Source organism: Apodemus sylvaticus, chromosome 20 (genome assembly GCF_947179515.1).
Source record: "Apodemus sylvaticus chromosome 20, mApoSyl1.1, whole genome shotgun sequence".
Classification (NCBI taxonomy): domain Eukaryota; kingdom Metazoa; phylum Chordata; class Mammalia; order Rodentia; family Muridae; genus Apodemus; species Apodemus sylvaticus.
The window spans coordinates 55,371,767-55,432,714 of NC_067491.1; the positions used below are offsets into that span (position 1 = coordinate 55,371,767).

A 60,948-nucleotide genomic window follows, 5' to 3' on the forward strand; every position below is an offset into this window, starting at 1 on the left:
AAACCCAAAAGAAGTTAAGCATTCAAATTTAAAAAATAACGTCAAAAATGATAGGAAGTAACAATCACTATTCCTTAATATCTCTTAACATCAATGGACTTAATGCCCCAATAAAAAGACACAAACTAACTGAATGGATACATAAACAGGACCCTACATTTTGCTGCTTACAGGAAACACACCTCAGGGTCAAAGACAAACACTACCTTAGAGTAAAAGGCTGGAAGACAATTTTACAAGCAAATGGTCTCAGGAAACAAGCTGGAGTAGCCATTTTAATATCAGATAAAATTGACTTTCAACCCAAAGTCATCAAAAGAGACCCTGAGGGACACTTCTTGCTGGTCAAAGGAAAAATACAAAAAGAAGAACTGACAATCCTGAACATCTATGCCCCAAATGGAAGGGCACCCACTTTCGTAAAAGAAACTTTATTAAAACTAAAAGCACACATTGCACCTAACACAATAATTGTGGGTGACTTCAACACTGCACTTTCCTCAATGGACCGATCAGGAAAACAGAAACTAAACAGGGACACAATGAAACTAATTGAAGCTTTGGACCAATTAGATTTAACAGATATATATAGAACATTCTATCCTAAAACAAAAGAATATACATTTTTCTCAGCACCTCATGTTACCTTCTCCAAAACCGACCATATAATTGGTCACAACACAGACCTCAACAAATATAAGAAGATAGAACTAATCCCATGCCTCCTATCTGATCACTATGGAGTAAAAGTGGTCTTCAATAGCAACAGAAACAACAGAAAACCCACATACACGTGGAAACTGAACAATACTCTACTCAATGATACCTTGGTCAAGGAAGAAATAAAGAAAGAAATTAAAGACTTTTTAGAACACAATGAAAATGAAAACACAACATACCCAAATCTATGGGACACAATGAAAGCAGTACTAAGAGGAAAACTCATAGCCCTGAGTGCCTCCAAAAAGAAAATGGAGAGAGCATACATTACCAGCTTAATGACACACCTGAAAGCCCTAGAACAAAAAGAAGCTATTTCGCCCAGGAGGAGTAGAAGGCAGGAAATCATCAAACTCAGGGCCGAAATCAATCAAGTAGAAACAAAGAGAACCATACAAAAAATCAACAAAACCAGGAGCTGGTTCTTTGAGAAAATCAACAAGATAGATAAACCCTTAGCCAGACTGACCAAAGGGCACAGAGGAAGTATCCAAATTAACAAACTTAGAAATGAAAAGGGAGATATAACAACGGAAACTGAGGAAATCCAAAAAATCATCAGATCCTACTACAAGAGCCTGTACTCAACACAACTGGAGAATCTGGAGGAAATGGACAATTTCCTTGACAGATACCAAATACCAAAATTAAATCAGGACCAAATAGACCATCTAAACAGTCCCATAATGCCTAAAGAAATAGAAGGAGTCATAGAAAGTCTTCCAACCAAAAAAAGCACAGGACCAGATGGCTTCAGTGCAGAATTCTACCAGACCTTCAAAGAAGAGTTAACACCAATACTCTTCAAACTATTCCACAAAATAGAAACAGAAGGAACACTACCCAATTCCTTCTACGAAGCCACAATTACGCTGATACCAAAGCCACACAAAGATCCAAAAAAGAAAGAGAACTTCAGACCAATTTCCCTTATGAACAGCGATGCAAAAATACTCAATAAAATTCTTGCCAACCGAATCCAAGAACACATCAAAACGATCATCCACCATGATCAAGTAGGCTTTATCCCGGGAATGCAGGGTTGGTTCAATATACGGAAATCCATCAATACAATCCACTACATAAACAAACTCAAAGAACAAAACCACATGGTCATTTCATTGGATGCTGAAAAAGCATTTGACAAAATTCAGCATCCCTTCATGCTTAAAGTCTTGGAGAGAACAGGAAATCAAGGCCCATACCTAAACATAGTAAAAGCAATATACAGCAAACCGGTAGCCAGCATCAAACTAAATGGAGAGAAACTTGAAGCAATCCCACTGAAATCAGGGACCAGACAAGGCTGCCCCCTTTCTCCTTATCTTTTCAATATTGTACTTCAGGTACTAGCTCAAGCAATTCGACAACATAAGGAGGTCAAAGGGATACAAATTGGAAAGGAAGAAGTCAAACTATCATTATTTGCAGACGACATGATCGTCTACCTAAGTGACCCAAAGAACTCCACTAGAGAGCTCCTACAGCTGATAAACAACTTCAGCAAAGTGGCAGGTTATAACATCAACTCAAGCAAATCAATGGCCTTCCTATACTCAAAGGATAAGCAGGCTGAGAAAGAAATTAGGGAAATGACCCCCTTCACAATAGCCTCAAACAGTATAAAGTATCTTGGGGTGACTCTTACCAAACATGTGAAAGATCTGTATGACAAGAACTTCAAGACTCTGAAGAAGGAAATGGAAGAAGACCTCAAAAAATGGGAAAACCTCCCATGCTCATGGATCGGTAGAATCAATATAGTTAAAATGGCCATTTTGCCTAAAGCACTATACAGATTCAATGCAATACCCATCAAAATCCCAACTCAATTCTTCACAGAGTTAGAAAGGGCAATTATCAAATACATCTGGAACAACAAAAAACCCAGGATAGCTAAAACTATTCTCGGCAACAAAAGAAAATCTGGGGGAATCAGTATCCCTGACCTCAAGCAATACTACAGAGCAATAGTGTTAAAAACTGCATGGTATTGGTACAGTGACAGGCAGGAGGATCAATGGAACAGGATTGAAGATCCAGAAATGAACCCACACACCTATGGCCACTTGATCCTCGACAAAGGGGCTGAAAACATCCAATGGAAAAAAGATAGCCTTTTCAACAAATGGTGCTGGTTCAACTGGAGGTCAGCATGCAGAAGAATGCGAATTGATCCATCCTTGTCTCCTTGTACTAAGCTCAAATCCAAATGGATCAAGGACCTCCACATAAAGCCAGACACTCTGAAGCTAATAGAAAAGAAACTGGGGAAGACCCTTGAGGACATCGGTACAGGGAGAAAGTTTCTGAACAGAACACCAATAGCGTATGCTCTAAGAGCAAGAATTGACAAATGGGACCTCATAAAATTACAAAGTTTCTGTAAGGCAAAGGACACCATCAAGAGGACAAATCGGCAACCAACAAATTGGGAAAAGTTCTTCACCAATCCTACATCAGATAGAGGGCTAATATCCAATATATGTAAAGAACTCAAGAAGTTAGACTCCAGAAAACCAAACAACCCTATTAAAAAATGGGGTACAGAGTTAAACAAAGAATTCTCACCTGAAGAACTTCGGATGGCTGAGAAGCATCTTAAAAAATGCTCAACTTCATTAGTCATTAGGGAAATGCTAATCAAAACAACCCTAAGATTTCATCTTACACCAGTCAGAATGGCTAAGATTAAAAATTCAGGAGACAGCAGGTGTTGCAGAGGGTGTGGAGAAAGAGGAACACTCCTCCACTGCTGGTGGGGTTGCAAATTGGTACAACCACTCTGGAATGCAGTCTGGCGGTTCCTCCGAAAACTGGGCACCTCACTTCCAGAAGATCCTGCTATACCACTCCTGGGCATATACCCAGAAGACTCCCCACCATGTAATAAGGATACATGTTCTACTATGTTCATAGCAGCCCTATTTATAATTGCCAGATGCTGGAAAGAACCCAGGTATCCCTCAACAGAAGAGTGGATGCAAAAAATGTGGTATATCTACACAATGGAGTACTATTCAGCCATTAGAAACAATGAATTCATGAAATTCTTAGGCAAATGGATGGAGCTAGAGAATATCATACTCAGTGTGGTAACCCAGACTCAAAAGGTGAATCATGGTATGCCCTCACTAATAAGTGGATATTAACCTAGAAAACTGGAATACCCAAAACATAATCCACACATCAAATGAGGTACAAGAAGAAAGGTGGAGTGGCCCCTGGTTCTGGAAAGACTTAGTGAAACAGTATTCAGCAAAACCAGAATGGGGAAGTGGGAAGGGGTGGATGGGAGCACAGGGGAAGAGAGGGGGGCTTACGGGACTTTCGGGGAGTGGGGGGGTAGAAAAGGGGAAATCATTTGAAATGTAAATAAATTATATCGAATAAAAAAAATTTAAAAAAATAAATACACTTCAAAAAAAAAAAAAAAAAGAATTACAGGAAAGCAAAACAAGCAAGTGAAGGAGCTAAGCAAAACAATCCAGGATCTAAAATCAGAAGTAGAAACAACTAAGAAAACTCAAAGGGAGACAACGTTGGAGATAGAAAGCCTTGGGAAGAAATCAGTGGACATAGATACAAATATCAACAACAGAATACAAGAGATAGAAGAAAGAATCTCAGACGCTGAAGATACCATAGAAACCATGGACTCAACAGTTAAAGAAAATGCAAAAAGCAAAAAGCTTGTAACCCAAAATATCGAGGAAATCCAGGACACAAAGAGAAGACCAAACCTAAGGAATATAGGCATAGATGAGAGTGAAGATTTACAGCTTGAAGGGCCAGCAAATATCTTCAATAAAATTATGGAGGAAACTTCCCTAACCTAAAGAGAGAGATGCCCATGAATATACAAGAAGCCTACAGAACTCCAAACAGACTGGACAAGAACAGAAATACTTCCCGTCACATAATAATCAAAACGCTAAATGTTCTAAACAAAGAAAGAATATTAAAGGCACTAAGAGAAAAAGGCCAAGTAACATATAAGGGAAGACCTATCAGAATCACAGCAGACTTTTCACCTGTGACTATGAAGGCTAGAAGATCCTGGGCTGATCTCATGCAGACTCTAAGAGAACACAAATGCCAGCCAAAACTACTATATCCAGCAAAACTCTCAATCACCGTAGATGGAGAAACTAAGATATTCCATGACAAAACCAAGTTTACCCAATATCTATCCACAAACCCAGCCCTACAAAGGATAATAGGAGGAAAACACCAATACAGGGAGGGAAACTTCACCCTGGAAAAAGCAAGATAGTAACCTTTCATCAAACCCAAAAGAAGTTAAACAATCAAATTTAAAAAATAACGTCAAAAATGACAGGAAGTAACAATCACTATTCCTTAATATCTCTTAACATCAATGGACTCAATGCCCCAATAAAAAGACATAGACTAACTGACTGGATACGTAAACAGGACCCTACATTTTGCTGCTTACAGGAAACACACCTAAGGGTCAAAGACAAACACTACCTTAGAGTAAAAGGCTGGAAGACAATTTTACAAGCAAATGGTCTCAGGAAACAAGCTGGAGTAGCCATTTTAATATCAGATATAATTGACTTTCAACACAAAGTCATCAAAAGAGACCCTGAGGGACACTTCTTGCTGGTCAAAGGAAAAATACAACAAGAAGAACTCTCAATCCTGAACATCTATGCTCCAAATGCAAGGGCACCCTCATTCGTAAAAGAAACTTTATTAAAGCTCAAAGCACACATTGCATCTAACACAATAATTGTGGGTGACTTCAACACTGCACTTTCCTCAATGGACCGATCAGGAAAACAGAAACTAAACAGGGACACAATGAAACTAATTGAAGCTTTGGACCAATTAGATTTAACAGATATATACAGAACATTCTATCCTAAAGCAAAACAATATACCTTTTTCTCAGCACCTCATGGTACCTTCTCCAAAATCGACCATATAATTGGTCACAAGACAGACCTCAACAAATATAAGAAGATCGAACTAATCCCATGCCTCCTATCAGATCACTATGGAGTAAAAGTGGTCTTCAATAGCAACAAAAACAACAGAAACCCCACATACACGTGGAAATTGAACAATATTCTACTCAATGATACCTTGGTCAAGGAAGAAATAAAGAAAGAAATTAAAGACTTTTTAGAACACAATGAAAATGAAGACACAACATACCCAAATCTATGGGACACAATGAAAGCAGTGCTAAGAGGAAAACTCATAGCCCTGAATGCCTCCAAAAAGAAAATGGAGAGAGCATACATTACCATCTTAATGACACACCTGAAAGCCCTGGAACAAAAAGAAGCTATTTCACCCAGGAGGAGTAGAACACAGGAAATCATCAAACTCAGGGCTGAAATCAATCAAGTAGAAACAAAGAGAACCATACAAAGAATCAACAAAACCAGGAGCTGGTTCTTTGAGAAAATCAACAAGATAGATAAACCCTTAGCCAGACTGACCAAAGGGCACAGAGAAAGTATCCAAATTAACAAACTTAGAAATGAAAAGGGAGATATATCAACAGAAACTGAGGAAATCCAAAAAATCATCAGATCCTACTACAAGAGCCTGTACTCAACACAACTGGAGAACCTGGAGGAAATGGACAATTTCCTTGACAGATACCAAATACCAAAATTAAATCAGGACCAAATAGATCATCTAAACAGTCCCATAATGCCTAAAGAAATAGAAGGAGTCATAGAAAGTCTTCCAACCAAAAAAAGCACAGGACCAGATGGTTTCAGTGCAGAATTCTATCAGACCTTCAAAGAAGAGTTAACACCAATACTCTTCAAATTATTCCACAAAATAGAAACAGAAGGAACACTACCCAATTCCTTCTATGTAGCCACAATTACGCTGATACCAAAACCACACAAAGATCCAACAAAGAAAGAGAACTTCAGAACAATTTCCCTTATGAACATCGATGCAAAAATACTCAATAAAATTCTTGCCAACTGAATCCAAAAGCACATCAAAACGATCATCCACCATGATCAAGTAGGCTTTATCCCACGGATGCAGGGTTGGTTCAATATACGGAAATCCATCAATGCAATCCACTACATAAACAAACTCAAAGAAAAAAACCACATGGTCATTTCATTGGATGCTGAAAAAGCATTTGACAAAATTCAGCATCCTTTCATGCTTAAAGTCTTAGAAAGAACAGGAATTTAAGGCCCATACCTAAACATAGTAAAGGCAATATACAGCAAACTGGTAGCCAGCATCAAACTAAATGGACAGAAACTTGAAGCAATCCCACTGAAATCAGGGACTACACAGGGCTGCCCCCTTTCTCCTTATCTTTTCAATATTGTACTTGAGGTACTAGCTCAAGCAATTCGACAACATAAGGAGGTCAAAGGGATACAAATTGGAAAGGAAGAAGTCAAACTATCATTATTTGCAGATGACATGATAGTCTACCTAAGTGACCCAAAAAACTATACTAGAGAACTCCTACAGCTGATAAACAACTTCAGCAAAGTGGCAGGTTATAACATCAACTCAAGCAAACCAATGGCCTTCCTATACTCAAAGGATAAGCAGGCTGAGAAAGAAATTAGGGAAATGACCCCCTTCACAATAGCCACTAATAGTATAAAGTATCTTGGGGTGACTCTTATCAAACATGTGAAAGATCTGTATGACAAGAACTTCAAGACTCTGAAGAAGGAAATGGAAGAAGACCTCAAAAAATGGGAAAACCTCCCATGCTCATGGATCGGTAGAATCAATATAGTTAAAATGGCCATTTTGCCTAAAGCACTATACAGATTCAATGCAATACCCATCAAAATCCCAACTCAATTCTTCACAGAGTTAAAAAGAGCAATTACCAAATTCGTCTGGAATAACAAAAAACCCAGGATAGCTAAAACTATTCTCAGCAACAAAAGAAATTCTGGGGGAATCAGAATCCCTGACCTCAAGCAATACTACAGAGCAATAGTGTTAAAAACTGCATGGTATTGGTACAGTGACAGGCAGGAGGATCAATGGAACAGGATTGAAGATCCAGAAATGAACCCACACACCTATGGCCACTTGATCCTCGACAAAGGGGCTGAAAACATCCAATGGAAAAAAGATAGCCTTTTCAACAAATGGTGCTGGTTCAACTGGAGGTCAGCATGCAGAAGAATGCGAATTGATCCATCCTTGTCTCCTTGTACTAAGCTCAAATCCAAATGGATCAAGGACCTCCACATAAAGCCAGACACTCTGAAGCTAATAGAAAAGAAACTGGGGAAGACCCTTGAGGACATCGGTACAGGGAGAAAGTTTCTGAACAGAACACCAATAGCGTATGCTCTAAGAGCAAGAATTGACAAATGGGACCTCATAAAATTACAAAGTTTCTGCAAGGCAAAGGACACCATCAAGAGGCCAAATCGTCAACCAACAAATAGGGAAAATATCTTCACCAATCCTACATCAGATAGAGGGCTAATATCCAATATATATAAAGAACTCAAGAAGTTAGACTCCAGAAAACCAAACAACCCTATTAAAAAATGGGGTACAGAGTTAAACAAAGAATTCTCACCTGAAGAACATCGAATGGCGGAGAAGCATCTTAAAAAATGCTCAACTTCATTGGTCATTAGGGAAATGCAAATCAAAACAACACTGAGATTTCACCTTACACCAGTCAGAATGGCTAAAGATTAAAAATTCCGGAGATAGCAGGTGTTGGAGAGGGCGCGGAGAAAGAGGAACACTCCTCCACTGTTGGTGGGGTTGCAAATTGGTACAACCACTCTGGCGGTTCCTCTGAAAACTGGGCACCTCACTTCCAGAAGATCCTGCTATACTACTCCTGGGCATATACCCAGAGGATTCCCCACCATGTAATAAGGATACATGCTTTACTATGTTCATAGCAGCCCTATTCATAATTACCAGATGCTGGAAAGAACCCAGGTATCCCTCAACAGAAGAGTGGATGCAAAAAATGTGGTATATCTACAAAATGGAGTACTATTCAGCCATTAGAAACAATGAATTCATGAAATTCTTAGGCAAATGGATGGAGCTAGAGAACATCATACTAAGTGAGGTAACCCAGACTCAAAAGATGAATCATGGTATGCACTCACTAATAAGTGGATATTATCCTAGAAACCTGGATTACCCAAAACATAATGTACACATCAAATGAGGTACAAGAAGAAAGGAAGAGTGGCCCCTTATTCTGGAAAGACTCAATGAAGCAGTATTCATCAAAACCAGAACGGGGAAGTGGGAAGGGGTAGGTGGGAAGACAGGGGGGAGAAGGGGGCTTACCGGCCTTTTTTGGGAGTGGGGGGGCTAGGAAAGGGGAAATCATTTGAAATGTAAATAAAAAATATACCGAATAAAAAAAATTAAAAAAAAAAAAAGAAAATCAGAATAGCCAGGGGCAGATGTCATACAGACCCTAAGGGAACTCAAGTGCCAACCCAGACTGCTGTATCCAGCAAATCTTACAATTACCATAGATGGAGAAATCAAGGCATTCCATGACAAAAATAAATTTACACAGTATCTTTTCACAAATCCAGCCCTTCAAAGGATAATGAATGGGAAATACTAATATGATCCTGAGCTACATAACAAAGCAGACTGAGCAAGGCAGTACAGGCAGGTCAAACATAATTTCACCCCAGTGCACTCAGCTTCAGTGGCTGCCTCCATATCCTACCTTGAGTTCCTGCTTGATTTCCTCAGTGATATATTTACATGCTGTAATGTGAACACCCTTCCTCCATAATTTGCTTTTGCCCACATGGTTTTAGGAAAGGAGTATAAACCTTATCCTGTAGGATTATTCACATTAAAATAGTCATATATTCATACCTAAAACAAGTGAACACGGTTGTAATAACAATGCAATGAATTGAAGCTGTAAAGTGTATCCAGATAAAAGGAAATCTTGACCGTCGCTTCATGACTAATTTGTATTACCCACAGATATGAATCAGTGTGTGAAGTGTGCAGAAACTTACTATAAAAATGCAGAAAAGAGACACTGCCTCAAGAAAAATAACATTTCTTTCCCATATGGGTGGGACTCACAATCGTGTCTGTGGGATTCTTTGCACTCACAGCTCTTGTTATTTGGGTCTCTGTAAACCCCAGAAACACTCCAATTGTGAAGTCCAGTAGTAGATCTCTCAGTTATACCCTACTCATCAATCTTACCCTCTGTTTTCTCTGTCCTTTGCTCTTCATTGGCCTCCCAAAAACTGCCACATGTACCCTTAAGCATAACTTATTTAGACTCCAGTTTACAGAGGCTCTATCTAGTGTGTTTGCTAAAGCCATCACTGTGGTTATGGCCTTTGAGATTACTGCTCCAGGAAGGGAGACAAGATGGTGGCTGATATCACAGGTCCTGAATTTCATCATTCCAGTTTGTACAATGATGCAAGTACTTTTTCTGGTATATGGCTGGTCACAGCCCCTCCATTTGTTGACATGGATGCACACTCTGAACATGGACACATCATCATTCTATGCAACAAGGGCTCATGTCTTGACCTCCATGGCACTCTGGCCTACTTGGGTGCCTTGGCCTTTAGTAGCTACTTCATGGCTTTTCTGTCCAGGAATCTGCCTGACATATTTAATGAGGCCAAGTTCCTGGCTTTCAGCATGCTGCTGTTTTATAGTGTCTGGATCACATTCCTTCCTGTCTACCACAGCACCACAGGGAATGCCACGGTGGTTATGGAAATTTTCTCTATCTTGGCTTCCAATGCAAGCATTCTAAGCCTAATCTTTGCTCCAAAGTGCTATGTTGTTTTGTTTAAATTAGAGGAAATCACACTTCATCAAATCAGGAATAAAAGACATCAAAGGAGCAAATTTTGCTTAAAATATAGTTTACATGAGTCTTCAAGTAAACTAAATATTACTAGTTATCTCCCACACTAGTAGGCACATATAAGGTTATAATATGGTTTCCCAATAATGGCTTTGTGGGTAAAGATTCTTCTTCCCAAATTTTATAGTGTGAGCTTGATTCTCTTGAAGCACATGGTAAACTAAGGAACAACCAATTTTCTGTGGTGGAACTAGTATTTGTCCATGATCCAAAATAAATAAATACGTGTAATAATATCTTTTAAAAACATTTTAGTTCAAGATATGGTTGCATGAGATTTTATTGGTTTTACTAACTTAATAAATTATTTTTTCACATTGAAATCTGTTACATTTTGGAATCATGATTCTTTATGCACCAAATTATATGCTGATTCTGAGGCTTTTCTTCTAATTTGTTATTCCTTATTCACGATAGTAAATTCGGCCAGTGGTGCTTTTAATTAGAGAACAGTTGTAATTCTCCCAGTGCTGAAAATGAGCTTTTTTTCTGATGGTGTTAATTCTGATCTCAGATGTTATGAATTGAACACAGTATAGCTGCAACATTAATTTCTCTACCATAGTATTATCAAAACATTTCACATGTTCAAATCAGTCTGTTCCTTTTTTAACTTTGAAAGAATAATCTTATCTGTTAACAACCCATATGTTGCTGCCCCTCCCAGCTGGGTCAAAACATATCCTGTCTAGAAAACAATGCAGGAATTTTGGATGGAGCAGAAACTGAAAGTATGGTCAAACAATAACGATTCTAACTTGAGATCTATACCATATTCAAGGACCAATCCCTGACAATATTAATGTTGCTCTGTTATGCTTGCCGACAGGTGTCTAGCATGACTGTCCTCTGCGAGGCCCCAGTCAACATCTGACTCTGAGAGGAATGCATACAGGTAGACAGTAGATGGAGCTTGGGAACTCCTGTGGCCGAATAGGAGAAAAGATTGCAGCCACTAAGGTGATAGGAACCCCATAGGAATCTCAACAGAAACAACTAACCTGGACCTTGGAGCTCTCAGAGACTGAACCATCAACCAAAGAACATACGTGGTCTGGACCTAGTCATTCCTACACATATGTAATAAATGTGAAGCTTGGGCTTCATGTGGGTCCTGAACAACTGGTATGGGGGATGTCCCAAAATCTGTTTCCCGATGTGAGATATGTACTTCTCACTGTGCTGTCTTTTCTAGCTATACTAGTAGAGGAAGCACATAGTGTCACAGACAAATGAAGTGCCAAGTAGAGATGCCAAAGATAGCCACTACCCACTCAGAAGAAAAAAGAAGGGAGTTGGTGGAAAGACTGTGGGAGGGGGTGTCCTTCTAGAGGGCAGTCAGTGAGCAGGATGTGAACTGAATAAGTACAAAAATAAGTAAACTAAAAAATGTATTTTTCTTAAACAAATTATCATGATTAAAGTTTTATGATGCTGTAATATTCCCTGTTTTTCTTGACCAATTCTACCTTCTTGATCAAGTATATTTCTGTTTCTCTTTAGTAAATAACAGGATTCTATGGGATAACAACCAAACATAACAGATTATAATAAAATAAAACAAAAACCATAATATTGAACTAGAACAAGGAAGATAAACAGAAGGGAAAGAGTCTATTGGTATTCTTAAAATTCATGTACCTTCACCAGTCAGAATGGATAGATTAACAACTCAGGAGACATCAGGTGTTGGCAAGGATGTGAAGAAAGAGGAACACTCCTCCACTGCTGGTGGGATTGCAAGATGGTACAACCACTTTGGATATCTGTCTGGTGGTTCCTCAGAAAACTGGACATGACAGTTTAGGAAGACCCTGGTATGCCAATCCTGGGCATATACCCAGAGGATTCCCCAGCATGCAACAAGGACACATGATTCAGTATGTTCATAGCAGCCTCATTTATAATAGCCAGAAGCGGCAAAGAACCCAGTTGTCCCTCAATGGAGGAATGGATACAGAAAATGTGGTATATTTACACAATGGAATACTACTTGGCAATTAAAAACAATGAATTCATGAAATTCTTAGGCAAATGGTTGGAACTGGAAAATATCATCCTTAGAGAGGTAACCCAATCACCAAAGAACACACATGGAATGCAGTCACTGATAAGTGGATATTAACCCAGAAGCTCTGAATACCCAAGACACAATTCACATATCAAATGATTCCCAAGAAGGATGGAAGGAGAGGGCCCTGGTCTTGGAAAGGCTTGATGCAGCAGTGGAGGGGATTACCAGGACAGAGAAGTGGGAGGGGGTTGATCAGGAAATGAGTGGAGGGAAGAGGGCTTATGGGACTTATTGGGGGGATTGGGAAAGGGGAAATTATTTGGAATATAAATAAGGAATGTAGAAATTAAAAAATAAAAAATAAATTAAAAAATAAAAGAATTCATGTACTTTCTAATTAATTCACTTGGAAGTCTAAAAAATACCAATCTAAAATCTATAATATATATGCAATGGACAGGGCTCAGACACTTTGTAGGGTCTCTTCTTCCTCTTTCACTGTCTGTGAAGTCACATGAACTTTACTTACTTCATTGAGAGGGCCTTGTACTCCTGGTGTCCCTAGGCACTATGGCTCTCATATTCTTTCTACATCCTGTTGCACAGGTTTCCCTGAGATCTGAGAATAGGACTTTTAAATTGACATCCCATTAAAGCTATATTCATTGTCTGCCTGTCTGCCTGTCTGTCTGTCCGTCTGTCTGTCTGTATCTCTCTCTCTTTCTCTCTCTTTCTCTCTCTCTCTCTCTCTCTCTCTCTCTCTCTCTCTCTCTCTGTGTGTGTGTGTGTGTGTGTGTGTGTGTGTGCATGTCTGTGTGTCTGTGTGGGTATATGTGTTTGTCTGTGTGTACATTCGCGTGTACATGTAGTATCTAGATGTTGGTCTCTGCATCTTTTGCTATCAGCTGAGCTTATCCATATATCATTAGAAACCATTTTATGGTTACCTGTTTTGTATTCTAGGGTAGTGGAATTTTGTTTTATCCCAACATCTCTGGATTATCTAGTCTGTGGCACCTTGTCACCAAAGAAGATCCAAATATGGGTTCTATCTGGTGGATTAGGTCTCATGTCACATCAGACTTTGCCTGGCCACTTCCACGAACTTTGTGCCACCACTGTCATGCCTTATTTTTATAAGAGATCACACATGAAAGGCTTTATGGCTGGGTTTTCTGTTTACATTTCTCTTGTGGACATATGTTATGTACCTACCAGTAACAGTGGCACTAGAACAAAGGGGTAAAGTTTCTATGTAGGCTCCAATTGAAACACTCCATGTTCAATATGTTGTCTAGTGTTGTGTTCAACTATAAGGCCTTTCTGAAAGTTTGTGGAGAGCAACCAATCGTCTTTACAAAAGCCAGGATTGTTTGGGGATTCCCACAGGAACACTTTGACCCAACCACCCAGATAGATGTAACTCATTCTGGTACTGAAATCTTTGTTGACAAGTGAGAGCCAGTAGGGACTCTATTTCCATCATTATTTAAAGATTTCATTAGTATAACCTTCCTATATTTTAGGAAGCTTCCACTCTACTGGTTTACTAAACCTTACCACAAATCCCCCTGAACTCTAGCTGTGTTTCCCCTGACTCCCTTTCTCAACCCCAACAACTGCAGATGTAATCCTCTTCTTCCCAAACAACTGTCCCCTGTCCATACATAAATCTCCTCTACTTCCCTTTTCCAGTGAGATACCTTTCTCTCCTATTCCTTTCCAATAAATCCATCCTCTCTTGGTTTAGGAATTATAGCTAGTTGATATTTATTTAATGGCTATTATTCATTTATAAGTGAATACATATTTATCTTTCTGGATCTAAATGGCTGAATGGCAGATGATTTTTCTTTTTGAATCTATCACATATTTAACAGTGATCTGCCACTTGTGTCAATAGTCAATTGTCATGATAAACTTAACATTTATTCATCTGTACACTGGAAAAAATAATTTTAAATAAATGAATGAGTTGTTTTATATTGTTATGATATATATGTATACATTTAATTTGTATGTATATACTTCTGTGTATGAATGTGTGTGATGTGTGCGTTTGTGCGTGTTTGAAAACTTAAAGGAGAATCAAGAGGGTAGTTTCTATATCAGTTCTCTATTACAACACTATAAGAATTTGCTAAAGTTTATTTATTTAGTGTGTGTGTGTGTGTGTGTGTGTGTGTGAGAGAGAGAGAGAGAGAGAGAGAGAGAGAGAGAGAGAGAGAGAAATGTAATATCTAATTCCATAAATGAGCTATGTTACAAATGTTGCTACAGTGTTTTTCTCTTTTACATATAAATACAAAATTAAAGACTTTATCCATAACTTACAACATTGTAGTATAGAATGAATATTAATTCATTCTATCTAGAGTCTTTTTTAAGGTTTGACACCTATTTTCAAAAAAAGAAAATATGAGACCATAAAAAGAATGCATTGGAGTTTAGATGTTTGAATTGCATATTGTGAGGTTTTTATTTCATTTTGAATATAATACAACCAACTATACACCACTGGTGATCTAGACTGTAATATAATTTTATATTAGAGGATGGAAAGATATATAGGGAAGATTGCATGTACTCTGAAGATTATCAAAGAATTAAGGGATAACATGCATATTTGACTGAGTCCTTGCTTTATTTTTCTTTCTTGGTGTGAGTTACCTGTCAAGATAATTTTTCTGGCTTTAGCCTTTTATCTGAGAACTTCATGTTTTCATGGGTTTTGTAACCTGAGTAATATTCCACTGAAAACATAGCATATTTTCTTTCTTTATCTGTTGGCAGATATCTAGTCTGTTTCTAATTTCTTGCTATTATAAATAGACCAGTAGTGAATATAGTTTAGCACTTGTCTCCTTATGAGAGTAGATTGTCCTTGGATTTGTAACCAAGAGTGATAAACGTCATTCTTTAAGTAGCTCCATTTCTCTCCTCCTAGGGAATTGTCAAATGAATTTTTTGTGGATGTTGATGTGTGAAGTTCTTCCAGCCATATGTGAGTGTTCCCTTTATTGCACATATTTACCAGATTGAGCTGCTATAAGGAATTTCTTAATGATACTGTAAATTTGCCCCAAGTGTTTTGTAATATCTCCCGTTTTCATTCAAAATTGTTACAGTTTGCACCCACTTTTTCAATTTGTTGATTTGTCCCATATTTTATCAAAGAAGCTAATATTTTTAAGAATGAACACGGCCCTTAATGGTGAACTTCATGCAAGTAATTTCAGTAGTGTTCAGTAACTTCATCCTTCAAAGACACTATTGTGTCCTATTGTCTCTTTGATGCTTCATTTCAACTGGTCATGGGTGGGATTATTCACCACAGTTCATCAGTTTCTATCAGACTTGAAAAAGGAGCTGAACAAGAATAAGGTCTGAAAATTTATATATGTATATGTATATATATACGTATATATACATATATGTATAATATACTTATAAAATGTGTACATATATATGTATTATATATATATATATATATATATATATATATATATATATATATATATACCTAGTGAGAATAGTTTGGGTCATAAACTCAAAAAGGGGTGGTCTAAAATTTAGAGAACATAACTTGTTAACTTTATTCATAGATCTTTCACTTTTTAACCCATTATGGGAAGATCCTTAGTTTCACAAATTTTAGGCAGGAAACTACCCCTATCAAGTACACAGAAAACAGTGTTCTTGTGCAATTGGTATTTTAATTTTTCATTTTTATATTCTGAGTGTAAAATCATTGAAAACTGTTTGCCAGTGCTTCTTTGAAAATATTGCCAGGGACTACATTTAAAATTGTCATAACCTTTTTTAAAAAGTCTTCATAACACCTGCCCTTTTGGCATGATGGGGCATCTTTTGGTTATAGTCCCAGGAGTGATATTGCTGGGTCTTCAGGTAGATCTATTTCCAATGTTCTGAAGAACCTCCAGATTGATTTCCAGAGTGGTTGTATTGAGTGTGAAAAAAATGACTTAAATCTCTGAGGGCCAACAGAAAGAATGGAAACCTGCAACCTCAGGAGGTAGAAGATTGGGGGAACCCTCCAGAATGTCCCAGAGACCTGGGCGGTAAGAGACTCTCAGGACTCAAAGAGAGGAACCTTAGATGAAATGCCCTACATTGGGTAGAGCACACCTCCAGCAGAAAGAGAGGGCATCAAGTACAGGATGGGGTTGCTATCCCAAAGTCAAAACTCTGACCCATAATTGTTCCTGTCTGAAAGCACTGCAGTGATGGAAATGGAGAGGAGCCTAGGGAGAAGATGGTCCAGTGGCAGCCCAAAGTAGGAGCCAGCTCAAGGGGAGGCCCCAAGACCTGACACTATTACTGAGGCTGTAGAGTGCTCACAAAAATGGACCCATCATGACTGCCCTTCAAAAGAAAGAGCAAGCAGCTGAAAGAGTCAGATGCAGGTATTTGTATGCAACCAATGGACAGCAGCTGCTGACCCCTTTGGTTGAATTAGGGGAAAGGTGGAAGAACCTTGGAGGAAGACAACCCTGTAGGAGGACCGGCAATCTCAATTAAACTGGACCCTGAGATCTCTTAGATATTGGAACACCATTGAGGCAGCATGAGCCAGCTAATATGAGGCCTGCAACACATATACAACAGAGGACTGCCGGGGCTGGGTTTATCAGAGAAGATGCACCTAACCCTCAAGAGACTGGAGGCCCCAGGGAGTTTAGAGGTCTGGTGGGGTGGGTGTGGGTGTTGGGGACATTCTCGTGAAGGAAGTATGTGTATGGATCAGTCAGAGGGTAGACCAGAAGGGAAATAAAATCTGGAGTTTAAAATTAACTAATAAAATACAAGTTTGCATGACAATAGCATTGCATTCTCTTTTGTCACACATTTGACAATTACTGAATCTTGTGTTTTCCACTTTAAATACAGTGTGTAATTGAAACACTGAATCAGTTATTAAACTCTTGGATGAAGTGAAATATTTTCAAAACTCTCTAGATTATTTCACAATTGTTCATAATCAAGTATTAGAGATTGTGTACTCAAGTTTTAGCACATGTCTTAAAATTTTTATTCTCAATGTTTTTTCTTTTATCAAATACATTAGAGAACTGTTTAAAAAGTCTTCATAAACTTTAAATGTAGTTCCTTTTAAAATTAATTACAATTAGTTAACTTCAATATATTTCTTTTACATCCTGCTCACTGCCACTCTCCTGATCATCCCTCACAATCCTTCCCTCATCCCCCCTGCACTTCTCCGAGCAGCTTGTCTTGCTCTTGGTTATCCCCTGCTCTCCTATATCCAGCCTCTGTGAGGCTAGGAACATCCTCTCCCACTGAGGCCACACCTGGCATCCAGCTAGCAAAACATATCCCACACATAAGCAGCAGTTTTTGGTACAGCCCCCAATCCAGTTGTTCAGGACTCATGTAGCAGATCAAGCTGCACATCTGCTACATATATGTAGGTTGGTCAGTTTCCAGCCCATGTATGCTCTTTAGTTGGTGGTTCAATCTCAGGGACCTAAGGGTCCAGGTTACTTGGCTCTGCTTGTCTTCCTATCTGCTTAGTCTGGCAATCGTTCTCCCCATTCTTCCATAGCAGTCCACGAGCTGCATCCATTGTTTTGCTGTGGTGTCTGCATCTGTAAGAGTGGGTTGTTGGGCGGAGCCTCTCAGAGGACAATGCTGATTACCTCCTGTTGTAAGCATAACAAAGCATTATTAATAGTTTATTGGACTGTTGCTTTCCTATGGAATGGGACCCAAGTTGGGCTGGTAATTGGTTGGCAGCTCACTCAGACCTTGTCACATCCACTGTGCCTGCATTTCTTGTAGACAGGATAACTTTTCAGTTGAACTTTTGTGGGTAGATTGTTGTCTCTGTTGCTCCATTGGGTTCCTGTCTGGCTACAGGAAGTAGCATCCTCAGGTTCCATATTTACAATTCTGTGAGTCACAGCTAAGGCCACCTCCATTGATTTTTGAGTCCCTCCCTTTTCCCAGGTCTCTCTTTCTGGCATCCTGGGAAATGCTCCCCCTGTTCTCCTTACTTTTGTCAGTTTCACATTTGAATTCATTCTGATGGTCATCTGACATCTCTCCTGTCCCTCTCCACACCTGATCATAAATCCCCACATTCATCCTTCACCTCCCCATTTCCATGAATTTCCTCCCTTCCATCTTCATCTTATGATTATTTTGCTTGTGACTAATATGCACCTATAAGTGAGTACAGACCACGGATGACCATTTGGTATTGGGTTAACTCACTTAGGATGATATTCTCAAGATCCATCCATTTGTCTGAAAATGTCATAATGTCTTTGCATTTAGTAGGTGAATAGTATTCCATTGTGTAGATGTACCATATTTGATTTATCCATCTGTCAGCTGAGGGCCATCTAGGTTGTTTGCAGTTTATTACTATTATGAATAAATCTTCCACAAACACAGTTGTTGGAGCGATGTATGGAACACCATAGTTTTGGGGGAATATATGCCCAGGGGTGGTATAGCTAGATCTTGACTATTATGAATAAATCTTCCACAAACACAGTTGTTGGAGTGATGTATGGAACACCATATTTTGGAGGCTATATGCCCAGGGGTGGTATAGCTAGATCTTGAAGTAGATCTATTCTAAAGATGTGATGGTGAAGCAGAAATAGGGTCATCCTATCAAGTCAGCTTCTTCTTGCTGACATTAGGCAATGTGACTCTGGAAAACCTAAGAACATGGGTATGAGAATATTGGTCCAGTCCTAGAAGAGATGGATCTTTCTTTGCTGTTCAGGTTGTGTGGAACCATCTGAAGAAGGATAGGAAGGAGCAGGTGCAGTAGACGTTTCTATATCTGAGAGAGAAGACTGGAGCATCTGCGGGTTTACTCCAGAAGCTGTCCTGTGTGTATATCTTGAGTAAACATCTGTACTAGACAAGATGCTAAAACACACACACACACACACACATGCACGCACAAACAGAACACACACACATACATACCTATGTGAGTGTATATATACATATATATGTATATATATGTGTGTGTGTGTGTGTATATATATACATAGATATATATATACATATATATAGATATGTATGTATACAATTAGAGATAGAAAATAAACTTAAGTACTTTAGGAAATAAGGTTTTTCTTGCATGACCATTTGAACCCCTTAATCCGTGGTGATTGGGGGGGGGTGAAGGGAAGAAGCACACCCTCAGAAATAGGTGGCAAGTGGGAACTTAGGCTCTTGATTGACAGATGTACTTATCTGGATGGAGTTTATATGATCCATGAGAAGTTGATCTGAGTGGGTTTCCTATAGTGTATAATGTTACAAAAGAGATAAATTTGTTAACAACATGATAATTTTTTAAAGATGAGCTTAGAGAAGACCAAAAATCTTTTGTGGAGCATAAGGAGCAAGAAGGGCTTTTTTTCCTTCTGTCAGATGTCTGCAGGAAGGCAGCTGGGTCTCAGTGTGAGCTGAGCACAGGGGCAGGCAAGAGCAAGTCCCTGAAGTAGTGTTCTCTTAGTCTCCTAGCAACTGCACTCAGGCAGGAGAGCAAGGTTGTATGAGAGAGAAAGCTCCCATGCCACTAAGTATCAGACAGTAGAGTTGAGCAGGCAGGGGTGGTAGCAAGAGGCAGAAGAATAGGCAGGCAGGGATAAAGAGAGAATTGGAGAGTTGAGGACAGTTAGGTGGCAGCCTTCCAGAGAAAGAAAGTGAGAGGTTGATGGCCATGGGAACTCAGTGGTGACAGAATCAAGGTACTGAGAACCAGGAGCAGAGAGGACCTAGAGAATGAGCAGGAGGGCCTGATTGCTGGTGAGTTGTGAAAGCACCTTCAAGGAGCCATGTAGTTACTGGTTTGTGGATATAGGGGACAAGTTTAGCCTGTGCATTAGAACAGGAGGCATCCCAGTAAAGACATAAAAGCAAACACCTTCACTTTGGGTGAGGAACATTATTAAGTGGATATTAGCCCAGAAGCTTGGATGGCCCAAGACACATTTCACATAACAAATGATGCCCAAAATGGAGGAAGAACAAAGTAGGGTTAGTTGGGTCCTTTGTATAAAGGGGAAGAAAATACCCACAGAAGGAGATAAAGAGACAAAGGGTTGAGCAGAGGCTGAGGGAAGGACCATCTAGAGACTACCCTGCCCAGGGATCCATCTCATATACAGTTACAAAACCCAGACACTATTATGGATGTCCACAAGTACTTGCCGAGCAGAGCCGGATATAGCTGTAACCTGGGAGGCTCTGCTAGCATGACAAATACAGAGGAAGATGCTCTCAGCCAGCCATTGATCACAGGGTCCCCATGAAGGAGCTAGAGAAAGAACCCAAGGAGCTGAAGGGGTTTGCAGCTCCACAGGAGGAACAAGAATATGAGTCACCCAGTACTCACAGATCTCTCAGAGACAAAACCATCAATCAAAGAGTAAACATGGATGGACCCATGGCTCCAGATGCATAGGTAGCAGAAGATGGTCTTGTTAGACACCAAAGGGAGGAGAGACCCTTGGTCCTGAAAAGACTTGATGTTGTATTGTAGAGAAATACCAGGACAGGGAAGTGGGGAGGGTTGATAGGGGAGATGGCTTATGGGATTTTCGGGGTAGGGGGAGACTAGGAAAGAGGACAACATTTGAAATGTAAATAGAGAATATATCTTATAAAAAATGAGAAAAAAAGAAAGTAAAAAAATATTCCTATCAACTTCTCAAAAATAAAATAACAGGTAAGCTTTCTCTACTTTCTCTCCAATAACCATCTGGAGTAGGACCTGCTAGGAATGCATAGGCCATAGAAACAGTGGAGCTGCTGGAGCAGGATCCTTCTGATTACCATCTACACAGGGCAGTGCTATACCAAAGCCCTCTGTACACAGGTCCCGACAGAATAGAGCCAGTCTCCAAGGAGTGCTGACACAGGCTTACAGACCCACAGGAGGTTACAAGCTCCAGCCAGAGACAGCAAGACCGACTAAAACCAGAGATAAACAGATGGTAAAAGGCAAGCGCGAGAACCACACTAACAGAAACCAAGGCTACTTAGCAACATCAGAACCCAGTTCTCCCATCACAACAAATCCTGGATACCCCAAAAAAACAGAAAAGCAAGATTTGGATTTAAAATCACACTCATGATGCTGATAGGGGACTTAAAGAAGGGCATAAATAACTCACTTAAAGAAATACAGGAGAACACAGATAAACTGATAGAACCTCTTAAAAATGAAACACAAAAATCCCTTAAATAATTACAGGAAAACACAACCAAACAGGTGAAAGAATTGAACAAAACCATTGAGGATCTAAAAATGGAAGTAGAAACAATAATAATAAAAAGGGAGACAATTCTGGCAATAAAAAAACCTATGAAAGAGATCTGTTACATCTGTGCATGGAGTGGGGGTGGGGGTGGGGGCTGAGTGTAGCCTGTGTATGCTCTTCTGTTTAGTGTTTCTGTCTCTAAAGGCCACAAAGAGTCCAAGTTCGTTGACTATTGGTCTTTTACGAAGTTTTATCTTCTTTGGGGGCCCAATACCTACCTTCAACTCTCAATAAGAGTCGTGAAGCTCCATCCACTATTTGGATGTAGGTCTCTCCATCCCTCTGAGTCAGATGGTAGGTGGAGCCTCTCAGAGGACAGCCATGCTAACTCCTGTCTGCAAGCCTAATAGACTATCATGAGTAGTATATAGGATTGGTGCTTGACCATGGGATGGCCTCAAGTTGGGACATTTATGGACTGACCATTTACTCAGTCTCTCCTACATCCCACTTCCCTGCATTTCTTGTAGACAGGATAAATTTTGGGTCAAAAGTTTGTGGATGGCTTAGTGTCCCTATTGCTCCACCAGGATTTCCATAGGAAGTGGCCTTTTTAAGTTCCATATCTCTACAACTAAGAGTCTCAGCTAGGTTCACCTCCATTGATTCTTTGGAGCATCTTCTGCCCCAGGTCTCTGTCATGTCCTCTACGTGCTCCCACCTCCATACCCCTGTCAGTTGTTGGTTTCATTCATTCTCATGGTCATCTGGCTATCTCTCCTGTCCCTTCCCACACCTTGTCCTAAACTTCCTTATTACCTTCTTCATCCCCTTATTTAGTAGTAAGTGTTTAAGTTTACATTATAGTTTAAGCTTTGTGTTACTTCTATTTTCTTCATTACTGTGTGAAGAATAAAATGGGATTTTAACTCTAATGCTTCTTCTTTTATTAACTCGGGTGGCAGTCAGTTCCACTGCTGGAGGGATTGCAAGCTGGTACAACCACTCAGAAAATCAGTTTGGTAGTGCCTCAGAAAATTGGGCATAATAATACTGGAGGACCCTGATATACCAATCCTAGGCATATGCCCAGAAGATTCTCCAGCATGTAATAAGGATACATGCTCCCTATGTTCATAGCAGCCCTATTTGTAATAGCCAGACGCTGGAAAAACCCCCAGATGTCCCTCAACAGAAGAATGGATACAGAAAATATTTATACAATGGAATATTTATACAATGGTATATTTATACAATGGAATACTATTCAGCTATTAAAAACAATGAAGTAATGAAATTCTTAGACAAATGGGTGGAAATGGAAAATATCTTCCTGATTGAGGTAACTCAATCACAAAAGAACACACAGGCTTTCCACTCACTGATAAGTGGATATTCTAGACACAATTAACCCCTGGGTTAATTTGATCATATTTTCCCTCCCACTTGTAAATGGCATGCCAATCCTTGTCACCTGTCTATGAATCCAATTCTGTGGTAATTCTTTTGGTGTTTGTAAAAATGCCAAAGCTTGAAATGGACATTTCAACAAACAAACAAAAAAGAATAAGATTAAACACTGCCTAAAGGAAACAAAATAAACAAAAGTACCGCACTAAATACACAAAGAGAAAAATATATGAAATTAGTATTATGTTTTTCAACTACAACACAAGACATGACCCTTCTCTGGAATGTGAATGACCCGACCTCTACAAGTAGACTTTAAAAATCTGATTTTTCTCTTGTCAACAGACATGAATAGAAAAATATTTGCTTAGGGTTAGGACTTGGAGTCCATGTCCACTTCTAGTACTAGGATATTTTATGGCTTGTACCTGCGCATATATTATTCATGCTTCCAAAATCTATGTCTTCATACAATCATCAGTTCCTTTGCTTCTGGATAACAATACCTCTGTGAAGTAACCCACTACCTCTGTCGTTTACAATCAATCATTCTGCCTCCTTTTCACATGGAGCATTGAGGCTTCAGTGGTGTGGGTGATCTATAAAACTTGGTGCTAAAACAATATCCCAGGTCATAACATTTACTTATGTCATCCAATATGGAAAAATCAAACTGATAGTCAAACTGAGACTTAGTCCTATTGACCAGCATGAAAAAAGCTATAAAGTACTCTGCAAGCAACTAAAAGAAAAATAAGTGCTACTAAAGACTAATTGGAGCCAAACTGCCAATGATTCTTCCAGTTCCACACGTACATTTAGAAATAAACCAGGGATCCATCTAAAATACACCTACATACCTACGTCTCAAAAAATACTGAAGAAGAAAGAAAATATTTTGAGGGTTAATGAATTATAGAACTTATTGTGAGAATATGTTTTCTACAAATAGGAGCTATAAGATAAATTCTAACCCACATGTCCCCAAATGTGAGCTAAACAAGAAAGACATAAAAGAACATGCTAAACTGGATGGGGGAAATATCAAAAGGACTCAAGCCTACAATAAGTAAGACAGGCAAATAATTAAATCTGAAAATGGAAAAGGTGGCTATTCCCAGAAAAATGAATACAGGTATTTTACATATAATCTAAAAATATAATACTATGCACGTTTTAATATCATAATTTTTTCCTGTAATTTTGAGGACAGTTTGAATCAGGCTTTATCAAAATAACATAACACTTTGGAACAAAGATGCAGACTAAAAGTCCTGCACTGGAAGCCAAAATGGAGAAAACCTCCACAGCCACCATGTCCTTCCCTTTGGTGCTGTGGTAGACAGGAAAGAAGGTGATCCACACACTGCAGAACACCAGCATGCTGAAGGTTAGGAATTTGGCTTCATTGAATCTATCAGGCAGATTCCTGGCAAAGAAAGCCACAGTGAACTATCCACAGCCAAGGATCCCAAATATCCCAGGACAAAGTGGAATGCAATGACTGAGCCTCTGTTGCACACAATGGTGATCTGCCCATGTTCAGACTGAATATCTGTATCAATAAAAGGAGGTGATACTGCTAGCCATATTCCACAGAGAACATATTGGAGCAGGGTACAGAGGGGAATGACAAAGTTAGGTGCCCCTGATATCAACATTGATCTCATTCTTCTTCTTGGAGTAGTAATCTTGAAAGCCAGAACCACAGTAATTGTCTTCGCCAAGACAGTAGATAAAGCCACTGTGAAAAAGATACCAAATGTGATCTGCTGCAGGATGCAGGTACCCATGTTAGGATGCCCAATAAAAAGCAAAGCACAGAGGAAACAGAGTGTGATGGAGATTAGTAGGATGTAACTGAGATTGCGGTTGTTGGCCTTCACAATGGGAGTGTCACTGTATTTCACAAAAGTACCAAATACAAGACTTGCAAGTACAGAGAAACACAGGGATATGCAAGCAAGAGCCATTCCCAGTGGGTCTTCATAGGCCAGATAGGAGAGATGCCTTTTCAGGCAGTGTGTGTGCTCTGTGTTGACATACTCATCAGGTAGACAGCTCACACACTGTTCCAGATCTGCTTGAGAACATTAACAACAAACCTTAAGAAAATTTCCTCATTATACACTCAATCACTTAGTGTCTGTATTAATCAGAGGATATCACAATAAACATTTTGTTGTTCAGCAAAAATTCTCTTGTTTGATATTGTAGGGAGCTGCTCTGAAGCAGTTCATCCCTGGTAGTGTAACATACCACTTTCAAGATAAAAAGGGGAGAGAAGATACTCATTCACAAGAATTATCTCTGATATTGATAAAAGTTTTTAGAAATCATAATTTAAAAGATCTCAAATTGGTGAATTTATAAGACATTAAATTTTGAAGTATATAATCTGCTTTATGATTTTGAATTTAAAAGTTTTGAAAATGATGGGTCGTGAGTACTTATGAAGCTAGAATAACTTAATTTTTTATTATAGTATGAGAAAACTGTATGGCACCAAAAGGGGTTACATGTGGTTGTTTGAATGAGAATGACACACTTAGAGTCAGATTTGTCTGCTTAGTCACTATTGAGTACCACAATTTGAAAGGACTAGAAGCTGTGGCCTAGCTGAAGAAAATGGGCCAGTAGAGTAGGCCCTGAGATTTTAAAACCTCTACCAATCCAATGTTTTTTGTGGTTTTTTTGCTTTGTTTTGTTTTTTTTTATAATCCTGCTTCCTGAAGATGCGGTATAAAACTCTCAGTCACTTCTCTAGAAACATCCCTTCTCTGAAAACATGAGCAGACTCAACTCCCCAATAAAAAGATATAGGCTGACAGGCTGGATACATAAAGACGATCCATCTTTCTGTTTCATACAAGAAACGTACCTCCAAAAGAAAGACTTTAAATATGTCGATACTGAGTTGTATATTTTAAAGTAAATTTCATTAGTTTAATTTTTAAAAAAAACTAAAAAGGGAGTGAATCCCAGAGAGATGGCTCAGCAGTTAAGAGCATTTGGACCAGGGTTCATGTACCTGAACCCATGTGGGAGGTCACAGATGTCTTTAACTCCTATTCCAGCAGCTCTGATAAACTCACATAGAATAATTGCAAGCAAAGCAACAATGATCATAAAATAATATAATAATATATTTTTAACTTGAAAAAAATAAAAAATTAAAAAAATAAGTAAATAAAGTTTTGAACAGATCAGAAATTCATGGCACATGGGTAAACATAATAAAAAACTAATATACATTGAGCCAACAGGCAACATCAAATTAAATGGAGAGAATGTTGAAGCAATCACATTAAAATCAGGGGCAAGTCAAGGATATTCACTCTCTCCCTATCTTTTAAATATACTCTTTGAAATTATTGCTAGAATAGTTAGGCAAGAAATGTAGATCAATGAGATGAAAATTAGAAAAGAAGAAGTCAAGCTATTACTATTTGGGGAAAAGATCAAATACATAAGTGATCCCAAAAATTCTACCAGAGAATTTCTAAAGCTAATAAACAACTTCAGCAAAATGGCTGCATGTAAAATTACACTCAAACCAGTCAGTAGCTTTGTACAAATGCTTAACTTCTGAGAAAGAAATTAGAGAAACAAAACCAGTCACAATGGCCACAAATAATACAAGATATCATGGTGTAAATACAACTAAGCAAGTGAGAGATCTGTATGTCAAGAACAGAGTCCCTGACAGAGGGCAGACAAGAAGAATTCAGAAGACAGAAAGATTTCCAATGTTCACAGAACAGTAGGATTAACAGTGAAAATAACCATGTGATCAAAAGCAATCTGCAGGTTCAGTGCAATTCCCATCAAAATTCCAATGTAATTCTTCAAAGGCATGGAAAGAGCAATTCTCACCTCCATCTGGAAAACAAAAATCGTAGGATAATTGCAACAATTCTGGAAAATAAAAGAACTTCTGGGGTGATCACCATTCATGACTTGCAACTGTGCTACAGAGAAGTGGTGAAAAAGATCACGATTGATAAAAAGACATACCGGTCTGTCAAAGGCATAGAATCAAAGACCCAGAAATAAATCGCCAGTGATATACACTTGATATTTGATAAAGAATCCAAAACCATAAAGTGGAAAAAAAATCTTCAAAATTAGTGCTGATCTAACTGGTGATTTGCATGTAGAAAATTGGAAATCAATCCATATTTATCATCCTGCACAAAACTCAAGTCCAAATATATCAGAGACCAGAAAACAATACCACATACACTGAATCTAATGGAAGAGAAAGTGGGGAAATAGCCTTGAACACATTATTGGCACAGGAGGAACTTTTCTGAACAGAACACCAATGTCTCAAGAGTCTAAGTTCAACAATTCATAAATGGGACTTCATAAAAAACCTGAAAGGCTTTGAAAAGGCAAAGGATACCATCAACGGGACTAAAAAACATCCTGCATATTGGGAAAAGATCTTCACTGAACAAGGGTTATTATCCAAAAATACAAAGAACTCAAACATTTAGACTCCAGAGAACCAAATAACCCTATTAAAAATAGGGTATAGAACTAAATAGAATTGTCAAAACAGGCATCTTGAATGACTGAGAAGCACTAACAGAAATGTTCAATATGCTGAACCATCAGGGAAATGCAGCTCAAAACAACACTGAGATTTCACTTTAAAGCAACCAGAATGGCTAAGATAAAAAACTCAAGTGACAGCATATGTAGGCCCCAGATATGGAGAAAAGTGAACACTCCAGCAAGCCTGTACAACTGCTCTAGAAAACAATTTTTTTATTCGATATAATTTATTTACATTTCAAATGATTTCCCTTTTCTAGCCCCCCCACTCCCCGAAAGTCCCTTAAGCCACCTTCTCTTCCCCTGTCCTCCCTCCCCCCCCTTCCCACTTCCCCATTCTGGTTTTGCTGAATACTGTTTCACTGAGTCTTTCCAGAACCAGGGGCCACTCCTCCTTTCTTCTTGTACCTCATTTGATGTGTGGATTATGTTTTGGGTATTCCAGTTTTCTAGGTTAATATCCACTTATTAGTGAGTGCATACCATGATTCACCTTTTGAGTCTGGGTTACCTCACTTAGTATGATATTCTCTAGCTCCATCCATTTGCCTAAGAATTTCATGAATTCATTGTTTCTAATGGCTGAATAGTACTCCATTGTGTAGATATACCACATTTTTTGCATCCACTCCTGTTGAGGGATACCTGGGTTCTTTCCAGCATCTGGCAATTATAAATAGGGCTGCTATGAACATAGTAGAACATGTATCCTTATTACATGGTGGGGAGTCTTCTGGGTATATGCCCAGGAGTGGTATAGCAGCATCTTCTGGAAGTGAGGTGCCCAGTTTTCGGAGGAATCGCCAGACTGCTTTCCAGAGTGGTTGTACTAATTTGCAACCCCACCAGCAGTGGAGGAGTGTTCCTCTTTCTCCACACCCTCTCCAACACCTGCTGTCTCCTGAATTTTTAATCTTAGCCATTCTGACTGGTGTAAGATGAAATCTTAGGGTTGTTTTGATTTGCATTTCCCTAATGACTAATGAAGTTGAGCTTTTTTTAAGATGCTTCTCCACCATCCGAAGTTCTTCAGGTGAGAATTTTTTGTTTAACTCTGTACCCCATTTTTTAATAGGGTTGATTGGTTTTCTAGAAAACAATTTTATGGTTCTTCAAAAAGTTGGAAATAGTTCAACCTGAAGACTCAGCTATACCACTCCTGGACACATACTCCAAAAGATGCTCTACCAGGGATAGCACAGGGCTAGATGGTTTTAGTGCAGAATTCTAGCAGACCTTCAACAAAGAACTAATATGAACACTCTTCAAAATATTCCACAAAGTAGAAACAGAAGCAACACTACACCAAGCATTCTATGAAGTCACAATTTTGCTGATACCAAAACCATATAAAGATCCAACAAAAAAAGAGAATTTCAGAACAATTTTACTTATGAGTATCTGTGCAAAAATATACAAAAAATTCATGCCAACTGAATCTAAGAACACATCAAAACAATAATTCACCGCAATCAAGTAGGCTTCGTCCCAGGAATGCAAGAATGGCTCAACATATGGAAATCCATCGATGTCATCCACTACATAAGCAAACTCAAAGAAAAAAACACAAGGTCATTTCATTAGATGCTGAAAAATCATTTGACAACATTCAGCATCCCTTTGTGTTAAAAGTCTTGGAAAGATCAGAATTCAACACCCATATCTAAACATAGTAAAAGCAATATACAGCAAACCAGCAGCCAACATCAAACTAAATGGAGAGAAACTTGAAGCATAAAATCAGGGACTAGATGCCCTCTCTCTCCATATCAATTTAATATAGTACTTAAAGTTCTAGCTAGAACAATTAGGCAACAAAAAGAAGTCAAAGTGATACATAGTGAAAAGGAAGAAATCAAACTATCAGTATTTACAGATGATAGGATAGTATACTTAAGCGACCCCAAAAACTTTATCAGAGAAATCCTATAGCTGATAAACAACTTCAGCAAAGTGATCAGATATAAATTTACTTAAGCAAATAAGTAGCCTGCCTATACTCAAAGGATAAACAGGCTGAGAAAGAAATTGGGGAAATGACACCCTTCACAATAGCCACAAACAATATAAAGTATCTTGGTGTGAATCTAACCAAACAAGTGAAAGATCTGTATGACAGGAACGTCAAATCTCTAAAAAAAGAAATTGAAGAAAATGGAAAAATATCCCATGCTTGTGGATTGACAGGATTAAGATAGTAGTAATGACCATCTTGCCAAAATTAATATACAAATTTAAATTTGGGATTTATCAAAATCCCAACTCAATTCTTCATAGAGTTCGATAGAGCAATTCTCAAATTCATCTGAAATAACAAAACACCCAGGATAGCTAAAACTATTCTCAACAGTAAAAGAACTTCTGGGGATATCAGTATCCCAGACCTCAAGCAGTACTACATAGCAATAGCATTAAAAACTGCAAAGTATTGGTACAGTGACAGGCAGGTGGATCAATGAAATAGAATTGACGACCCAGAAATGAACCCACACACTTATGGTCACTTGATCTTTGACAAAAAAGATAAAACCATCCGCTGGAAAAAAGATAGCCTTTTCAACAAATGGTGATGTTTCATCTGACAGCATGCAGAGGAATGCGAATCAATTCATTCTTATATCCTTGTACTGAATGTATTCTTTTTTTGTTATTTGTTTTGGGTTTTTGTTTGTTTGTTTTTCAAGACAGGGTTTCTATGTGTGGGCCAGGATGTCCTGGAACTCATTCTGTAGACCAGGCTGGTCTCGAACTCAGTTATCCACTTGCGTCTGCCTCCGAAATGCTGAGATTTCAGGCATGTGCCACCACCGCCTGGCTTAAATTATTCTTAATTAATGTAAATACAGTGTATCTCTTGTCCTTTTGCTTCTTAACTGAGAATAGAGGGGACATATATAACAGTGTTTAGTGAGGCTAATAGTGCTGAATAGAGAAATAAAAGGGTTGTAATTCCCTTTCAATTAAAATATAGTTAGGTGAATTATTATGTGTATGTGGTATGCATAAAAGTGTATCCATGATTACATGATTGTAGGTATGAGTGATTTTGCATTTCAATATCAGAACATATATATTTTTGCATATATTTGACATTCAGAAGACAATCATCAAATCAGATGTATCTCCCCACTTTCCACTATTGAATGTATAGTCTTTTACTGTTCTCAACTATATATTCCAAGCTATATGTCAAGCAACAAAATACATATTACAAATCTTTCCTCTATCTCTCAGTAGGCTACAGAATAACACTACCACATCTTTGTGTGGATTTTTGGTTTTTGCACTCTTACTTAAATTCTGTCATAGTTAGTGCTTCCATTCTACAAGCTAGTTCATATCTTAAATACATTTCATTAAATAATAACAAGAGTCTGAGCCTCTAGTCTCTCTCAGGAACCAATTTGGTTTTCAGGATAACAAGACTGTGTACTGATCATGTTATCAATTTAAATTGTGCATAGGATAGAGGACAATTAGACATGTGTATAGAAATACTATGTACAAAATTTTCTGACAGAATAATAGCTAAAATATTTCCATTAAATATTCTTTGTAAAATATAAATTATGTAACCAACATAATATGAAAAAAATGTGTGATTATGGAAGATAGCACATGTTCATTTCAGGGTTAAGAATATTTTTGATATAAGTAAAACGATTATATTGAAATACATGTCCTATGTCTCCAGTTTCCTTTCAGACTCATTTAAATTTCTATTTTGTAAAAGACACTTCTGCACACAAACACATACCTGTCTCATTGGAAACCTCATTCTCTGGGCACTGAACACAATCAAAGCAGCAGTCTGCTGTCTGTTCCTGATGAAATCTCCTGAATCCAGGGGTACAGATCACACTGCATGTAGAGGTGGGAACCTGATGTAAATAAAGTATGTATAGATAACTGTGATGGCTTGAAATGTTTGACCCAGGGAATGGCACTATTAGAAGGTGTGGCCTTGTGGGAGTAGGTGTGACATTGCTGGAGGAAGTGTGTCATTGTGGGCATGGGCTTTAAGACCCTCATCCTAGCTCCCATGAACCAGTCTTCTCCTGTTTGCCTTCGGAACAAGATGTAAAACTCGTGACTCTTCCTATGTCATGCCTGACTGGATGCTGCCATGTTTCCCCCTTGGTAATAATGGGCTGAACCTCTGAACCTGTAAGTCAACCCAAATTAAAGGTTTTTCCCATAAGAGGTGCCTTTGCCATGGTGTTGTCCACAGCATCAAAACCATAACTAAGACAGTAACAATTGTGTGATAATACTCTTCTATTTTCATGCATTGTTTGCCAAATTAGGGTATCTGAGCATTTCATATAAACCTGCAATTAAATTAAAGGCCATAAAACATTGTGGAAGTATTTTCATATTCTAACTGTAAATGTTTGGATGAAGAGTTTAAAATTTACTTCTTCTTAAATTTAAGTGATCCACACAAACTATGTAGTAGAAAAATTGTTTTGAAAAGTTTAGAAATCAAAAAGGGAAAACGAACATTTGTTGAATGAAATGTGGGATGGAATAGTGAAGGGTTTGTTCAGTGTATAATCTTAGAGCAGGTGGTTAGAGACTCTTAGAGACATAATAAAATTAAAGTTACAATGAAAGGCTAAAATATACAAAAATGTTTCACTAAAAAAATTACATGGTGGCCCCATCTTCCTTCTGGTCCACACCTCTACTTGCAATCAGGATTGGGACCATTCTCCCAAGCCCACAGCTCTGCCTGTCTCTCAGGAGGTCTGCTCTCACAGGGAACAGCCAGGTGAGACACCCAGACCCCAATCCTCTGCCTGCTAGGACCGCAGCAAACCCAGATCTCTTATGTCTGCTTCATATTTTCAGAGCTCCATCTTTTTTCTGGTCCATACTTCTACCTGCAATCTTGAACTAATATCTTGCTGCCTAGCCCTGAGCTCTGCCTGGGAGGCCTGCTCCCACCTAAGAAAACCAGCTCCATCTTCTAGTCTACAGTGCTACCTGCAAACTAAGATCTGCACTCACACCCATGCCAACAGCTCTCTCCCTGGCCTGCTACCACCAAAGACTACACGTCTAAGCAGGTAACTACTCCCAGTTGGACTACCAGGCCATGCAACAAAGGAGATAACCAGATGACTAAAGAACAATGCCCTACTAAAATGGGGTACAGAATTAAACAAAGAATTCTGAACTGAGGAATACTCTATGGCCAAGAAACACCTAAAGAAATGTTCAACATTCTTAATCATGGGGGAAAAGCAAATCAATACAACCCTGAGATTCCACCTCACACCAGTCAGAATTTCCAGGATCAAAAACTCAGGGGACAGCAAATGCTGGAGAGGATGTGGAGAAAGAAGAACATTCCTCCATTGCTGGTGGGATTGCAAGCTGGTAAACCCACGCTGGAAATCAGTTTTGTCATTCCTCAGAAAATTAGACATTGAACTACCTGAGGACCCCAATATACCACTCCTGGGCATATACCCAGAAGATGTTCCAACATATAATAAGGGCACATGCTCTACTATGTTCATAGGAACCTTATTTATAATAGCCAGAAACTTGAAAGAACCCAGATGTCCCTCAACAGAGGAATGGATACAGAAATTGTGGTGTATTTACACAATGGAATACTAGTCAGCTATTAAAAATGAATGCATGAAATTCTTAGACAAATGGATGGGGCTAGCAAATATCATCCTGAGTGAGGTAACCCAATCACAAAAGAACACATATGGTATGTAGTCACTGATAAGTGGATATTAGCCTGAAAGTTCAGAATACTCAAGGTATAACTCACAGACCACATGAAGCTCAAGAAGAGGGAAGACCAAAGTGTGGACACTTTGATCCCTATTGGAAATTTGATCAAAATACCCATGACTCACAGGCAACTAATAGGATGAACATAGGGTCCCCAATGGAGCAGCTACAGAGAGGACCCAAGGAGTTAAAGCAGTTTCCAGCTCTGCAGGAGGAACAATAATATGTACCAACCATTACCCGCAGAGTTCCCAGGGACTAAACCACCAACCAAAGAGTACACATGAAGAGAGCCATTGTTCCAGCTACATATGTAGCACAAGATGACCATTTCAGACATCAATGAGAGGAGAGGCTATTGGTCTTGCGAAGGCTCCATTCCCCAGAATAAAGGAATGCAAGTCAGGAAATGGGGGTTTGTGAACAGTGGGAGAAGAATTGGGAAAGGAGGTTTTCGGTGGGGTAACGCAAAAAGGGAATTCCATTTAAAATGTAAATAAAGCAAGTATCTAATGAAAAATTAAAAAATAATAACTACCCCACACTCCCTCAAAGCAATGAAAGTATGTTCTACTCATCTGTGTGGGTGTTGATTGATGTGATATGGTGTATATACTGTATGTATTATATATATATATATATATATATATATATATATGTCATTATTTTATATCTTTAATATATGTAACATTTTAAAATTTGCTGTAGTGTTGCTGAAACTACAGCAAAACTTGTATTCTGCACACCAAGATATTAATCTTCCCATCCTTGGTAACATCCACATAGAATACATGATCATTCTTGTGGAAAACAACAACAAAAACAAAAAAAAATAGAAGTACACCAACAATCTGATCCATCTCTGAATATTTCAAGAATGGTCAGTTTATAAAGTAATCCAAGGCAGCTGGAACATTCTATCAATTAATAAAGCTCAACAAATCAATGCTTCCACAGATGGAGGACTACTCTGCTTTTAGTAGACTCTAGATTTCCCAAGACGGGCTCAGTTCATGTAATTTCATTCTGTTTAATAGAGGGGATTTCTCAAATACATAACTAAGGAATTTGATTTCTGTGTCTTTGAAAAACTCCTTGTCTTCATATATTCACACTTCAGAACAAATTTTTTTTAAACTGTGTCTGAATGGAAATTAAGAGAAGTTTGTCATTGGTGCTCAAAGGTTGCTTCAAGGATTTCTGTCACTACTTATCAGTTTTGAAAATATCATGTAACTTTGGTGAATGGATAAAACAGGAAGAAAAAGGTTCGTCAGAAGATTAAAATTTATGGGCCTTTACTCTACTATATCTTTCAATAGACCATACCGCAAAATAAAAGTTCTTTCTACATGTTAAGAATGTATCTAAGAATTGTTACCCCTGAGGTGAGTCCATTTTTTGGGATAAATGATAGAACTGTAAGGATATTTTACATAAGATTTATACTTTTGTGTATTTATTTCCTCTGTGTATCTACTAATTTTGCCTGAAGAGGTATATTATTTTAAGTTAATGTTAATGAAATAACTGGTAAAATGGTAAGCTCAGATAGTCTACAAAAGCTCACATACTTTTTCTGAGAATGTGTTCTACAAAATTACAAGCCTAAGTATACTGTGAGGTATACAAGCTTGAGGAAATTGGTAGTGGCATGTATCATTTGCAGCTGAAATATTGAAGCAATTTAAATATATATCAATTATAGGTTAACTACATAAGTTAAGTTACATGTATACCATGAAATATGGACAGTTTCAAAAATAGATTTAAGTGTGCTTTTATGCCCATGATAATACTATGAAATCAAGTTGTAGAACTATATGTAGTTTTACATATATACATTCATATAATTTGTTGAATTACACATACCAACACCATATGTACTTATATACATCATAAGATATTTTTAAAGAATAGAAATCTCATGGGAATTTTTAATCTTAGCCATTCTGACTGGTGTAAGATGAAATCTTAGGGTTGTTTTGATTTGCATTTCCCTAATGACTAATGAAGTTGAGCATTTTTTAAGATGTTTCTCGGCCATCCGAAGTTCTTCAGGTGAGAATTCTTTGTTTAACTCTGTACCCCATTTTTTAATAGGGTTGTTTGGTTTTCTGGAGTCTAACTTCTTGAGTTCTTTATATATATTGGATATTAGCCCTCTATCTGATGTAGGATTGGTGAAGATCTTTTCCCAATTTGTTGGTTGCCGATTTGTCCTCTTGATGGTGACCTTTGCCTTACAGAAACTTTGTAATTTTATGAGGTCCCATTTGTCAATTCTTGCTCTTAGAGCATACGCTATTGGTGTTCTGTTCAGAAACTCTCTCCCTGTACCGATGTCCTCAAGGGTCTTCCCCAATTTCTTTTCTATTAGCTTCAGAGTGTCTGGCTTTATGTGGAGGTTCTTGATCCATTTGGATTTGAGCTTAGTACAAGGAGACAAGGATGGATCAATTCGCATTCTTCTGCATGCTGACCTCCAGTTGAACCAGCACCATTTGTTGAAAAGGCTATCTTTTTTCCATTGGATGTTTTCAGCCTCTTTGTCGAGGATCAAGTGGCCATAGGTGTGTGGGTTCATTTCTGGATCTTCAATCCTGTTCCATTGATCCTCTTGCCTGTCACTGTACCAATACCATGCAGTTTTTAACACTATTGCTCTGTAGTATTGCTTGAGGTCAGTGATACTGATTCCCCCAGATTTTCTTTTGTTGCTGAGAATAGTTTTAGCTATCCTGGGTTTTTTGTTGTTCCAGATGAATTTGATAATTGCTCTTTCTAACTCTGTGAAGAATTGAGTTGGGATTTTGATGGGTATTGCATTGAATCTGTATAGTGCTTTAGGCAAAATGGCCATTTTAACTATATTGATTCTACCAATCCATGAGCATGGGAGGTTTTCCCATTTTTTGAGGTCTTCTTCCATTTCCTTCTTCAGAGTCTTGAAGTTCTTGTCATACAGATCTTTCACATGTTTGGTAAGAGTCACCCCAAGATACTTTATACTGTTTGTGGCTATTGTGAAGGGGGTCATTTCCCTAATTTCTTTCTCAGCCTGCTTATCCTTTGAGTATAGGAAGGCCACTGATTTGCTTGAGTTGAGAGGGTGTGGAGAAAGAGGAACACTCCTCCACTGCTGGTGGGGTTGCAAATTGGTACACCCACTCTGGAAATCAGTCTGGCGGTTCCTCCGAAAACTGGGTACCTTACTTCCAGAAGATCCTGCTATACCACTCCTGGGCATATACCCAGAAGACTCCCCACCATGTAATAAGGATACATGTTCTACTATGTTCATAGCAGCCCTATTTGTAATTGCCAGATGCTGGAAAGAACCCAGGTATCCCTCAACAGAAGAGTGGATGCAAAAAATGTGGTATATCTACACAATGGAGTACTATTCAGCCATTAGAAACAATGAATTTATGAAATTCTTAGGCAAATGGATGGAGCTAGAGAATATCATACTAAGTGAGGTAACCCAGACTCAAAAGGTGAATCATGGTATGCACTCACTAATAAGTGGATATTAACCTAGAAAACTGGAATACCCAAAACATAATCCACACATCAAATGAGGTACAAGAAGAAAGGAGGAGTGGCCCCTGGTTCTGGAAAGACTCAGTGAAACAGTATTCAGCAAAACCTGAACAGGGAAGTGGGAAGGGGTGGGTGGGAGGACAGGGGAAGAGAAGGGGGTTTGCGGGACTTTCGGGGAGTGGGGGGGCTAGAAAAGGGGAAATCATTTGAAATGTAAATAAATTATATCGAATAATAAAAAAAAGTATATACTAAAAAAAAAAATCTCATGGGAAATCTAAAGAGCAAGTTTTGTTTTGTATCCTTTTGTATTGTTAAAATATATTTTATTCACAACCATGTATATTGCAAAATGAAATTTTTAAAAATAAAAAACCATCAATCTCCCCCAGAAATAAATTTGTAATTACTAGCACCTTTACTAATATTATTTGTCACCATGCTGTTTAAATATTCCTGAATTATCTTCAACTGCCATGATTACGTGTTCATTAAACCCAGATAGGGTTCATGGCTTCCTGTTACATGTTCCCCCAAAGTCTAGTTCTCATGAATATATATATATATATATATATATATATATATATATGTAATGAGTAAATAGATTTATTGAGTTTGTAACCTAGTGTTGTGCTTATTAAAATTTATTTTTAAGGGTTATAAAAATGAAAACACAGAAATAAAACCACACACTTATGGACACTTGATCTTCAACAATGAAGCCAAAAATATAGAATGGAAAAAAGAAAGCATCTTCATTAAATGGTGCTGGTCTAACTGGCTGTTTGTATGTAGAAAAATGAAAATGAACCCATATTTGTCACCATACACAAAGCTCAAGTCCAGGTAGATTACGGACCCCAACAGAAAACCAGATACACAGAACCTATTAGAAGAGAAAGTGAGAAAGAGCCTTGAACTCATTGGCACAGGGGGCAACCTCCTAAACAGAACTCCAATGGCTCATGCTCTATGATCAAGAATTAATAAATGGGATCTCATAAAACTGGGAAGCATCTATAAGGCAAAGGATATAGTCAAGAAGACAAATTGGCAAACTAAAGAATGGGAAAAAAATCTTCACTAACCCCACATCCTATAGAGGGCTAATCTCAAGAAGCTAATCACCAGAAAACCAAACAACCCAATTTAAAAAATGGGGTATAGAACTAAACTGAGATTTCACAACTGAGGAATCTTGAATGGCTGAGAAGCACCTAAAGAAATGTTCTAAGTCCTTAGTGATCAGAGAAATGCAAATCAAAAAGACCCTGAGATTCCACCTTACACCAACCAGAATGGTCAAGATCCAAACCTTAGGTGACAACACATGTTGGAAAGATGTGGACAAAGAAGAACATTCTTCCACTGCTGGTGGGATTGCAAACTCTGGAAATCAATCTGGAGGTTCCTCAGAAAACTGAAAATAGATCTTCCTTAAGACCCATGTATACCACTCTTGGGAATATACCCAAAAGATTCCCTACCATGCCACAGGGGTGCATGTTCCACTATGTTCATTGCTGCCTCATTTGTGATAGCCAGAAGATGGAAAAAGTGTAGATGTCCCACAACAGAAGAATGGATACAGAAAATGTGGTTCATTTACCCAATGGAATACTACTAAGCTATTAAGAATAAGGACTTTCTTAGTTTTGCAGACAAATGGATGGAACTAGAAAATATCCTGAATGAGGTAACTCAGACCCAAAAATACATACATGGTATGTACTCACTAATAAGTGGATATTAGTCCAAAAAAGAAAAGTAGAGAATCCCCAAGATACAGACAGAACTCATAAGGTCAATAAGCTAAAGTCCCACTTGGGGGGAAGAACAAAGCAATGACAAGTGGGGAGGGAGGGAGGGATGTGGGATGGTAAATAAACAGGGTGGGGAGGGGGGAGAGGGCAACCTGATCTGAATTGGGGAAGGGAAAATGACTGACGTCCTGAGGGCCAGCCGAAAGAATGGAAACAGGCAGCCTCTAGAGACAAGAGGTTGGGGTGACTCTCCAGAATGCACCTGAGAGCTGGAAGGTGATTGACTCACAGGACTAAAGGGAAGGGCCTCAGATGAAATGCCTGACAGTAGGGAGAGGGACCTTAGAGAGCCTACCTCCAGCAGCAGCATCAAACGAGGGAGAGGGAGGTCTTCTCACAGTCATAACTCTGACCCATAATTATTTCTGTCTGAAAGAATTAGAGGAATCCATAAGTGGACAGGAGCCTGAGGAAAAGAAGGTCCAGTGACAGGCTCAAAGTGGGATCCAGTGCGTGGGGATGTCCCAAAGCCTGACACTATTACTAAAGCATTCACAAAATGTAAACTAGCATGACACCACTCAGGAAGTCCCAACAAGCAGCTGAAAGGGTCAGACACAGATATTTGCACCCAACCAATGAACAGAAGCAGCTGACCCCTGCTCTTCAATTAGGGAAGGCTGAATGAAGCTGAGAGTGACCCTGCAGGAGGACCAGCAATCTCAATTAATCTGGACCCCCAGAGATCTCTCAAAAACTGGACCACCAAACAGGCAGCATACACCAGCTGATATGAGGCCTCTAGGACACATACAATAGAGGACTTCCAGGTCTGTGTTCATTCTGAGATGAGGCACCTAACCCTCAAGAACCTGGAGACCCCAGGGAGTTTAGCGATCAGGTGGTGTGGGGGGTAGGAACATCCACGTGGAGACAGGGAGGGGAGGAAGTATGAGACGTGGAACAATCAGAGTGTGGAAATAGTTTAGATGGGTGAGGAATAAAATATGGAGGATATAAAAATAATTAATAAAAATTTTATTCAAAATATCTCCCAACCAAAAAAAAAGAAAAAAGAAACCCCAGGGCCAGGTATGTTTAATGCAGAATTTACCGGACCTTCACAGAAGATCTAATATTAATACTCCTCAAACTAGTCCACAAAATTGAAAGAGAAAGATCACTACCTAATTTATTCTCTGAAGACACAGGTACTCTGATATATAAACCACACAAAGACCCAACAAATAAAATGAACTTCAGACCAATTTTGCTTATAAATATTGATTCAAAAATCAACCCAAGCTGTGCCCACCCTTTCAGAGAAGAAGGGGAGGGAGAATGGAAGGAGAGACACTACTGTGAGGTGGGGACCAGGAGGGAGGTCAGAGATTGCCATGCAAAAAAATAAAATAAGGACAGATATTTAATTACAGATAATCTTGCTTAACAAGAAGTGCAATGAAGAGAGTGTGGACAAGAAAAGAGAAACTCAAATCATATGTAGCATATATTAGATCGCTGTGGTCCGTAGAACCATGTAAGGATAGTTGGGTATATAAAAATAGCCATATCTCCATCAGTGTGAAAATAAATTTGGGATTATACAGATATATGGTATTTTTCTAGAGCTACATACTGATAAGAAAAAAAACTGTCCTAGGAGTATACTTTTAATTTAAGAGACTTTATTCCTTAAATCAATTCTAGTTTACTGAAAACTTAGCAACTATACACAATGTTGTCAGAGTTTTCTAGAGAAACTGAACATGCATGTGGTAATATATTATATTACATTATATTATATTATATTATATTATATTATATTATATTATATTATATTATATTATATTATATTATTAATATGTATTATGTTATTAATTATATATGATATAACTCTTTATGTATATTTTTAGTATAATGTATATATTATATATAATTGTATAGTTTATAAATATTGTATATTGTAGATATTGTAAACATATTTATATTATATAAATATATAATACACTGTATATTATAATATATTGTTAAATACAATTTTATTCCCATGTATATATCCAAGGTTCATTTTCTCTTTTGCTCCTACATGATATTAATGCAGCCCATCTAATTATAGTTAGTTACCATGCTGAAACATAACCCTGAGGTAAAACCAATGTCTAGAAAGCTATGATAGACATTTGTCCATTCTTCTTATTATTTGTGCAATCCAAACAAAAACAATCCAACCATAAATTTGCTGTTCTCCCACAAATGGGTCAGCAATATTGCTAATAAAGGCATTTCAAAAATATAGAGCCATAATTTTATCATACTTTAAAAAACATTATTGTCAATTACTTCATAGTATCAAATAACCAGGCCATGTTCTAGTTTCTCCTATCATCTCAAATGAACTTGCCCAGCTGATTGGAGTCAGGGTCAGAGCCACACCTGTATCCTGTACTTCTAATGTCAGTATGGACTCAAGGATACTTACTTTATACTGTGAGCTACAGAAATGCCTCTTTATTTATTCTCTTCCTCCAAGTGTTCAAATTTTGGCTGTAAAGGGCATTATTTTGTTTGTAGTTGGGTACTATTTCTCTTTTATATAACCTCACTGTTATTTTATTAAATGTGTTTTACAGGTTTTACATTCTGCCACCATAAGGCACTCCAGATTCATCTTAAATAATGTGTGCGCTGGTCCTAAAATCAGTTCTTTCCCAAGCCAAGCAGGTTTATTCAAAATACTCCAGGCATGCTCATTGTCTCTGAGTTGACATTGCTTCAAGGTCCCCATGGCTGACAAAGCAAGGAAATATTTGGGACACTAGAGAGATGGTTCAGTAGTTAAGAGTACTTACTAGTCTTCCAGAGGACCTGAGTTAAGTTCCTCACATCTACATGGTGGCTCACAACCCTATGTAACTCCAGCTCCAGAGAACTTAACACTAGTGATCTCTGCAGGCACTGGTACTCACATGTATACACAGAAAGAAAGAAAGAAAGAAAGAAAGAAAGAAAGAAAGAAAGAAAGAAAGAAAGAAAGAAAGAAAGAAAGAAAGAAAGAAAGAAAGAAAGAGAGAAAGAGAGAGAGAGAAAGAGAGAGAAAAAGAAAGAAACAGAAACAAAGAAACAAAGAGAAAAAACATACATTAACATACATTTAAAACATAAATAAAATATATTGGTGTATACTCTGATAATATAATTACCAATAAATATAAAGAGTTACACCGTGGGAAAAAGTAAAAAAAAATAAAGTAAAATTACACAGTATACTTGATTCATTTATAAAGATGCATGCACAGAATCACAAAATTTCACAGTATATAACTAGTTACAAAACTTAATAGGCTAAAATTTTTTATACATGTTTTTGGAGTCTGAGGTAAGTTGCAGTTGCCTTTAAGTGTCCATGGAAGTCAGAGGCACTGGATCTCCAATATCAGGACTTACACCAATTTGTGAAAATCAAACGTGGGTGCTTGACTCTGTCACAAGACATGAAGTTGTTCTCTAACCCACTAACCCATGACCCAATGCCACAAAATTGTATAAAATAAACATGCAGAAAAGAATAAAATTTATACTGTACACACCGGTGTTTCTCCCATGGCCCACTTCAAGTCTTCAGATATGTGCAGTTGTTGAGTCTGGGGGAAATAAGGGAAGTAACCTCCTATTTTCACCTTTAGTCCAAAGCCTTGTGGGAAATTCCAGATGTTGAAAATCTCATATTCTACACACAGGTTTTCTCTTAGATTCATGTTCACCAGTTCTCCAACGGGATTAGTAAATACCCTCTTCTTCAGCAATGAAGCAATCTAAATGAGATGCATCATTAGATGATTACATATACCCACACACTAAAGCAAAGTGACACTGTGAATGTCCAATAATGTATAATATATTACAGGAAAGCAACTGTATTAAAGGTGTCCTACCTAGGGAAAAACAAGATACCTTATGGGTAAAAGAAAAAAATACTCCATATATATTTCATGACAGAAACTGACAGAATAAATGCTTACCAACTATTAAGTAGCATAATGACAGAGATGTGAACATTTAATAATTATATCAAAACAGTCACACAGAAGCCATAAGATTGGGAGATCTGGAAGTTGTTAAAAGGAAGACAGGGGGATTTAAAATCATGTAATACAGTACACGTTTATTTAAAAAAATAAATGTAATAAAAACAGAGTCCATATAATTGTGTATATTATTAATTGACATTTCATAAAATAATTATGCATGACAATGACCAACGTGAATTCTATTCCTTAAGAAAAAATTCTACTTGTCACTTGAAGATTTTATGATAAAAAATTCAAGTTACTATTTTAAATATTAAACTAATTTGGCAAAAATTGAGAAATATTCTAACAAAAGTAACTAATCTCCATATGAAAATGTTTTCATATATTGAATGTTAATGTTGCCCAGTCTATTTATCCACAAAATACTGATGTTAGGGAGTTTTAAGGTATAGAAATCCTGGTATTGCGAGAAGTCTCTGACAAATTTATACCAGCATTTCTGGAACCATTTAAAAATAACATAATTTAAGTATTATAGAAAGACCTACACATAAAGCCAGACACTCTGAAGCTAATAGAAAAGAAACTGGGGAAGACCCTTGAGGACATCGGTACAGGGAGAAAGTTTATGAACAGATCACGAATAGCATATGCTCTAAGATCAAGAATTGACAAATGGAACCTCATAAAATTACAAATTTTCTGTAAGGCAAAGGACACCATCAAAAGGACAAATTGGCAACCAACAAATTGGGAAAAGATCTTCACCAACCCTACATCAGCTAGAGGGCTAATATCCAATATATAAAAAGAACTCAAGAAGTTAGACCCCAGAAATCCAAATAACCCTATTAAAAAATGGGGTATAGAGTTAAACAAAGAATTTTCACCTGAAGAAGTTTGGATGGCTGAGAAGCATCTTAAAAAATGCTCAACTTCATTAGTCATTAGGGAAATGCAAATCAAAACAACCCTGAGATTTCACCTTACACCAGTCAGAATGGCTAAGATTAAAAATTCAGGAAACAGCAGGTGTTGGTGAGGATGTGGAGAAAGAGGAAAACGCCTCCTGGGGTTGCAAATTGGTACAACCACTCTGGAAATCAGTTTGGCAGTTCCTCAGAAAACTGGGCACATCACTTTCAAAAGATCCTGCTATACTCCTCCTGGGCATATACCCAGAGGATTCCCCAGCATGTAATAAGGATACATGCTCCACTATGTTCATAGCAGCCCTATTTATAATAGCTAGAAGCTGGAAAGAACCCAGGTATCCCTCAACGGAAGAATGGATGCAAAAAATGTGGTATATCTACACAATGGAGTACTATTCAGTCATTAGAAACAATGAATTCATGAAATTCTTAGGCAAATGGATGGAGCTGGAGAACATCATACTAAGTGAGGTAACCCAGTCTCAAAAGATCAATCATGGTATACACTCACTAATAAGTGGATATTAACCTAGAAAACTGGAATACCCAAAACATAATCCACACATCAAATGAGGTACAAGAAGATTGGAGGAGTGGCCCCTGGTTGTGGAAAGACTCAGTGTAGCAGTATAGGGCAAAACCAGAACATAGAAGTGGGAAGGGGTGGGTGGGAAAACAGAGGGAGGGAAGGGGGCATATGGGACTTTCAGGGAGTTGGGGGCCAGAAAAGGGAAAATCATTTGAAATGTAAATAAAAAATAAAAAACTAAACAAAAGAAAGTAAGATACCTTACCTTCTGAAAATCAGAGAATTCTCCTATGGGTTCTTCTGTTTCCTGAGACTCTACTTGTTGAAGAATGGCTTCATGGTAAGTGTGGGCCACAGCATACACAGCATTGTATAAATTGTAACCTTCTTCACTCAGAACCATATCAAAATTATGCTGGGATAACCATTCCAATGAAGTGTTGAAAGAATAATGATTCATTGAACTATAGTTGGTATTGGAACCTGAACAATTAAAAGAATTCCACTTCTGTCTCATTTGAGAAATATCTACTGGATATTTAGAAGTGTTCATTGTTTCCATAAAGTTTCTAAATTTAGAAATCACAACATGATGCTGTGCAAAAGTGAGAGTCCCATGGAAGGCATCAAGGCTGAAATCTCTTTTACGTGTGATGACATCCCATTGTGAGGTGGTGATCCAGATTCTCTGTACACCTAAATATACCCATCTTCTGAAGCTGGCTTCTAGGGTAGACCCCATTTCACAATAAATGATAACAACCTTTGCTAAAGATGTCATGATTCGAGTATCATATATTTCAGCCCTGGTCATGTATGTCTGCATGTTATCAGGGATCACATTCACAAAGGCTAAACAGACTACATGACTATGCATCTCTTCTCTTAAATCTGAGAGAAACTGAGTTCCCTGGTCATTATCCAAAATGAGCAACCCTATCCAGTTCCATGTAAAATAAACCATTACAGAAACCATGACATGGGGTAAACATGCATCCTTGTGTGCTATCTGGTAGACATGGGGAAACTGGACATTGTCATTCAGGATAGGATGAAATGGTCCAAAGAAAATCTGAAGAATGAAGAACAGAGGAACCAATGTGAGTAATATGATTGGATGGAAGTCCATTCTCAGCTATGAGTTGTGTTACTTACCTTCCAGAACTCCTACAAAGGACAATAAGTCTACCCTGTAAATGTTCTGTATTATTCCTATTGGATTCTATAATATTTATCTGAATATAATATTTATCTGAATGTTCAATAAAACATTTGCTTATTTTTCCAGTTCGTACATACTTGTGATTAAAGGAAGTGTTACTGTCCTGTCAATATCTGATTCCTTAATACTTTAGAATATATAAATCAGCACATCCAAACCCTTGCTGCCCATTCATTCTCTGTGGGAACCTGAGATTGGCACAGACCAACTGTTAACTCTTATTTTTCAAGAGAGCCTCACTTTTGGAGAACTGGAAAAGATTTCCAGTTTTAAAGATATAGTCCATGATGGTCCTGTAAGACCTATATCACATCCAGGAAATATACACATATAATTTGGAAATGCTCGAGTATTGTTCCGTGGTATATTCATTTCATCAATTGTTTTCAATGTATCAAAACACATGCCAACAGGGAACGTAAATAACAAGGACATGTTAGGTAAAAGGTAGGGGTTCCTGTTAATCTCATCAGTTGCAAAAAGCAGTATAAGAATAAACTCTGTGTCTTTTTATTGGGGCATTAAGTCCATTGATGTTAAGAGATATTAAGGAATAGTGATTGTTACTTCCTATCATTTTTGACGTTATTTTTTAAATTTGATTGCTTAACTTCTTTTGGGTTTGATGAAAGGTTACTATCTTGCTTTTTCCAGGGTGAAGTTTCCCTCCTTGTATTGGTGTTGTCCTCCTATTATCCTTTTTAGGGCCATGTTTGTGGATAGATATTGGGTAAACTTGGTTTTGTCGTGAAATATCTTAGTTTCTCCATCTATGGTGATTGAGAGTTTTGCTGAATATAGTAGTTTTGGTTGGCATTTGTGGTCTCTTAGAGTCTGCATGAGATCTGCCCAGGACCTTCTAGCCTTCATAGTCTCAGGTGAAAAGTCTGCTGTGATTCTGATAGGTCTTCCTTTATATGTTACTTGGCCTTTTTCTCTTACTGCCTTTAATATTCTTTCTTTGTTTAGAACATTTGGTGTTTTGATTATTATGTGACGGGAAGTATTTCTGTTCTGGTCCAGTCTGTTTGGAGTTCTGTAGGCTTCGTGTATATTCATGGGCATCTCTCTCTTTAGGTTAGGGAAGTTTTCTTCCATAATTTTATTGAAGATATTTTCTGGCCCTTTAAGTTGTAAATGTTCACTCTCGTCTATGCCTATAATCCTTAGGTTTGGTCTTCTCATTGTGTACTGGATTTCCTGGATATTTTGGGTTACAAGCTTTTTGCATTTTGCATTTTCTTTAACTGTTGAGTCCATGGATTCTATGGAATCTTCAGCATCTGAGATTCTTTCTTCTATTTCTTGTATTCTGTTGTTGATATTTGCATCTCTGTCCCCTGATTTCTTCCCAAGGCTTTCTATCTCCAAAGTTGTCTCCTTTTGAGTTTTCTTAGTTGTTTCTACTTCTAATTTTAGATCCTGGATGGTTTTGCTTAGCTCCTTCACTTGCTTGTTTGTGCTTTCCTGTAATTCTTTAAGAGATTTTTGTGTTTTCTCTTTCATGACCTCAGCCTGTTGACCAAAGTTCTCCTGTATTTCTTTAAGAGATTTTTGTGTTTCCTCTTTCATGACCTCAGCCTGTTGACCAAAGTTCTCCTGTATTTCTTTAAGTGTTTTTTGCATTTCCTCCTTGTTGGCTTTTGTATTCTCCTGGATTTCTTTCAATGATTTTTGTGTTTCCCTTGCAAGGGCTTCTAACTTTTGATCCATTTTCTCCTGAATTTCTTTAAGTATGTCCTTCATGTGTTCCTGTACCAGCATCATGACCAGTGATTTTAAATCCAAATCTTGTTTTACTGGTGTGATGGGGTATCCAGGACATGCTGGTAGAGGAGAATTGGGTTCAGATGTTGCCATATTGCCTTGATTTCTGTTAGTAACGTTCCTGCGTTTGCCTTTTGCCATCTAGCTCTCACTGGTGTTACTCGGTCTTGTCAGTGCTGGACTCACCAGTGCAAGCTGCCCCTTCCCCGTTGGCCTCTGGTGCACAGCTTACCTCCTGCACTGCCTGTAGACAGGGTGCTGCTCTCCAGGCTGTTCAGATCCCGAAGCAGGCACCTGAAGGCTCCCGCTGGGGCCCGCAGGATTTACCGGAGCACACCGACTTCTCCCAGCTGGCCACCCGGAAGCTCCCGCTAGCCTCTTGAGGGACCTGGAGATGTGGTGCGGCCGCCCAGGGTGATCTGAAGCGGAGAGAGTTGAGCTGAGGGCTTCTGCCTGAGGCCTTGCCCCAGATTGTGTCTGTGGACCAGATGGAGCCCGTGTGCACCCCCAGGGAGGGCCGAAAGTGTATGCTGCTGTGATCTCCCCTGTGTTCTGCTCACTCCACTGGGGAGCCGATTCCCCAACCGGGCTGGCACACACAAGGTTAGCCTTGTCGCCCAGGCCCTGAGTCCAGGCAAAAGCCTGGGAGGCCAAGGTCTGAGCAAAGTTCCCCTAGGGCTATGACTGTTAATTGGGTCCGCCAGGTGACCCGGATGGCCGGCGTGCGCGTCCGTGCTCCCCGAAAGCACCGGGAGAGTCTGTTGTTGTAACAACCTCCTGGGCGGGTTGACACACAGATGGCCCACCAAGCCGCCCAGTTCTTGGGGTCAGTCCTGTGCCTTTTGGGGCCTAGACCCCCGTTTTGTTAGTCTCAGGCTATGCTTGTTAGCCGTCTCTGCCCTCCCGAGCACTCTGGGTCCTGTAGGCAAAATGGTGGCGCGTGCACCGGCCAGGGCAAAAAAACCTCCTGGCTGGGTTGGCACCCCGATGGCCACCCGAGCAGCCCAGGGCCTGGGTGCAGGCCAACGCCCGTTGGGCTCAGACCCCTGTGGTGTTGGGCCTCGGATTATGTTTGTGTACCTCAGTCTGTCCGATCTCTGGAGTCAGAAATCAAGATGGAGGTGAGTCTCTCCTGACTGGCGGGAAGCCGAGTTCTGAAGTGGCTTCCATGCAGCGAAAGGCTCCGCAGAACCGCAGCTGCTTGCCGCCGGGCTGGTCAGCGAAGGTCAGTGGTCGTGGGCGCAGGGCCTAACAGGACCCTGTGTCGCCTTGGTTCCACCGCTGATGGCCCTTCAGCTGCTGGTTCTGGAAAGACTCAGTGAAACAGTATTCGGCAAAACCAGAATGGGGAACAGGGAAGGGGTGGGAGGGAGGACAGAGGAAGAGAAAGGGGCTTATGGGACTTTCGGGGGGGGCTAGAAAAGGGGAAATCATTTGAAATGTAAATAAATTATATCGAATAAAAAAAAATTTAAAAAAAAAGAATAAACTCATATTTTCATGTTGATATTCTAAAAGAAAGCACAGTAGCTTTATGGAGAATGTTGTAGATATGAAATATTCAAATCAATTGAAGTAATATTTATAATATGTCCCCCATATATTTCTGCTTAAATTTTATCTATCCTAATATAAAGACATAGAAGAAGAAATCTTTAAAGCTGAAATTATTTTCAGAATTTTCAAAATAGAATAATCCAATATGAGATATTTTGACTTAGTAAAAATTCATAAAGTGCTTGTTTGATCTCTGAATTCCATCCATGGACTAGAACACAACATAACACATCCAGTTTGCTATATATTGGTCTTTCAATTCTCATTCTAGAGAAACACTGAAAAAAACCTGTTACTTAAACCACAGCTGTCTTCAGAGATTAGTTTGCTCATATATTAAAACTGCAATATAAATCTCCATCCATATGAAAAGATGATATGTAATTAGTTATGAGAATTTTGTAGCCAATAGGATTTATTTGCCATGTAAGCTGAAGTTCTGGCATATATATTTCAGGGTTGTTTCAAAACAGGTTTTAGCACCATACATTACTAGTGCATTTGGTCTTTTAAAATTTCTCCTGTCTACAACTGAGATTTCAGGGTATCTCCATCTATCAAATCTGATCTTTATTACTTTGGAAAAATTCCAAAGCCTTTTTCTTCTTTTCTGTTAACAAAAACATAGAGCATCTTTTCCAAACAGCATATCCCTGGTTCATCAACCTGATGTCACAAAAAGTATGCATTAGTTCAATACATCAGTACCACACACACACCTTTTTTTAAGGCCTGTGATATTTTGTCCTGTCTAAAAGAGAGTACAACATACTATTATAATCATTTTATAATCATAGAGGGCTATGATCCAAAATAAACAAAGAACTCAAGAAGTTAGATTCCAGAGAATCCAGTAACCCTATTTAAAAAAATGGGATACAGCACTAAACAGAGAATTCACAGCTGAAGAATACCAAATGGCAGAGAAGCATCTAAAGTTCAACTTCTTTAGTCATCAGGGAAATGCAAATGCAAACAACCCTGAGATTCCACCCCACACCAGTCAGAATGTCTAAGTTAAAAAATTCAGGTGACAGCAAATGCTGAAAAGGATGTGGAGAAACAGGAACACTCCTCCATTGCTGATGGGACTGCAGGCTACAGTCTGAAAATCAGTCTGACTGTTCCTGGCAAAATCGGAAATTTTATCCTGAAGACCAAGATCAATGCAATCCACCATATAAACAAACTAAAAAAAAAAAAAAAAAAAAAAAAAAAAAAAAAAAAAAAAAAAAAAAAAAACCATAATCAGCTCATGCTCAAAATTAGTTTACAAAATTTAACACCTTTTCTCCTAAATGTTTTAGAACAATTGTGGAAATAAGGGACATACTTAAAAATAATAAAGCCAAATTAGACTAAGCCTATAGCCAACATCATGTTAAGTGGAGAGAATCACAAAGCAATTCCAGTAAAATCAGAAACAAGACAGCGCTTCTCAACCTTCATCATTTACACAATATAGTACTTGAAGTTTTAGCTAGAGAAATAAGACAATTAATAAATCGAGGAGATACATAATGGAAAGAAAGAAGTCAACGTATCTTTATTTGCAGATGATATGATAGTGCATCTAAGTGACTCAAAAAGTTAAATTAGGGAATCCTTGCCAGAAAGATGAAGATACTGTGATGCAGCCTCTTTATACTAATCTCATGCCAGAATGTGGATTCTGTTTTCATATCAGATTATCACTGTGCAATGACAACACTCAACATAAGGAGATTCATGAGGAGGCAGGCTCTCTTACCTTACATCTTAGTGAACTGGAGTCTAACATAACAAATACACACAATGAAATGCATTTGAAAATATTAAAATAAAGATTTTAAAAAGAGAAAATTTTTGGTAGTTTATAGTTAGAGAAGGAAGAACATGACAGTTTCCTTATTCATGATATTTATGAATGAAATGGAGAAGCTAATTATTTACCTAAAATCAAGGAGAGACTTATAAAAATCTTCCTCTATAAATTCCGGAGACAGGAAAAGAAAAAAATAACAGTCAGTCCTCATATCTCCATCATCATCTTTATTGTACTTTATTCTCCAAAAGCAGCTGATGTCTGTCAAACTACACAAGATGAGAGAAAGCTTAAGAAGCAATAAGGACACAATGAGAGCACACTGTTCCCTCATGTCTTCCAGTATCTATGACTGAGCAGATGTAAAAACAGTTCCTCATGCAGACAGACATAACACACACACCTATGTGCCTCTTTTATGACAATGAATGACTGGGTGGAGGAGGGCACAATTATACTCCTTATTTCCCTCATGCAAAGGTTGTGTCATACTCCCTAGATACATCTGAAATATTCTGACCTCGGGATCTGGATATGAGGTCTGCAGTATTTTTCAAGACTAGTAAGAAAACATGTTATGAAGGCCATGCATTCCAGCCCTGGTTGCCATAATTTCTTCCATGTCCATGACATGAATGCCCCAAGGACAATATTCTCTTGAGCAGCTTTGGTCCCCAGCCTGTGTCCACATCCATTTGCATGAATACCATTTTCAAATTTTCTAGTAGATTTCGTTAGATTTTCCACAATAAGAAGAGAGGTGAGAAGATCACCATGAAATTTCCAGAAAATTTATGATTTATTGTGACTCACCAGCCGCACACTCCAATATCCACACTGATACAGACATTCACAATAAAACTGAGTTCAGGAACCTTGGTCACTGCATCATTCAATTCCTATGTTTAGTGTCTTCTAATGAAGTAATTCTTTATTCAGAACAGGGATTTCCTCCAGACTTGCTTCTATTGTTTTTTTTTTAATTTTTTTATTCGATATAATTTATTTACATTTCAAATGATTTCCCCTTTTCTAGCCCCCCCACTCCCCGAAAGTCCTGTAAGCCGCCTTCTCTTCCCCTGTCCTCCCACCCACCCATTCCCACTTCCCCATTCTGGTTTTGCCGAATACTGTTTCACTGAGTCTTTCCAGAACCAGCGGCCACTCCTCCTTTCTTCTTGTGCTTCTATTGCTTTGTAATATCTAGGTTTCATATCTAGTTTCCATATTCAGTCACTTCTTTAAAAAAAAAAACTTTGCCTTTAAAAAGAACCTATGTTTGGTTAGCATGTAGAAAATCATTGCCTAATACAGAGTCTCTGAATTAATGTGAATTGGCTTCTTTCATGAATCGTTATGGATGTCAGAGAAAACATATTTAAAAAGTACATTAAATGAGTGAATCTCACAGTTGCTTTGGCAGAATATATATCTCCTATTAGTCGTTCATCCATCTAATGATGCCACTTGTCTGATTTTAATATCTTGACTATCCTGGATTAAAGGGTCATAAATGTGCATGAAACTGTAGGATGGTGAGTTACACAGGTTGGTTACATGCCCTAGAGTAATAAAGAGGGACCACATAGTTTGAATTGTAATTTTTTGATGGAATCTTATAATAATTTCCATAATGGCCACAGTAGGTAGATTCTATTTCCTCTTGAAGAGGATTCTGTTGCCATAAAAGCTGAGCTAATTAGTTGCATTTATTTTCTGCATGTTTTCTGTCCTTACTTTGTTGATATGGAATCCCATGTGGATGTAAGTTGTGCTTTCTCTATCAGTACAAGTTTTAATCTTAAAAAAAAAAACCTTGAATTCTGTTTCTTATTTTTCATATCTTCTCAGTACTTTTGCAAACTTACTGAATGGGTGAATACAGCACAGTTCAAACTTTGCCTAAGGGAACCAGGGGGTATAAATATGCTCTACTCCAACACCCAGTCTATCACAGCCATAAAAGAGGCACATAGGTGTGTGTTATGTTTGTCTGTGTGAGGAACTGTTTTCACCTCTGCTCGGTCTTAGATACTGGAAGACATGGGGGAGCAGTGTGCTCTCATTATGTCCCATCTTTATGTATTCTGTATTGCTAATCACTTGTAAAAGGAAAAGCAGACAGACTTTGTTTGCATTTTTGAGACTGTCTTACCACTGGGTCCTTGTGGTGAAGACACTTTCTAACTGCAGTGTTTCATGCAGCAGTTCTTAAAGGTTCTTCAAAGCTGTTGACAGACATCAGGGATGTCACAGACTTCACATGTGCTTGGAAGAAGAATCATTCAATATATTAGGTTTATTTCAAACCTACAGGTCATATATTCACCTTGAATGTATTTTCCCCATAGAGTAAGAGACAAAGTTCCATGTTGTTTCAGAACACATTAGTTTAACTTATACTTAATTTGTTTTCTGCCTTGATACTTAATTATTTGAGTCATATAGTAAGTGGGAAGGTCAAGTAAGCAGAACAGACATTTCAATGAACTTAGACTTTCAATGAACTTAGAAATCATTTATGGCTACAATTTTATCTGTATAATTTTCCAAGAAATAGTCAATTTTAACATGTTTTTCTGTATATTTTTTGAATTTTATACACGTAGAAATTTTTCCATGTAGATCTTTAATCTTATCAGAAAATGTTTATAATTCCACTTTTAATCAACTTAGAAATATTTTTATGCCTACCATTTTATCTCTGTAATTTTCCATGATAATCTTCAATTTTAACATGTTATCCTATATTTTTCTACAATTTTATCAGAAATACTTTCCACTTAAGTCTTCAATTCTATCACAAAATGTTTCTATTTCCTTTTTCAATTAATTTACTAATGTATATTTTGTCTATCATTTTACTCTTATTTTCCATGAAAATTGTCAATTTTAACGTGTTTTTCTATACATTTCATTTTTTCAGAAATATTTTCCATGTAAATCTTAAATTTTATCATAAAATGTTTTTACTTCCTTGTTCAATAAAGTCAGAAAGAAAGAAAAAAGAAAGAAAGAAAGAAAGAAAGAAAGAAAAAAAGAAAGAAAGAAAGAAAGAAAGAAGGAAGGAAAGAAAGAAGGAAGGAAAGAAAGACTGAAAGAAATAATTTTTGTGTTTCCTCTTTAAGGTCTTCTACCTGTTTGCCTGTGTTATCTTGTATTTCTTTAAAAGAGTTATTTATGTCCTTCTTAAAGTCCTCTATCATCATCATGAGATGTGATATTATATCGAAGTCTTCCTTTTCTGGTATGTTGGGGAAGCCAGGGCTTGCTGTGGTGGGAGAACTGTGCTCTGATGGTGCCAAGTAGCCTTGGTTTCTGTTGCTTGTGTTCCTGCACTTGCCTTTCACCATCTAGTTATCTCTCTTGTTAGCTGGTCTTGCTGTCTTTGACTGTGGCTTGTTTGTCTTGCAAGCCTGTGTGTCAGTACTCCTGGGAAACAAGTTCTCTCTACAAGGAATTTAGGTATGATGCGCAGTGGTATAGGGTCAGCTCTGTTTTGGCAGGTGTGTAGGCACTCCTGGGAGACCAGCTCTTTCCTTGTAGTATTTGTGTATATATCTCTGTGACCCAGGATCAGCTCTGGGCACAGAAGGCAATCAGAAGCCTCCTGTCCCAGGTAACCCCTCTCTTCCTGTGCACTGAGTGTTCTGGGTATGTTCCTTTAAGCAGCAGGAGTGTTCCTACTTGGACTCATCGGCCTTCCCAAACTCCTTGTGACCACCTGGGTATGGAGCACTGTGGCAGGAGGTCTTTTTTCTGTACCACCTGCATATGGAATGCTGTGGCAGAAGATTGTCTTCAGTCACAGATAGAAACTGGAAGGCTCCCATCGCAGGGCACTCCTGGGTTCTTTTTTTTCCCAATATTATACCACACATTATTCTCAATTTCAAAAATAATGAGAATAAAACACTTGTTTTTCTGAATAAGAAAAAATAATTCATTTTTATTAGATATATTCTTTCTTTACATTTCAAATGTCCACTTTCCTGGTTGCCCTCCCTGAAAATCCCATGACTTATCTCACCTCCCCCTGTTTCCTAATAAACCCTCTCCAACTTCCCTTTCCTGGTATTTCCCCACACTGCAGCATCAGCCTTCCCAGGACAAAGTACCTCTTCTCGCTTTGATGTCCAATAAGGCCATCCTCTGCTGCCTATGCATCTGGAGCCATGGGTAACTCCAAAATCCTGAGATTTCACCTCACTTCAGTCAAAATTGCTAAGATCCAAGCCTCAGGAGACAGCACCTGCTGGTAAGGATGTGGAGAAAGAGGAATACTCCTTCACTACTGGTGGGATTGCAAGCTGGCTCAACTGCTCTGGAAATCAGTTTGTCAGTTCCTCAGAAAATTGGGTATAATACTACTGGAGGACCCTCCTATACCACTCCTGGGCATATACCCAGAAGATTCTCCAGCATGTAATAAGGACACATGCACCACTATGTTCATAGCCGTCCTATTTATAATAGTCAGAAGCTGGAAAGATCCCAGATGTCCCTCAACAGAGGAATAGATACAGAAAATGTGGAATAGTTACACAATGGAATACTACTCAGCTATTAAAACAATGAATTCATTAAATTATTAGACAAATGGGTAGACTTGCAAAATATCATCCTGAGTTACATAACCCAATCACAAAATAACACATATGGTAGGCACTCAATGATAAATGGATATTAGCTCCAAAGCTTGAAATACTAAAGACACAATTCACCCCTGGGTTCTTGTGGCCCAAACATTGTTTCTTAAATCTCTTTAACTGCAACTGAAACAGTACTAAAGTTACTGGTTTGAAGGAGGAGTATCTAGGATACTATGCACCTTTACAATGACTGATAGAGAGCAATTGTAATGGATAGAGTTAGAGGAAAGAAAGAGCTTCTTGAAATTTCGTGGTGTGAAAATCCTGCACTCCAGACTCCCTCCCATGCACAGAGACAGCTTGATTTCCAGGGCCTCTGTCACAACCAGGCACACAGGAGGGACAGGATCCAGTCAAAGAAAGCAAGGCCAGTTTATACCTGAGTTAACCAGATGGCAAAAGGCAAGTCCAAGAACATAACCAACAGAAACTGATACCACTTGAGACAATGAGAACCCATCTCTCACACCACAGAAAATCCTGGATATTCTGACACACCTGAAAATCAAAACTCCAACCTAAAAATCCCATCACATGAAAATGATAGAGGACTTTAAGGATGACATAAATAACTCACCTAAAGAAAAACAGGAGAACACAGGTAAAGAGGGAGAAGCACTTAAAGAGGAGACACATAAATCCCTTAAAGAAATACAAGAAAACACAAACTAACAGGTGAAAGCATCTAGGATCCAAAATTAGAAACAGAAACAAAAAAGAAATCACAAACAAAGTCAACCACGGAGATGGAAAACTTAGGAAAGAGATCAGAAGATACAGATGCAAGCATCATGAAAAGAATACAAGAAATAGAAGAGAGAATCTCAGTCATAGAAGATACCATAGGAGATATTGATACAAGAGTCAAAGAAAATACAAAGCAGGAAAAGATTCTAACACAAAGCATCCAGGAAATCAAGTAAACAATAAATAGACCAATCCTAAAAGTAATAGGAATAGAAGAGAGCAAAGATTCCCAGCTCTAAGGACAAGAAACATCTTCAACAAAATCATGCAAGAAAACTTCCCCAAGCTAAAGAAGAGAGCCATAAATGTAGAAGAACTGTACAGAATACCAAACAGATTGAACCAGAAAAGAAAGTCATCCTGCTACATAATAATAAAAACACTAAATGCACAGAACAAAGAAAGAATGTTAAAGGTGTAAGAGGGAAAGGCCAAGTAGCATATAAAGGCATACCTATCAGAATTATACCAGACTTCTCAACAGAGACACTAAAAGCCCCTGGACATATGTCATGCAGACCCTAAGAGAATACAAATGTCAGCTGAGGCTACTAAACCAAGCAAAACTATCAATCATCATTGATGGAGAAACTAAGATATCGCATAACAAAACCAAATTTAAGGAATATTTATCTGCCAATTTAGCACTACAGAATATTTTAGAAGGGAAATTCCAACACAAAGAGGGTATCTATACCCAAGAAAACAGAAGAAATTAATCATGTCACAACAAACCCAAAAGAAGAGAAACACATATACACTCACACGTACGCACACGCGCACATAAACATACACACACACACATGTACATGCACACACACATACACACACATGCAATACCACTTCTAACAACAAAAAATCAGGAACCAACAATGGACTCAAGTCCCCCAATAAAAAGATAGCCCAACAGACTGAATACGTATGTAGGATCCATCATTTTGCTGCATATCAGAAGCACACCACAACAACAAAGATAACACCTACCTCAGAGTAAAAGATTGGAAAAAGTTTTCCAAGCAAATGGTCCCAAGAAACAAGCTGGGTTGGCCTTTCTAGTATCCAATAAAATAGACTTTCAACCAAAAGTTATCAAAAGAGATGGGAAGGACACTTCATACTCATCAAAGGGAAAATATACTGGGATGAAGTCACAATTCTGAAGGTCTGTGCTCAAAGCACAAGGATAACCATATTCATAAAAAACTTTACTAAAGCTCAAAGCACACACTGAATCTCACTCAATAATAGTGGGAGATTTTTTTATCCGTGTTCAGCCTTCTTTTTTTTATTTGATATATTCTTTTTTTTCAACATTTTTATTCGATATGTTTTTTATTTACATTTCAAATGATTTCCCCTTTTCTAGTCCTCCAGTCCCCGAAAGTCCCATAAGACCCCTTCTCTCCCCCTGTCCTCCCACTCACCCCTTCCCAATTCCCCGTTCTGGTTTTGCTGAATGCTGCTTCACTGAGACTTTCCAGAACAAGGGGCCACTCCTCCTTTCTTCTTGTACCTCATTTGATGTGTGGATTATGTTTTTGGTATTCCAGTTTTCTAGAGTAATATTCGCTTATTAGTGAGTGCATACCATGATTCACCTTTTGAGTCTGGGTTACCTCATTTAGTATGATGTTCTCTAGCTCCATCCATTTGCCTAAGAATTTCATGAATTCATTGTTTCTAATGGCTGAATACTACTCCATTGTGTAGATATACCACATTTTTTGCATCCACTCTTCTGTTGAGGGATACCTGGGTTCTTTCCAGCTTCTGGCAATTATAAATATGGCTGTTATGAACATAGTAGAGCATGTATCCTTATTACATGGTGGAGAATCCTCTGGGTATATGCCCAGGAGTGGTATAGCAGGATCTTCTGGACGTGAGGTGCCCAGTTTTCGGAGGAACCACCAGACTGATTTCCAGAGTGGTTGTACCAGTTTGCAACCCCACCAGCAGTGGAGGAGTGTTCCTCTTTCTCCAAACCCTCTCCAACACCTGCTGTCTCCTGAATTTTTAATCTTAGCCATTCTGACTGGTGTAAGGTGAAATCTCAGGGTTGTTTTGATTTGCATTTCCCTAATGACCAATGAAGTTGAGCATTTTTTAAGATGCTTCTCCGCCATCCGAAGTTCTTCAGGTGAGAATTCTTTGTTTAACTCTGTGCCCCATTTTTAATAGGGTTGTTTGGTTTTCTGGAGTCTAACTTCTTGAGTTCTTTATATATATTGGATATTAGCCCTCTATCTGATGTAGGATTGGTGAAGATCTTTTCCCAATTTGTTGGTTGCCGATTTGTCCTCTTGATGGTGTCCTTTGCCTTACAGAAACTTTGTAATTTTATGAGGTCCCATTTGTCAATTCTTGCTCTTAGAGCATATGCTATTGGTCTTCTGTTCAGAAACTTTCTCCCTGTACCGATGTCCTCAAGGGTCTTCCCCAGTTTCTTTTCTATTAGCTTCAGAGTGTCTGGCTTTATGTGGAGGTCCTTGATCCATTTGGATTTGAGCTTAGTACAAGGAGACAAGGATGGATCAATTCACATTCTTCTGCATGCTGACCTCCAGTTGAACCAGCACCATTTGTTGAAAAGGCTATCTTTTTTCCATTGGATGTTTTCAGCCCCTTTGTCGAGGATCAAGTGGCCATAGGTGTGTGGGTTCATTTCTGGATCTTCATTCCTGTTCCATTATTCTGCCTGCCTATCACTGTACCAATACCATGCAGTTTTTAACACTATTGCTCTGTAGTATTGCTTGAGGTCAGGGATACTGATTGCGCCAAATTTTCTTTTGTGGCTGAGAATAGTTTTAGCTATTCTGGGTATTTTGTTATTCCAGACGAATTTGAGAATTGCTCTTTGTAACTCTGTGAAGAATTGAGTTGGGATTTTGATGGGTATTGCATTGAATCTGTATATTGCTTGTGGCAAATGGCCATTTTAACTATATTGAACCTCACAATCCATGAGCATGGGAGGTTTTCCCATTTTTTGAGGTCTTCTTCCATTTACTTCTTCAGAGTCTTGAAGTTCTTGTCAGACAGATCTTTCACGTGTTTGGTAAGAGTCAACCCAAGACACTTTATACTGTTTGTAGCTATTGTGAAGGGAGTCATTTCCCTAATTTCTTTCTCAGCCTGCTTATCCTTTGAGTATAGGAAGGCCACTGATTTGCTTGAGTTGATTTTATAACCTGCCACTTTGCTGAAGTTGTTTATCAGCTGTAGGAGTTCTCTTGTGGAGTTTTTTGGGTCACTTAGGTAGACTATCATGTCATCTGCAAATAATGATAGTTTGGCTTTTTCCTTTCCAATTTGTATCCCTTTGACCTCCTTATGTTGTCGAATTGCCTGAGCTAGTACCTCAAGTACAATATTGAAAAGATAAGGAGAAAGGGGGCAGCCCTGTCTAGTCCCTGATTTTAGTGGGATTGCTTCAAGTTTCTCTCCATTTAGTTTGATGCTGGCTACTAGTTTGCTGTATATTGCTTTTACTATGTTTAGGTATGGGCCTTGAATTCCTGTTCGTTCCAAGACTTTAAGCATGAAAGGATGCTGAATTTTGTCAAATGCTTTTTCAGCATCCAATTAAATGACCATGTGTTTTTTTCTTTGAGTTTGTTTATGTAGTGGATAACATTGATGGATTTCCATATATTGAACCAACCCTGGATCCCTGGGATAAAGCCTACTTGATCATGGTGGATGATCGTTTTGATGTGTTCTTGAATTCGGTTGGCAAGAATTTTATTGAGTATTTTTGCATCGATGTTCATAAGGGAAATTGGTCTGAAGTTCTCTTTCTTTGTTGGATCTTTGTGTGGTTTTGGTATCAGCATAATTGTGGCTTCGTAGAAGGAATTGGGTAGTGTTCCTTCTGTTTCTATTTTGTGGAATAGTATGAAGAGTATTGGTGTTAGGTCTTCTTTGAAGGTCTGATAGAATTCTGCACTGAAACCATCTGGTCCTGTGCTTTTTTTGGATGGAAGACTTTCTGTGACTCCTTCTATTTCCTTAGGGGTTATGGGACTGTTTAGATGATCTATTTGGTCCTGATATAATTTTGGTATTTGTTATCTGTCAAGGAAATTGTCCATTTCCTCCAGATTCTCCAGTTGTGTTCAGTATAGGCTCTTGTAGTAGGATCTGATGATTTTTTGGATTTCCTCAGTTTCTATTGTTATATCCCCCTTTTCATTTCTAGGTTTGTTAATTTGGATACTTTCTCTGTGCCCTTTGGTCAGTCTGGCTAAGGGTTTATCTATCTTGTTGATTTTCTCAAAGAACCAGCTCCTGGATTTATTGATTCTTTGTACGCTTATCTTTGATTCCAATTGATTGAATTCAGCCCTGAGTTTGATGATTTCCTGTCTTCTACTCATCCTGGGTGAATTGGCTTCTTTTTGTTCCAGGACTTTCAGGTGTGTCGTTAAGCTGCTATTGTATGCTCTCTCCATTTTCTTTTTGGAGGCACTCAGGGCTATGAGTTTTCCTCTTAGCACTGCTTTCATTGTGTCCCAAAGATTTTGGTATGTTGTGCCTTCATTTTCATTAAATTCTAAAAAGTCTCTGATTTCTTTCTTTATTTCTTCTTTGTCCAAGGTGTCATTGAGTAGAGTATTATTCAGCCTCCATGCGTATGTGGGTTTTCTGTTGTTTTTCTTGCTATTGAAAACCACTTTTACACCATAGTGATCAGATAGGAGGCATGGGATTAGTTCGATTGTCTTATATTTTTTGAGGTCTTCC

The 60,948-nt window shown here is 38.3% G+C and overlaps 1 pseudogene; it reads right to left on the reverse strand.

The window, feature by feature from the left end:
* Positions 1-24,505: 24,505 nt before the first annotated feature.
* On the reverse strand, positions 24,506-45,579 carry LOC127670572 (vomeronasal type-2 receptor 116-like; annotated as a pseudogene).
* Positions 45,580-60,948: the final 15,369 nt, after the last annotated feature.